The sequence below is a fragment of the Panthera tigris genome, chromosome C2 (genome assembly GCF_018350195.1).
Source record: "Panthera tigris isolate Pti1 chromosome C2, P.tigris_Pti1_mat1.1, whole genome shotgun sequence".
In the NCBI taxonomy this organism is placed as follows: domain Eukaryota; kingdom Metazoa; phylum Chordata; class Mammalia; order Carnivora; family Felidae; genus Panthera; species Panthera tigris.
The window spans coordinates 1,976,334-2,037,281 of NC_056668.1; the positions used below are offsets into that span (position 1 = coordinate 1,976,334).

General features: G+C 58.4%; 4 protein-coding genes across 5 annotated transcripts; all 4 read left to right on the top strand.

Moving 5' to 3' along the window:
- Positions 1–5,766: 5,766 nt before the first annotated feature.
- Positions 5,767–6,636, top strand: LOC122242009 (keratin-associated protein 10-12-like). Its single transcript, XM_042998865.1, has 2 exons — positions 5,767–6,237; positions 6,298–6,636. Exons 1-2 carry the CDS (start codon positions 5,767–5,769, stop codon positions 6,634–6,636), a joined length of 810 nt encoding a protein of 269 aa, XP_042854799.1.
- A 6,360-nt stretch (positions 6,637–12,996) lies between these two features.
- LOC122242006 (keratin-associated protein 10-9-like) lies at positions 12,997–14,538 on the top strand. Its single transcript, XM_042998855.1, has 3 exons — positions 12,997–13,314; positions 13,648–14,358; positions 14,434–14,538. Exons 1-3 carry the CDS (start codon positions 12,997–12,999, stop codon positions 14,536–14,538), a joined length of 1,134 nt encoding a protein of 377 aa, XP_042854789.1.
- A 7,748-nt stretch (positions 14,539–22,286) lies between these two features.
- Positions 22,287–23,459, top strand: LOC122242007 (keratin-associated protein 10-8-like). Of its 2 annotated transcripts, none has more exons than XM_042998856.1 (2): positions 22,287–23,279; positions 23,355–23,459. In XM_042998856.1, the coding sequence occupies exons 1-2, from the start codon at positions 22,287–22,289 to the stop codon at positions 23,457–23,459; spliced, it is 1,098 nt and encodes a 365-aa protein (XP_042854790.1). The 2 variants fall into 2 exon arrangements, with proteins under 2 accessions (XP_042854790.1, XP_042854791.1); XM_042998857.1 differs by having other exon boundaries at positions 22,287–23,231.
- A 969-nt stretch (positions 23,460–24,428) lies between these two features.
- TSPEAR (thrombospondin type laminin G domain and EAR repeats) lies at positions 24,429–53,115 on the top strand. Its single transcript, XM_042956591.1, has 12 exons — positions 24,429–24,491; positions 24,645–24,746; positions 26,874–27,112; positions 28,986–29,076; positions 30,229–30,385; positions 31,747–31,878; positions 32,573–32,799; positions 34,249–34,435; positions 35,593–35,822; positions 47,556–47,743; positions 50,018–50,119; positions 52,651–53,115. Exons 1-12 carry the CDS (start codon positions 24,429–24,431, stop codon positions 52,802–52,804), a joined length of 1,872 nt encoding a protein of 623 aa, XP_042812525.1. The 3' UTR covers positions 52,805–53,115.
- The last annotated feature ends 7,833 nt before the right edge of the window (positions 53,116–60,948 follow it).

Genomic DNA, 60,948 nt, shown 5'->3' on the forward strand with positions numbered 1-60,948 from the left:
AGTTCCCAATCTTCCCCCTAAGGTCAGTGATGCTTTTTACTCATGTTCCTTTGTGATGTCCTCACTGCCCCCACGTACAGCGGGCACGGCCGCCCCAGACTGTGGCCAGGCTCCAGCCAGAGGCTCCTACGGTATCTGTAGGGTCAAGAGTGGCCGGACTCGGTAGGTAGTGAGGTCCCCGTCACAGTGCGTGTGCAAGCAGATCCTGAGGCACCGTTTGCTGGGAATTCGTACCGGTAATTCCTGCAGTGGTAATTTTTCTGGTGGGCTGAACCGTCGAAGGCTAGGGATGATGCTTAGAGTTTTTACTTTGCCGTCTCTTCACGGGAAATGTAGACAATAAAACGCTAAGAAGAGGCCCTTTTGGACGTGGTTACCTGCGATCTGCGGTTTCATCCACCTCATATCCAGCTAATATTCCCATCCCCCCACCAGGCTGGAAGCCCCCCAAGGTGAGGCCCCCAGGGGCCCGTTGCTGCTTCCCCGTGGGGCCCAGGACAGTGCACTTCATAGGTGTGTGACCAGGTCAGAGTCCTCAGTTAGGAAAGGAGGGCCCTTCCGCCCCCGGTCACGGTCCTTGCTGGCTTGCGCTGTGGAAGGCGACACTCCCCGATGCGTCAGTGACGTCTGCTCACGAAAGCCCCTCTCTTTCCTGCCGTCAAGCCTGCCGAGTTTTCTACTCCATTCGCTGCATCTTCCCCTTTCTATAATTTCTGTTTTCTTCTGCTTTACATCAATTCCACTTCTCGGCGTAAAGTCTCTGTCTTGTCAGCTACTGTCCTGAACACGACTCCAGTAGTTGGACGCGAGGACTCTACTCTGGACGACTCTGACGTGTGTACCGCCCGCAGGCTGGCTGTGCTGTCCGCTTCATCTCTTACTTTCTGCTGTGCTCAGTGATTATTTCTTCGGGTAAAACTTGTGTTGCAGAAATGTCTTTTATCCTAGTGCTTCTACGTAGGGGATTAAACACAGCATGTGGTGAACACGTCCTATCACCGAGATAGCGCTACCCAGGGGACTCAAATTACATCACTCCGGGAAGCAGCTTTTATACAAGTGGCTTTCTTTATGTTGTATTTAAAGTTTATTTATGTATTTTGAGAGAGGGAGGGAGGGAGCAGGGGAGGGGCAGGGAGAGACAGGGAGAGAGAGAATCCCAAGCAGGCTCCGCAGCAGGGCTAGAACCCACAAACCCGTGCGATTGTGACCCGAACACGGGTCGAAATCAAGAGTCGGACACTTAAGCGACTGAGCCACCCAGGCACCCCAGGTCTTCTCATCCTTAAACGGGGGTGTTTTCCCAAGGATTCATATTTTCTTTAATGCAACAAAATGATGTTCTACAGCCTCTAGACCACCGGTCTGACAGTTATTTTGTTCCTAAGGATCTGTTCATCTAACGTATATAATTTCTTGGCACACAGTTGTTCATAGCATTTCTCTATAAGCCTCTTTGTTTCTGTAAAGGCTGACAGCACTGTTCTCTCATTTCTGATTCTCACCATTTGAGTCTTCTCTCTCTCGGTCTCTCCGTCTGTCTCTCTCTCCTTGATCAATGTAGCTGAAGGATTGTCAATTTTTTTGATCTTTTCAAAGAACCAGTTTTATTGGCTTTATTGACGTTTCTGTATTATTTTTCCATTCTCTGTTTAACTTATTTATCGTCTGATCTTTATCATTTCCTTCCTTCTGCTTGTCTGCCATGTCTGAAAGTGGAATATAGCAACTTACAGCTGTAAATCTCTAAGAAGCTGCATCCTGTAAGTTCTAGTATTTCGATCTTCACTTTCATTCATTTAAAAGTATTTTTTTAATTTTTAAAAATTTAAAAATTTATTTTTGAAAAAGAGAGTGAGAGATCACAAGCAGGGAGGGGGAGAGAAAGAGGGAGACATGGAATCCGAAGCAGGCTCCAGGCTCTGAGCTATTAGCACAGAGCCCGATGCAGGGCTCGAACCCACAAACCACGAGATCATGACCTGAACTGAAGTCGGACGCTCAACCTTCTGAGCCACCCAGGTGCCCCTAAAAGTATTTTATGATTTCCCTTTTGAATTCTTCTTTGACCTTTTGGTTATTTAGGAGTGTGTTGTTTAGTGTCCACATATTTATGAATTCCCCCAATTTCTTTTCTGTTACTAATTTCTAATTTCATTCCCCTGTGGTCAGAGAACATACTTTGCATTTTTGTATCCATTTTAACATACTGGCGTTTGTTTATGGCCTAGCCTATGCTCTGTCCTATTGGATGTGCCATGTGGATTACTGAAGGACGTACATCTGCTGTTGTTGGTTGGGGTGTCCTACAGATGTCCATTAGGTCTTGCTAGTTTATAGTACTCTTCATGTCCTTGGTGATCTTCTCTCCAGTTGTTCTTTCCATTGTTGAAATTGGGATATTGAGGTCTTCAACTAATGTTATTGAATGGTCTATTTTTTTCCTTTATGTGTGTCAGCTTTTGCTTTGTCTATTTTGGTACTCAGTTATTATTTGCATATGTGTTTATAATTGTTACATGTTCCTCATGGATTGACTTTTTTATCATTATAAAATACCCCTCTTTGTCTCTAGTAACAATTTTTGTTTTAAAGTCTACTTTATCTGATGTTGGTAAATATTAATATTTTCTTGTGGCTGGTGTTCGCATATGTTTTTCCTATCCTTTTACTTCCAGTCTAGCTGTATCTTTGACTCTAAAGGGTGTCTCCTATAATGAGTATATTGTTGAATCTCAATTTTATCCAGTCTAACAATCTTCCCCTTGATTGTATTATTTAATTCATTCACAATTGATGTTATTATTGATCCTCGTTTTTCATGGATTTGGCATTTGCAACTTCAGCTACTCACTAAAATTGATCTGTAATCTCAAAGTCAATACTCACAGTGCTTTCACAGTGTTTCATGGACGTGCATTGAGCAGCAAAACATTGGGTGTCCCCACACACAGGTTCCCAGTGGAGGTCAAACAGGTGTCTTGTGCTGTCTATTTAGTGCCACATTTTCCATGATCCTGTGCTTCTTTTGGTGATGTCACTGCTTGACATGGCCTCATTGTGCAAGAAGGCTGCGGTGTGCCTCATGGAGAAAATACATGTGTTAAATAAGCTTCCTTCGGGTGTGAGTTTTGTTGCAATTGGAGGTGAGTTCAGAGAATCAGCAATGAATGCTAGATATTCACTGTGAAATAATAATGTATGTTGAGATATATAATATGATATATATATAGAATATGTGTATAATAAAATATATGTGTCTCTGTCCCTGGTTCTTGCTAATATTTGGTCTTTGACCCCAGTTCCTGACACGGAGCTCCTAAATGCCTTGGGACTTCCTGGGTGGTAGGAATGATTTCTGTTCTAATGAGGTGACTGACTCTGGGTTAGCTTCAGGATGGGGGCTACTCACCAGAACGACCAAGCTTTGGTTAGAAGCTTCATGCTGTAGGCTCCATTCCCATCCTCAGGAAAGGGGAGAGTGGCTAGAAACTTAGTTAATGACAGATCGTGCCTGCATGAGGAAGCCTCCGTAGAAACCCCAACGTGCAGAATTCTGAGAACTTCCAGTCTGGTGAATGTGTCCATGTGCCGAGGAGGGTGGCGCACCCCAACTCCACAGGGAGAGAAGCTCCTGTACTCGCCGCCCCCCCCCCCCCGCCACAGGCCTCGCCTTGCGCATCCCTCCATGCGGCTGTTTATCTGTATCCTTTAAAATAACCTTTGTAACAAATCAGCAATAGAGCTCATCTATTTCCCTAGCAAAGTAATAAACCCGAGGGGGAGGTCACAGGAACCTCCGTTCTGTAGCCAAGTCAGGCAGACGTTGTGGGTAGCTGGGCACCTACTACCGGTGGCTGGCCTCTGAAGTGGGGGCAGTCTCGTGGCCCGCACCCTTAACCTGGGGCCTGCGCTAGCACTGGGGAGTGTCGGAATGGAACTTAATCATGGGGCACCCACGCAGCTGGCGTCAGGAGCGTTATGTGCGGGTGAAGGGAGACGCTGTGTTTTTTCCTGGACACACATGAAACGGCGTTCTGTATTGATCGGTTGATGAAAAAGAGACCAGGGGCTCACAGGAACCTGACTCTAGCCCCCAGGAGCCAAGCGTCAACATTTGCTAATCCAGCGTGAGCGGCGATTTTCCATCACGTGACCGCCGCCCGCGGGGAGAACCAGCCGCAGCTGGAGGGAGCACCTGCTACCACCCGGTTCCACTCCCTCTGCGTCTCGCGTCGCCCGCCCGCGTTCCTCTCGTCCTCCGTTGGCACGTTCCTGTGCACTTAGTGAATGTTTTCTCAGGCGGCTTTTTTATTTAATGATTTTTCACTTAAAAAAAAAAGTTTCTCCTAGTGTTTGCTCTCTAGGGCTTACGCGTGTTTATTTTACCTTAGCCGAATTAGCTTCTGATTTATACCAGCTCCACTCCCGTGACATAAAAGCATTCTCCTTTTCATACAGGACGCTGTCCCTTCTTGTCCCTTTCGTATGGGATGCTGTCCCTTCTTGTCCCCTTTCGTGGTCTTGCTGTTAACACACACTCCATCGGTCCATGTAAAAAAACCCAATAATGTATTGTTGTAATTATTGCCTAATGCTTCTTATGACTTTGAAGAAGCTGCGAGAAGAAAGGAAAACAAGGATGAAATGTAAGGCTTTTGCTCTCCTGGCCTTTTCATCATTTCTGGTTCTCTTCCCATTTTCCTGTGGATCCACGTTGCCATCGGCACCCTCGCCGCGACGTGTGTGTCTGCGGGTCTTTTGTGCGTAACTTATTCGAGTGCGTCGAGCCTCCTGGATGTGTAGATTAAAGTTTTTCAATAGATTCTGTAAGTTTTAAGCCACTATTTCTTTGAGATAATAACATTTGTCCACTGAGGGCTGACTGGCAGAGCCCCCAGTCCCATCCATCAGGGGTCAGTGAGGCTTTAAACCCTGAAGTCCCCTGGGCCCCCACAAGCCCCCGCCGGAGGCCTGCAGCTTAGAGTACCATGGCCGAGTGTCCGCGAGGACGTGAGGGGCCACGTGGGGTGTTATGTGCTCACCAGGTCTCAGGTGTGGAAGCAAGCGTGGGGCATGAGGCGGTGAAGCAGACACATCGCCCCTGACGGTCATTCGTACGGTGCTAGCCCACGCCTGTGACCCTGGCCCCTTCTGTGAGCCAGTCTCTGCCCCCAGGACACTTTGTCCTCACACCTGCCCCAGGACTCCCTCCCGGGAGAGCGAGTCCCATCTACGCCCACTGCGAACGGCGGCATCACCCCACACGGTGCATCCTGCCCCGTGGCCAGGCCGGCCGAGCATCGCCAGACCTGTCCTCAGCTGGGCCTCCCTCCCTTGGCTCAGAGCCCAGATTCCAGGACTGCCCCCCTCCTCGTCCCTGCCCTTGGAGACAAGGTCTGTTTACACGGGCAGTCCCCCACGGGATGGAGCCCGGGCTGTCGCTTCCAGAAAATCTCCTGATTGCTACGGTCTCCGCAAAAGCATCAAAGCATCTCTACTGTCTCTCCTCCGGGACGAACGCAGGTCAGGATGGCCTGAGGTCCACTCAAGAGCCTCACAAGCCAGCGGCTCTCGGACTGGGAAGCAGCATAGTGAGCACTCAGCAGAGCACCAAACACCAACAAGAAAGGGGAGCTTCACTCAGCCTGCTGCTGGGACAACACGCAGCCGGGAGTATAAAAGCCGACAGACAGCCGGAGCTCCTCACACACTCACACACACACACCCACACCCGCTCCCTCCTGCAGCCCCACCGCCCCCGCCATGGCCGCGTCCACCCTGTCCGCCTGCTCCAGCGACCTGAGCTATGGCAGCCGCGTCTGCCTGCCCGGGGCCTCGGACTCCTGCCCCGACTCCCCCTGGCAGGTGGACGACTGCCCAGAGAGCTGCTGCGAGCCCCCGTGCCGCGCCCCGGCCCCCTGCCTGACCCTCCTGTGCGGCCCCTCCTCCCCCTGCCGGGGAGACTGCTGCACCCCTGCGTGCTGCAAGCCCATCTGCTGCACCCCTGTCTGCTGCAAGCCCGTCTGCTGCACCCCTGCATGCTGCAAGCCCGTCTGCTGCACCTCTGTCTGCTGCAAGCCCGTCTGCTGCACCCCTGTCTGCTGTGAAGACTCCCCCTGCACAACCTCTTCATGCTGCCAGCCGTCCTGCTGCACCTCCTCCCCCTGCCAGGAACACTGCTGCACCCCTGTGTGCTGCAAGCCCGTCTGCTGCACCCCTGTCTGCTGCAAGCCCGTCTGCTGCACCCCTGTGTGCTGCGAGGACTCCCCCTGCTCAGCCCCCTCCTGCTGCCAGCCCAGCCCCTGCTGCAGGCCCTCCTCCTGCGTGTCCCTGCTCTGCCGCCCCGCGTGCCCCCGCCCCGCCTGCTGCGCTCCTGCCTCCTCCTGCTGCCGCCCGGCCTCCTGCGTGTCCCTGCTCTGCCGCCCCGTGTGCAGGCCCACCTGCTGCACCCCTGTCTGCTGCAAGCCTGTCTGCTGCACCCCCGTGTGCTGTGAGGACTCCCCTTGCTCAGCCCCCTCCTGCTGCCAGCCCAGCCCCTGCTGCAGACCCTCCTCCTGCGTGTCCCTGCTCTGCCACCCCGTGTGCCCCCGCCCTGCCTGCTGCGTGCTCGGCTCGGGCCAGTCCTGCTGCTGATGGGCACATCCCCCCACTGCTACTGGGACTCCCACCCAAAGTATTCGGAGCCTCGAGCCCAGTCTGGGGTCTCCTTCTGCCCCCAGGTGCCCACCGCAGCAGACAAGGCTGAGCCCTCACTGTTGGGCTGGTTCCCTGGGGCAGCTCCAGCTTCCCGAGGGCCCTGTGTGTCACCCGGTGTCTTCCTCTCTATCATAGCTGGATTGAGGTCACTTTGTCCTGTCCTACGTGAACGACCTATCTGTTAACCAATAAAGTCACTGTCAGCCCCTCCGAAGGCCTCGAATGCGCGTCTCGGCCAGCAGGGAAGGGCTGCGATGTTGCACGCAGGCGGGGCTGCTCTGAGAGGCCTGGAGTCGCGTCCATCACAACAGCACCGTCGGGCAGGGCGGCCACCCGCACCCCCTGCTGGGCCTCCTGCGCTGGCTGTCCCCCGGCAGCCCCACAAGCCTGCCCACCTGGGAGGCCCCTAGAGCCCTTCACCAGTGAGGGACGGAGGGCCATCTGTCGGGCCCTGAGCCTTTGCCAGGGACAAAGGAGGCCCGGTTAATAGAGCTTCCGCCTTGGGGGCATGCATGGTGCCAGCCACTCTCCGGTGGCCCTCGGCACAGGGGCGAGCGCTTACCTCTGTGTGAAGACGCCGGGAGCATGAGTGCTGTGCGCGGTGATGACGGGAGCCCGTGTCGGTCAGGATGCTCCAGAGACACAGCCAATAGGATGTGTGCGTAAACATGCGGCGGTTTTGAGGCATAGGTTCACGTGAGTGCGGGGGCCGGCAAGTCCAAAATCTGCAGGGCAGCCTCCCCAGGGATGAGCTGATGTTGGAGCTTGAGCCCAGAGATGGTCTGCTGGTAGACCCCGGCTACCTCTTGGGGGACCTCTGTCTGTGCTCCGAGTCCTTCAACTGATTGGGTGAGGCCCACCCACCATGTGGCAGATAATCTGCTTCACTCAGAGCCGACCGATGTAAATACCAGTCTGGGCCTTCACAGCAATGTTTGTATGTATTTGACCAAACAACTGAGCATGATAGCCTGGCCAAGATGATGCATAAAATTAACCATCTCCCCGGACCAACAGCCCAGGGTCTGGGGTACTGAAGATGGTGGGTCTCATTGGGCTGTCCCCTCAGGATTTCAAGTGTTCAGGCAGGTCGCCTTGTTGGAAGAAACGGGGAGGAGGGATTCCCACCGGCCCTACAGTCACGGTGCCCAGCAGGCACGTGCCCTGGGCCACGATGATCCCCAGTGAGGAGGGGCCACGTCTGGGAGGCCTCACAAGCTCTCTGGCCACATTCGAGGGAAACCATGCCTGGCAACATTGTGATGCACCAATCTGCGGTCAGAAGGAAGCAGGTGTCCCTTGGGGAGCGTTTCCTGGCACAAAACATTGTGACTCCTGGATGGCTGGCCGGCCAGTCACCCGGGATCCCTCTGGATGCCAACATGCCCCCCCACTGTGGTGCAGGGCGTGTCCTGTCCCTCGTCCCCGGTCCCCAAGTCGCTCGGTGAACAGCCACACCCACCCACCCAGCAGCCTGGCCTCTCCCTGGGCGCCGCCCCTCCCCTCCTCTGCCCCATCTCACTGAGCTTCAGCTTCTGGCCCCCACCCCACCCTCCCTGCCAGGACGGCCCAGGCGCCCAGCCCCGTCCTGCTTCTCCCTGAAGACCCCTCCTCCCCTTCTTCCTCTGCCCTCCCTGGCGGGCGCCTGCCGTTGACTTGTGGTCCCTTCGACCCCCAGAACCGCTCGCTCCCGAGTCCCAGTCGGCCAGACTGGCACGTGCCCTGGGGCCCGAAGCGACTCTGGGTTCTGCAAAGTGCTGTGGATCAGAGCAGGGGTGCTTCCCTGGGCTCTGACCCGGGATGAGAAGAGAGGAAGGGCACCTTTAGTCTCACCGACCTGCACCCGAAATCCAGCGTTTCAAGCGGTTGTGAACAGCCAGCAGCCCCGAGTGGATCAGCAGGGCCCGAGACTTCGCGGCCACGGACGTCAGGTGTGCGGGCCTCACGGGGACAGCTGGCCCCACACTCACGGACGGCCGGGCGGCCGGCACCCACCCCGCAGGACATCACCTGGGGCTCACTGGAGGAGTGTGCTAAATCACTCGCTTGTTTTCAAGTTTCAACGTGCCTTCCTGTAATCGGTGCCCTTTGATTTCCATCAGGTTTTTTCTTTCTTCATTTAGAACCAGCTGAAGGCTTCTCAAGCTGGCGGGGAGGGGGGGCAGGCACAGAAAGGGTCGGGGCGCCCGGCACCCTCTGGCCGTGAGCAGCTCTCTGTCTGTGGCTCTGACCACCAGCAGGACGGTGGTCAGCCCCGCTCGCCCACGGGTTCCCGGAGGTGAGGCGCAGCCCCGTGACGCCCCGACTCTCAGGAAGGACCGTGTGTGTGTCCCTGTCGTTTGTGGACCCTTAATTCTCGAGGGGCCCTTCCCTGTCAGCCACGGCGTCTTTTCATTTGTCCCTCGTGGTTTTCACGGCAAGTGTGTATGACCTGACCGGAGAGTCGGAGGGCCCCCGAGGGAGGGCGGGCGGCAGGGAGAGCTGCCCAGTGAGCCCCCGACGTGCAGGAGGCGGGCGGTCCCCACTTTGGGTCAGCGGCACCTCAGCGGGAGGCGGGAGGCAGCTGAGTGTGGCACACGGCCAAGCACTCCTCAAGGCCCTGTTGGCTCCTGGAGTCGTGATGGTACCACCATCTTTCTGGGTTTTGATATGACGAACCGTTTCGAGAGTTTTGTTGTCTAATAAAAAATAGTAGATGAAATGTACTTTGGGTGTTTTTTTTTTTTAGTTAATTTATCTTAGAGAGAGAGAGAACATGAGTGGAGGAAGGGCAGAGAAAGGCAGAGAGAGAGAGAATCCCAAGACTCTGAGCTGTCAGCGCAGAGCCCGACTCGGGGCTCAGACCCACAACCCGTGAGCTCATGACCTGAACCGAAGTCGAGAATTGGGCGCTTAACTGACTGAGCCCCCCAGGCGCCCTGCCCTGATAGATGAAATGTCCTTCGAAGCCGACGGCTGAGCCCTGCCTGCTGTCATTTTCTTTTTGTTTCTGCTGCTTCTTGTCTTTAAAATACCCACCATGGATGTTTTTCTTCTATTTTCCCTGCTGTTTTGAAAGACATACATCCTGTTTTCAGTCACACTAGTGAATGTCTAAGTCTCCCTTCATATTTGTGTTTCAACTGGTCGAGTCACGAATCAATGATACGGCGTGAGAAATTCCTCCTTGAGACGGAATTGGGTGTTTCTCCCACCATCTGGCCGCGCCCCACGCCTTTCAGCTTTCTGGGATCATCCGAAGGGCCACCGTCTGACAGAAACATGGTACGAGCCACATATGTATTACAGCCATCCCAGCAGCCGCATTTAAAAGTGAAAAAGAGGGGGCGCCTGGGGGGCTCAGTCGGTTAAGCGTCCGACTTCGGCTCAGGTCATGATCTCACGGTCCATGAGTTTGAGCCCCATGTCGGGCTCTGTGCTGACAGCTCAGAGCCTGGAGCCTGCTTCCGATTCTGTGTCTCCCTCTCTCTCTCTGCCCCTCCCCTGTTCATGCTCTGTCTCTCTGTGTCTCAAAATAAACATTAAGAAAAATAAACTTGTAAAAACATTTGGACGCTTAACCGACTGAGCCACCCAGGCGCCCCCCCCCAACCCTTTTTTAATTTCTTTGACTGTTGTTTTGATCTTAGCTGCTCCTCTCCCTCTCTGGCCACTGGGTTATCGCGTTTGGTCTCAGCTGAACACCCCGTCCGTGCGTTACATGCTGTCTGACCACATCTGTGGGTGTTTTCTTGTGTTTTGGGGGTACCACCAGCGTTTGTCCTTCTGACTGCTGACATGATTGCTCTTTCCTGCCTCTGTTGTGAGTCTTTAATCCAGCTGCTTGGTGTTCAATTTCCTTGAACACTTGCTGCCTTCCACCATTTTCTTAGGAATGAGGAAGTCCTGGTTAGAGCGTAGATCCCGTATGCGCTGGCTTCAGTCCCGCGTCAGCCACGTTGGGCTGCGTGATCTTGAGTAGGTTGCTTAACCTCTCTGTGCCCAGGCTCCCTCCTCTGTTCATTCGCAGTATGGAATGACGTGTCACTTAGTTGATGTGAAAATTAAGTGGGTTACCAGATGTGAAATGCTCAGAGCCCCCACTGACTCAGAAAATGGTAGCTAATGTCACCAACATCGTCATTAGTGCTATTTTGAGGGTCTTCTCCTAAGACGTTGAATTCCCGCCCCCCCCCCCCACCTGCACACGATGGCTTTCTGTTCTGGGTTCACTGGGACCATATCTTCTTGCATCCCACGTCGCCTGACGTCTTCTTTTGAGCGTTGCTGTGGATCCACGAGTGTCCATCACTCTCGCGCAGTCTTCAGGAGATGTGCTCTCTCTGTCCACACTGTGTGCTCTGGGGCATCGTCCTGGGGTGAGGGGGTGCTGTGCTCAGCCATGGGGCGTGGAGGGCACGGGCACCCGCTGAAGGCCACCTGTGCGTGAGTGAAATTTCGATGGAAACTGAATGGCCAAGCAGCGTACTGGTCCCGCGCCCTGGGACCCCCACGGTTGCATCTCAGCACCTCCACGAACCCAGACCCGTCGTGGAGTTTCACAGCGTCCCCCTCTAGTCCCTTAATGCTCCTTGCAGAGAGAGAAGGAAGGGAGAGGCAAAGAAGGTACTGGCAGAGAAGCTGCCGATCGCTGACACGGACAATGAGGGGAGCAGCCTCACTGGAGGCCCCCCGGACCCCCCAGGAAGTGTGATAAGGGGACATCATGAGCCACGTGACGTGCGTGGATTCGACAACCCCAGTGAAATGGACAAGAATGTATTTCTCCACTCAAGAGGAAATACATAACCCGAACAGCCCCGTTCTATTAAAGACATTGGATGTGTCCGTAAGAACCTTCCCGCAGCCCGCCTGTCCTTCAGCAGGCGAACCGTAAAGCGGCACAGGACATCGGACCACAGAACCGTGCCTGCGTCTCAAGGGAGCCAAGTACGAGAAAACCTCCGACAGTGGCCTGCTGTGTGATTCCACTTCGGCAACGGCCTCGGTACAGCCAAGGAGTAGAGGTGGAGAGGCGGGTGTGCGCGGCCAGGGATGCATGTGCTGGGTGTGGGGTGTGGCCGTCAGGGGCGCTGGAGGGGGCCTCCGGTCGCGCCCACACTGACCGCGGTGGCCATATGATCCACAAATACGAACACTGCAGAGAGGCACATGCGTGCGCACACAGAGACACACGCACACTGAGATGCACACACACACACACACACACACACACACAGACCGATGTGGGTAAATGTGGTGGGATCTTGGGTTGCCGATCTCCTGGTTGTGACTTGTGCTAACGTTACACAAGCGGCCATCACTGAGGGAAATGCGTAAAGGGCAACAGGAGCTCCCGGTATAATTTTTTATAACTTCTGGTGAATCTATAATTTCAAACAAATCCACGTAGAAACCCCCAGGCCCACGTGGCTTCACTGCTGGGTTCTATCAGGGCGACACCGACGCCAGGGCAGGATCCTGCAGACCCGCCGTCCGACTCCTGGCTGGCACAAGACGCTGTCCCCTGCTGTTGCCCCGTCACCCCTCGAGCTTACACCAGGGCACCGCCCAGATCCCCGTCAATGCCACGGAATCGCCAAAATCTCTGAGAGTTGTCCTGTGCTGTCATCACTGCTTCCGTGACACCCACACCGCCTCCCCCATGGGAGCACCGTGCACCCATGGGCGTAAGAGACAGACCCGCCCCGGCTGCCTGCCTCCCTCTTGGGGCTGCCGTCTGTGTGCTGGGACCCTCGCGCCCCGCGGCCACATCCCCGCACCTCGGCCGCGGGTGTGCATATGACAGACCAACGACCCCAGGCTCCCAGTGGTACCAGGTGCCTGCGACGCCGCCCTCTGCTCCCGCCCAGCACATGGTCCCCCCCCCCACGGGACCTGATGTCCTCCTGGGCCCCCTGGGGCAGTGGGAGCAGGTCTGCACCTTTCTCCCATGTAACCCGCGGAACCCGGTGCAGCCACAAGCAGCCCCATGGGGGGCCGTCACGGCCGTCTGCCACAGGGAGGCACGGACACCCACTTCCCTGACTCCCCACAGGGACCCCGGCTTCCCCGAGGGCCAGACCCCAGTCAGGCGGTCATCAGAACCTCCTGGGCAACTGACTCATCTAATGTGGCTTCCCTGACCTGGCACCACACCAACAAGGAAGGGGGTGAGGCTCCTGTGGGGACAACACAAGCCCGGGGCAGATATAAAAGCCATGGCGTCCCAGGGTACCCGGCACACATACATACGCACTCCTCACGCACACACCCACACCCACACCCACTCCCTCCTGCAGCCCCACCGCCCCCGCCATGGCCGTGTCCACCCTGTCCGTCTGCTCCAGCGACCTGAGCTATGGCAGCCGCGTCTGCCTGCCCGGGGCCTCGGACTCCTGCCCCGACTCCCCCTGGCAGGTGGACGACTGCCCAGAGAGCTGCTGCGAGCCCCCGTGCCGCGCCCCGGCCCCCTGCCTGACCCTCCTGTGCGGCCCCTCCTCCCCCTGCCGGGGAGACTGCTGCACCTCCTCCCCCTGCCAGGGAGACTGCTGCACCCCTGCATGCTGCAAGCCCGTCTGCTGCACCCCTGTCTGCTGCAAGCCCGTCTGCTGCACCCCTGCGTGCTGCAAGCCCGTCTGCTGCACCCCTGTCTGCTGCAAGCCCGTCTGCTGCACCCCTGCGTGCTGCAAGCCCGTCTGCTGCACCCCTGTGTGCTGCAAGCCCGTCTGCTGCACCCCTGTCTGCTGTGAAGACTCCCCCTGCACAACCTCTTCATGCTGCCAGCCGTCCTGCTGCACCTCCTCCCCCTGCCAGGAACACTGCTGCACCCCTGTGTGCTGCAAGCCCGTCTGCTGCACCCCTGTCTGCTGTGAGGACTCCCCCTGCACAACCTCTTCATGCTGCCAGCCGTCCTGCTGCACCTCCTCCCCCTGCCAGGAACACTGCTGCACCCCTGTGTGCTGCAAGCCCGTCTGCTGCACCCCTGTCTGCTGCAAGCCCGTGTGCTGCACCCCTGTCTGCTGTGAGGACTCCCCCTGCACAACCTCTTCATGCTGCCAGCCGTCCTGCTGCACCTCCTCCCCCTGCCAGGAAGACTGCTGCACCCCTGCGTGCTGCAAGCCCGTGTGCTGCACCCCTGTCTGCTGCAAGCCCGTGTGCTGCACCCCTGTCTGCTGCAAGCCTGTCTGCTGCACCCCTGTGTGCTGCGAGGACTCCCCCTGCTCGGCCGCCTCCTGCTGCCAGCCCAGCCCCTGCTGCAGACCCTCCTCCTGCGTGTCCTTGCTCTGCCGCCCTGTGTGCAGGCCCGCCTGCTGCACCCCTGTCTGCTGCCAGGACTCCCCCTGCACAACCTCTTCATGCTGCCAGCCGTCCTGCTGCACCTCCTCCCCCTGCCAGGGAGACTGCTGCACCCCTGTGTGCTGCAAGCCCGTCTGCTGCACCCCTGTGTGCTGCAAGCCTGTGTGCTGCACCCCTGTCTGCTGCGAGGACTCCCCCTGCTCAGCCCCCTCCTGCTGCCAGCCCAGCCCCTGCTGCAGGCCCTCCTCCTGCGTGTCCCTCCTCTGCCGCCCCGTGTGCCCCCGCCCCGCCTGCTGCCCTCCTGCCTCCTCCTGCTGCCGCCCGGCCTCCTGCATGTCCCTGCTCTGCCGCCCCGTGTGCAGGCCCACCTGCTGCACCCCTGTCTGCTGCAAGCCTGTCTGCTGCACCCCTGTGTGCTGTGAGGACTCCCCCTGCTCAGCCCCCTCCCGCTGCCAGCCCAGCCCCTGCTGCAGACCCTCCTCCAGTGTATCCCTGCTCTGCCGCCCCGCGTGCCCCCGCCCTGCCTGCTGCGGCCCCGCCTCAGGCCAGTCCTGCTGCTGATGGGCACGTGCCCCCAGGGCCAGCCGGGCTCAGGTCCCACCTGGTGACTCTGGTCCTCCTGGCCACCCATCAGGCCTGACCTTGACCTCCTGCCTCCCAGGAATGCTGACCCCGCAGCTTCCTGGGGCTTCTGCTCCCAGGAGGCACCTGCACCTGTTCTGGGTCACCGGTCCTTCTTGCCCCCTTTCTCTGCTTGGGTCACTTGGCTTTGACTCCTAACCTGTCAGCACCTCTTCAGGAAGCCCAATAAACTCACTTCACCGGCCGATTTGTTTCCTTTCATCTGACCCTCATGGGGGTGCGGAGACCCCAGGGTTTTGCCCAGACACGGTCTCCTCCAGCCACAAACATTTCTAGGGACCGAGCAGTCCCAGAGGCGGGGCCTACCTCGTGTGGGCAGGGCCACGGGTGGGACTCACGCCCTGGCCCAGGAAGCTCTGCCGGTGGGCCCAGTGCTCAGGGCTTCCCAGCCTGGTCACCTGCACACGGGTCATGGTCTGGGGGTTCTCAGCCCCTGGCCCGTTTCCACCCACAGCCCCATCTGGACAAACAGGCCCCAGACAAGTGGGTCTGGGTGCTATAAGGGAGTTCTCCCATAGGGAGAACATCCTCTATGGGCCTGGGGTCGTCCTGTGTTCCTCCCACGGGCTCTACCCATTTAGCAGAAAGGTGATGGAGCGGGGGAGGCAGTGCTCCATCCAAGATGGGGTAACAGGGACGGGATTCCTTCCCACCTGGGCCAACTCTGAAAGTTGACAAGATCATGAAGCAAGGGTGTCAGATCCCGGGCCCAAGACGCGTAGAACCAGTGCACTTGTGAGGGAGATAAGCAAGGTTCCTGTCACTGTTGGTACCCTCACCACCTGGACAGGATCTCCAGCCCCCGTGCAGGAGGGCGAACCCCACTGAACTCCAAGGACCCCGAGTTCCATAGATGGCCTTGGGGAAAGCCCGGGCAGACAGTGTTGGGGTCAGAGTGCTGGAGAAGAGGCCCCGTCCCAGCGGTCTCCCCACCTGAGACCCTCTGTGCTCTGCCGTGTCCCCTCCCCGGCCCTGGAGCCCACGCTTCTGCTTTCTGTCTCTGAAGCTCCTCACATAAGTGGAATCACATTTCACTCGGCCCAGTGTCCTCACGCCTCATCCGTGTTCTAGTCAGACTTGCTTCCCTTTACGGCTGAATAACGTTCCACGGTATGGATGGGCCACATCTGCTCATCCATCTATCTGCTGAGGGCACCGGGGTCACTGTGAACATGTGTGTCCAAGCATCTCTTCGAATCCCTACTTGCAGTTCTTCTGAGCATATTCCCAGTATAACCCCCAGACCATAGAGTAAGTCCGTTGCTACTCCTTCAAGAACCACCACACAAGCTTCCACGGTAGCTGGGCCTTTTCTCACTCCTACTAACGACACGCGAGGACTTCGGTTTGTCCACGTCCTCATCAACACTTATTTTCTCCTTGTTACGTATGTAGATTACGTGTTATCTCCTCGTTGTGTTTCTATTTGCGTGAATATTCTATATAATATAATATATATTCTATATTACTCCATATTATTCTATATTATTCTATGGACGTAAGGTGGCTTCTCATGGTAGTTTTGATTTGTGTTTCCCTAGTGATTAGTAACGTGGAGCCTCTTTCACATGCTTATAGGTCACGTAATTTGTACTTCTTCTTTGGAAAAATGTCCATTCAAGTCCTTTGCTCATTTTGGAATTGGGTTGTTTTGCTTCTTGTTGTTGAGTTTTGGGAATTCTCCACACGTGTTATATATAATTTCTTATCACATGATTTTCAAATATTTTCTCTCATTTTATTTAGGTTACCTTTTCTTCTCCATTGGTATTGCCTTCTGATGCAAAATATTTACAATTTTTGTGAAGGCCACTTTTTGTATTTTTCGTATGTTGCTGTGCCTCTGGTATCACATCCAGGAAATCACCGCGAAATCCAATGTTGCAAAGCTTTTGTCCTGTGTTTTCTTCTAAGAGTTTTATAGTTTCAGGTCTTCCTTTTAGGTCATGGGTCTATTTTGAGTTCATTTTTGTGTATGGTGTGAGGTAAGAGTCCACTTACCTTCTTCTGCCTGGGGATAGTCAGTTTTGCCTGCACCGCTTGCTGAAGAGACTCATTTCTCCATTGAATGGACTCGGCGCTCTTTCAAAAATGATTTCACCTCATATGTTTATTTCTGGACTCTATTCCATTGGTCTGTATGTCTGTTTTTATGCCAGTATCACCCTGTGTTCATTATTGTAGCTTTGTAGTGGTTTTTTTTTTTTTTTCACACAATTTATTGTCAAGTTAGCTAACCTACAGCGCGTACAGGGTGCTCTTGGCTTTGGGAGTAGATTCCCATGATTCATCGCTTACATACGACACCCAGTGCTCATCCCAACAAGTGCCCTCCTCAGTGCCCATCACCTGTTCCCCTCCCCCATCAACCCTCAGTTTGTTCTCTGTATTTAAGAGTCTCTTATGGTTTGCCTTCCTATAGATTTGTAGTTTTAAAATCAAGGAGTGGGAGTCCTCTAGCTTTGTTTTTTTTTTTTTTTTCAGGATTGTTTTGGCTATGCAGGATCCCTTGATTCCACATGAATTTAAGGATGGGGTTTTAGGTTTCAGTAAAACACCTCACTGAGATTTCAGTAGTGATTGTGTTACATCTGTAGATTGCCTGAGATGACAGTGATATCGTAACGATATTGAGTGTTCCAATCCTTGAACATGGAATGCCTTTCCATTTATTTGTCTTCCTTACTGTGTTTCAGCAATGTTTTGTAGTTTTCGTTGTACAGCTTTCACCTCCATGGTTGTTAATTCATTTTACTTTATTCTTTTTTGGTGCAATCGTAAATGGAATTGTTTTATACATTCCTTTTGGGGTTGTTCATTAGCAATGTATGGAAACGCAACTGAATTTTGACTTTGTATCCTGCTGTCTTTCTGAACTCATTTGCTAGTGCTAACGGGTCCTTAGGGTTTTCTACAAATAAGATCACAGTGCCTGTGAACAGAGTCGATTTTACTTCTTCCCTTCCAATTTGGGCTACTGTATTTTATTCTCTAACTATTCTCCTAGAACTTGCAGTCCTGTGGTGAATAGAGGCAGTGAAAGTGGGCATCTCTGTCCTGATCTTACAGGAAAAGCTCTCAGTCTTTCACTGTTGAGTATGATGTTTGTTGTGGGATTTTCACATATATATTTTATTTTGTTGAGGTAGTTCCTTCTACTCCTAATTTGTTGAGTGTTTTATCATGAGAGGGTGTTGAACTTTTTCAAATGCTTTTTCCGCATCAATTGAGATGATCATGTACTTTTTTCTTTCTTCTGGTAATGTTGGCTATTATATTGACTGGTTTTCATATGTGGAACCACCCTTAAATTCGAGAAATAGGTCCTCCTTGGTTGTGGTGCATAATTCCTTTACTCTGCTGCTGAATTCAATTTGCTAGTGTTTTATGGAAGATTTTTGCATCAATGTTCATAAGGGATATTGTTTTGTAGTTTTCTGTTCCTGTAGTGTCTTTGCCTGGCTTTGTTGTCACAGGATTATAAATCTCATAAGATGAGTTGGGGAGTGTTCCCTCCTGTTTAACTTTTTTAAAGTTTATAGTGAACTAGGAACGATTGAATAAACTCTGAACCTGATATAAGGCATCTATGAAAAACTTACAGCCAACATCATACTTAATTGTAAAAGACTGAATGCTTTCTGCTAAAGATCAGGAAGAAGATACAGATGTCCTCTCTCACTGTTCCTGTTCAACATCACGCTGAAGCCTTACCTGTGCAACAAGCAAGGAAAAGAAATAAAATGCATGCATATTGAAAATGAAGAAATGCAGTTGTCTCCATTCCCAGAGGACATGATCATCCACATAGAAAACCCCCAAGAATAAACAAAAAAACTCCTAGAAATATAAGAGAGTTTGGCAAAGTTGAAGTACGTAAGCCTAAAATAATAAAAATTAATTCATTTATTTTTTTTATTAAAAATTTTTTTTGACGTTTATTTATTTTTGAGAGAAAGAGACAGAGCACAAACAGGGGAGTTTCAGAGAGAGAGGAAGATACAGAATCTGAAGCAGGCTCCAGGCTCTGAGCTGTCAGCACAGACCCCGACGTGGGGCTGAACTCACAAACTGCGAGATCATGACCTGAGCCAAAGTTGGATGCTTAATTGACTGAGACACCAGGTGCCACCAAGTTAATTCATTTCTTTTTTTTTAATTTTTTAAAATGTTTTGCTTATTTTTGAGAGAGAGAGACAGAGTGTGAGCAGGGGAGGGGCAGACAGAGAGGGAGACACAGAATCTGAAGGAGCCGGATATGGGGCTGGAACTCACAAACCACAAGATCACGACCTGAGCTGAAGTCGGATGCTCAACCGACTGAGCCACCCAGGAGCCCCAATTCATTTGTAGATAATAGCAATAAAGAATTGAAACTGAAAATTTTTGTTTAAAAGTTTGATTTACAACAGAATGAAAAATGAAAGCTTAGGTATAAATCTCACAGAATGTGTGCATGAGAATGATAAAAAATACTGATGGGAGTAATTTAACAAGACGTAAATAAACGGAGAGCTCGACTATGTTCTAGGTTACGGTCGAGTAATTGTCGTGACGTCAGTTACCTCCAGACTGATCCACAGATTCAAGGCAATCACAGCAAGAGATTTTTGTCAATCTGAACAAGCTAATTCTAAAATTATTTGGAAAGGCAAAGAAGCTCCACTACCCAAACCATGTGAATATGATGAACAGAGTTGGTGGAGCTCACCACCTGATTCCAGATCTGCTTTAAAACTATAGTAATCAAGACAATGTGATGTCGGCAAAGGGACAGAAGCGTGCAGATTAATGAAACAGGATAGACACACACACCCACACGAAAACAGGCAACTGATTTCTGACACATCAGTGACACAGTGTGTTTGGAACATCTAGATGTCCATATGCAAAAAAAAAAAAAAAAAAAGTGAATCTTGACCCATACCTTACGCTTAGTGTAAAAACGTAATCAAAATTGATCCTGGGCCTAAATGTAAAATGTGAACGTTTTAAACTTGCAGAAGAAAACACAGGAGAACATTGTGACCGTGTGTTGGGCGGAGTTCTTAGGTTTAATACCAAAGGCATGGTCTGAAAAAGACGAAAATTGATAAATTGGACTTTACCCGTATTAACTCTGCTCCTCAAAAAAGCTGGTAAGAGATACACAACATACAGATCCGTGTCCATCGGTGATCAGTAGGGCTTCCGGTCAACAGCAGGCAAGAAACAGTTAAGGTCTTGGGGAGTCAAAGTTATACACAAATGTTTGACGGTAACTGCCGTGTTAGCCGGGGTCCACCGTATGCATCCGCAGTGCATAAAGGACTCTCAAAATTCAATGTCAAGAAAACCTACAAAGGGGAGGGGCCTGAGCCCTTGCAGAAATACCAAAAAGATGCATGGATGGCAAATAAACACGTGAAACGATGCTCGACGCCGTTCGTCATCAGGGCAATGCAGAGGCAAATACAGGAAGATACCCCTGCTCACCGATTAGAATGGCTACTGTTTAACAGAAAGCCGGCAGCCTCAAGTGCTGCCAATGATACACGGCCACTAGGGCTCTCCGTGCTGTTGGGAGGGGGAGGGTACGCAAAAAGGCACAGCCACTGTGCAAAACAGTTTGGCTGCTATTTATTTATTTATTTAGAGAGCATGTGCACAAGCAGGGAAGGGGCCGAGAGAGAGGGAGGGAGAGAAACCCAAGCAGGCTCGGTGCTATCAGCACAGGGTCCGATGCAGGGCTTGGAGCCACGAACTGTGCGATCATGACCTGAGCCGAGATCGAGAGATGCGTAACCACCCAGGCGCCCTGTAGTTTGGTGGTTTCTTATCACGTTAAACAGGCTCTTGCCCTGTGACCCAGCGACGCCACTCCTAGGTGCTTACCCTGGAGAAATAAAAACTCGCTGCATTGCAAAAACCTGCACACGATGTTTGTGGCAGCCTGTTCATAACCCTCAAAAGCAGGAAGCAATGAAAATGTCCTTCACCCGGAGCGCCTGGGTGGCTCAGTCGGTTAAGCGGCCGACTTCAGCTCCGGTCATGATCTCGCGGTCTGTGAGTTCGAGCCCCGTGTCGGGCTCTGTGCTGACAGCTCAGAGCCCGGAGCCTGTTTCAGATTCTGTCTCCCTCTCTCTGACCCTCCCCTGTTCATGCTCTGCCTCTCCCTGTCTCAAAAATAAATAAAACGTTAAAAAAAAATTTTTTTTAAAAGAAGAAAAAAAAAAAAAGAAAATGTCCTTCACCCGTCGACAGAATAATCAAGTTGTGGTACGTCCATACAGTGGAGTCCACTCAGCAGTAAAGAGAAGAGAACTGTCAGTTCACAACATGCGTGAAGCCCAGTGCATTCTGCTAAATGAAAGAAGCCAGACCCGGAAGGCTGCATACCGTATGCATAGGACATTCTAGAAAAGACACAACTGTAGTGACTGAGAGTCAGTGGTGGCAGGGATTTGGGTTGGGGAACACAAGGGGCTTCCGCATGGTGCCGCCACAGAACGAGTGAAACGTAAAGGGACGCGGGGTGGGACAGTGAACAGTTGCTCTATAGATTCTGTAAGGCCAAGCGGCCAAAATTCTTCCCCCTGAAGACGTCGAGGACTGCAATCTGCTCTTTGCTGAATTTTGTTTGTTTGTTTGTTTTTGCTCTTGATTATTTGTTACGTTCTGCTTCTCTTTGTTTCTGCACCGAGTTTTGCTGGCCCACGGAGTCCCGTCTGCGTTCATAGACGGTGTGGGAGTAGCAGGTTCTCGGAGCAGCCGCGAACCTTCCCGTCCCGTGCACCAGAGGGCTCAGTGCTGCCGCGTAATCGATCCCATCTCCCTCCAGCTTTGCAGATGTGGTTCCAGGTCTTTACGCGTCTCGGTTCGCTGAGTTGCTTCCAATCCCTTCCGATCTCTCTGGAAGCTTCCAGGATGCTTCTTTAGGTTTGGTGTAAGACAGCTCACCGGTGTGTCCCAGCGTGCAGCATTCTCTGTGTATCTCATCCCACGTTTGGTCAGATTCCACCTCCGAAGACCACATCTCCCTCTGCTCTGAGAAATGTTGCCTTTTGTCGATCGGTCTTCCTGGAAAGCTTCTCTGATGAACGTTGGATGCTGTGCACATCGTCCGTTTCTCTTAGGTTTTGCACAGCCATCTCTGTCGTTCTGCGCTGAGACACTCTGTCCCCTTCCCATTCACTCCTGACTGCCTGGCCTCCACTCAGCACTCGGTGTGCGGACGTCCTGCAGCCAATGGGCAGACCTGTCCCGGCGTTCCGGTCCTTCTGCTCGCTGAGACCCGGGGATGCACGGTGCTCACCTGGTCCGCTGCAAGCCCCCGGGCATCAGGGCGCACACTGGGCAGTGAGCAGGCTGCATGCCCGCAGGGCTCCAGGACTCTAGTGTTTTCCTGTGGTGTTTGCTTAGAGAACCAAAACTAGTCAGGGGCCAACCCAGTCCTTAACCATGACAGGCATTTTCCAAGCAGCAAACTCTTTAGTGTAAATAAACCAGAAGTAATAAACACTCTCAGGACTCAGTCAAAACACCAACAAGGAAAGGGAAGTCTTGGTGACAACACACAGCTGGGAGGTATAAAAGCCGACAGACAGCTGGAACTCCTCACACACTCACACACACACACTCACACACACCCACACACACTCCCTCCTGCAGCCCCACCAACCCCCGCCATGGCCGCGTCCACCCTGTCCGTCTGCTCCAGCGACCTGAGCTATGGCAGCCGCGTCTGCCTGCCCGGGGCCTCGGACTCCTGCCCCGACTCCCCCTGGCAGGTGGACGACTGCCCAGAGAGCTGCTGCGAGCCCCCGTGCTGCGCCCCGGCCCCCTGCCTGACCCTCCTGTGCGGCCCCTCCTCCCCCTGCCGGGGAGACTGCTGCACCCCTGCGTGCTGCAAGCCCGTCTGCTGCACCCCTGTGTGCTGCAAGCCCGTGTGCTGCACCCCTGTCTGCTGCAAGCCCGTCTGCTGCACCCCTGTCTGCTGTGAAGACTCCCCCTGCACAACCTCTTCATGCTGCCAGCCGTCCTGCTGCACCTCCTCCCCCTGCCAGGAACACTGCTGCACCCCTGCGTGCTGCAAGCCCGTCTGCTGCACCCCTGCATGCTGCAAGCCCGTGTGCTGCACCCCTGTCTGCTGCAAGCCCGTCTGCTGCACCCCTGTCTGCTGCGAGGACTCCCCCTGCACAACCTCTTCATGCTGCCAGCTGTCCTGCGGCCCCTCCTCCCCCTGCCAGGGAGACTGCTGCACCCCTGCATGCTGCAAGCCCGTCTGCTGCACCCCTGTCTGCTGCAAGCCCGTCTGCTGCACCCCTGTCTGCTGTGAAGACTCCCCCTGCACAACCTCTCCATGCTGCCAGCCGTCCTGCTGCACCTCCTCCCCCTGCCAGGAACACTGCTGCACCCCTGTGTGCTGCAAGCCCGTGTGCTGCACCCCTGTGTGCTGCAAGCCCGTGTGCTGCAACCCTGTGTGCTGTGAGGACTCCTCCTGCTCAGCCCCCTCCTGCTGCCAGCCCAGCCCCTGCTGCAGACTCTCCTCCTGCGTGTCCCTGCTCTGTCGCCCCGTGTGCAGGTCCGCCTGCTGCACCCCTGCCTCCTCCTGCTGCCGCCCAGCCTCCTGCGTGTCCCTGCTCTGCCGCCCCGTGTGCAGGCCCACCTGCTGCACCCCTGTCTGCTGCAAGCCCGTCTGCTGCACCCCCGTGTGCTGCGAGGACTCCCCCTGCTCAGCCCCCTCCCGCTGCCAGCCCAGCCCCTGCTGCAGACCCTCCTCCAGTGTATCCCTGCTCTGCCGCCCCGCGTGCCCCCGCCCTGCCTGCTGCGGCCCCGCCTCAGGCCAGTCCTGCTGCTGATGGGCACGTGCCCCCAGGGCCAGCCGGGCTCAGGTCCCACCTGGTGACTCTGGTCCTCCTGGCCACCCATCAGGCCTGACCTTGACCTCCTGCCTCCCAGGAATGCTGACCCCGCAGCTTCCTGGGGCTTCTGCTCCCAGGAGGCACCTGCACCTGTCCTGGGTCACCTGTCCTTCTTGCCCCCTTTCTCTGCTTGGGTCACTTGGCTTTGACTCCTAACCTGTCAGCACCTCTTCAGGAAGCCCAATAAACTCACTTCACCGGCCGATTTGTTTCCTTTCATCTGACCCTCATGGGGGTGCGGAGACCCCAGGGTTTTGCCCAGACACGGTCTCCTCCAGCCACGAACATTTCTAGGAAGGAGGGACTGAGGAGTCCCAGAGGCGGGGCCTACCTCGTGTGGGCAGGGCCACGGGTGGGGCTCACGCCCTGGCCCAGGAAGCTCCGCGCTGCTGGGCCCAGTGCCCAAAGGCAGAACAGGGGGATGTGGGGATTCGGTCCCAGCAGGTGCCATAGCTGCGAGGTCAGTGCTCCTTCCCGGCCACCTGCCCACGTCCCAACCATCACCATGTGAGGATTCTGTCCTGAGTTAGTGGGTTTGGCTTCCACGCCTCACCCCCACTCCCTACCCTGTGGAAGGTAAGTGCAGGCTGGGCATCCCACCGTGGAAACTAACGGGGCCACGTGTGGCCCTCAGCACACAGGCCGCATAACCCAGGCCACGCCAAGTGTATTTTACTGGCTTAGGTGTTAAGTTTAAATACGAGGGCCACGGAGGCTTTAATTTCTTCAGCGGATCGGTTGCACGGGTTTGGTCCCAGTGCCCCTGGCCGAGGCTCGCTGCAGAAACCACAGTGCACAGTTTCCCCCGGCCCTGGCGCCCGGCTGGTCACTTTCATGCCGTGGCCCCTTTCCCTGTGTTAGGCTGGGAAGCAATAGACCCTAAACCGCAACGACGGATAATCCAGGATGCGTCGTACGACGTGCGGCTGGCCTTACTGGTGTTTCCGGGTCACCGTCTTGGTGGCGGAGGCTCGTGGAGGTTTAGTGGTGTTGAGATGGACGTGACAGAAAGCGTTCCGTGTCCATTTCAGCGCGGCCATCCCGCCGTCCTTGTCCAGACTTTTCCGTCTTCCCCGACCGGCCCCCTTCCCCGCCTCCCCGGCCCTGGCGCCCCCGTTCCAGGCTCCGCCCCTGAACGTGACTGCACTAGGTCTCTCACAGAAGTGGGCCGCGCGGTATTTGTCCCTGGTGATGGCCTACTTCACTCGGCGTGACGTCCCCCGGGTTCGTGCGTGTGGACGCTGAAGCCTCTTTGTAAGGCTGAGTAACGTTCCGCTGTATGGCTAGAGCGCATCTCACCGCCGCGGCTCCCGCACTTACCTTTGCGGACGTGGGTGCCTCTCTCGGGGACCCTGCTGTCAGTCCTGTCGGGCGTCGGAGGTGGGCTTGCGGGGTCACGTAACAGTCCTATAGTAACTTTTCCGGGGACCGCGGGCTGTGTTCCAGAACAGCTATACCGTTTGGCAATCCCACCACCGGGGCGGACGGCTTCCGGTCTCTCCACATCCTCACCCGCACTAGTTTCTGGTTTTCTGATAGCGGCCACCCTGACAGGTTGGAGCAGGGATTTGGTGGATCACAGACCTTGGTCACTGCAGTAGGCCCTGCCCTGTGAGCCCCGTCCTCCCGCCACACCTCCCCTCCCACACCTCCCCTGCCTATCCTCCCTCACCCATCCTGCCTCCCCTTGCCCCGCCCTCCCCTGCCCGTCCTCCCCCCTCCTCCCCCACCTGTCAATGCCTCCCCTGCCCTGCCGTCCCCTGCCCCGCCCTCCCCTGCCCCGCCCTCCCCTGTCCCACCCTCCCCTGTTCCCCTCCCCTGCCCAGCCCTCCCCTGCTCTTCCCTCTCCTGCCCTGCCCTGCCCTGTCTCACCTCCCCTGTCCCACCCTCTCCTGCCCCACCCTCCCTTGTCCCCCCTCCCCTGCTCCACCCTCCCCTGTCTCCCCCATCCCAGCCCTGCCCTCACCTGTCCTCCCTCCCCTGCCCCGCCCTCCCCTGTCCCACCCTCACCTGTCCCCCCTCCCCTGCTCCGCCCTCCCCTGTCCCACCTTCACTTGTCCACCCTCCCCTGTCCCCCCTCCCCTGCCCCGCCCTCCCTGCCCCGCCCTCCCCTGTCCCACCCTCACCTGTCCCCCCTCCCCTGTCCCGCTTCCCCTGCCCCCCTCCCCTGCCCTGCTCTCCCCTGCGTCACCCTCTCCTGTCCCACCCTCTCCTGTCCCACCCTCCCCTGCCCCGCCCTCCCTGCCCCGCCCTCCCCTGTCCCACCCTCACTTGTCCACCCTCCCCTGTCCCCCCTCCCCTGCCCCACCCTCCCCTGCCCTGCTCTCCCCTGCCTCACCCTCTCCTGTCCCACCCTCTCCTGCCCCGCCCTCCCTTGTCCCCCTTCCCCTGCTCCACCCTCCCCTGTCCCCCCTCCCCTGCGCCACCCTCCCCTGCCCTGCTCTCCCCTGCCTCACCCTCTCCTGTCCCACCCTCTCCTGCCCCACCCTCCCTTGTCCCCCCTCCCCTGCCCCACCCTACCCTGTCTCCCCCATCCCAGCCCTGCCCTCACCTGTCCTCCCTCCCCTGCCCCGCCCTCCCCTGTCCCACCCTCACCTGTCCCCCCTCCCCTGCTCCACCCTCCCCTGTCCCCCCTCCCCTGCCCCGCCCTCCCTGCCCCGCCCTCCCCTGTCCCACCTTCACTTGTCCACCCTCCCCTGTCCCCCCTCCCCTGCCCCGCCCTCCCTGCCCCGCCCTCCCCTGTCCCACCCTCACCTGTCCCCCCTCCCCTGTCCCGCTTCCCCTGCCTCCCTCCCCTGCCCTGCTCTCCCCTGCGTCACCCTCTCCTGTCCCACCCTCCCCTGCCCCGCCCTCCCTGCCCCGCCCTCCCCTGTCCCACCCTCACTTGTCCACCCTCCCCTGTCCCCCCTCCCCTGCCCCGCCCTCCCTGCCCCGCCCTCCCCTGTCCCACCCTCACTTGTCCACCCTCCCCTGTCCCCCCTCCCCTGCCCCGCCCTCCCTGCCCCGCCCTCCCCTGTCCCACCCTCACTTGTCCACCCTCCCCTGTCCCCCCTCCCCTGCCCCGCCCTCCCTGCCCCGCCCTCTCCTGTCCCACCCTCTCCTGCTTCACCTTCACCTGTCCCCCCTCCCCTGCACCCACCCCCTGACCCACCCTCACCTGTCCCCCTCCCCTGTCCCACCCTCTCCTGCCCCACCCTCACCTGCCCCGCCCTCCTCCCCTGAGCCCTCCCCCACCCTCACCTGCCCTGCCCTCCCCTGCGCCCACCCCCTGCCCTGCCCTTCCCTCACCTGTCCTTCCCTCCCCTGCCCCGCCCTCACCTGCCCCGCCCCCTGCCCCGCCCTCTCTTGCAGAAGAATGAATACCTGTTCACTGTGGTGACGGAGGAGTCTGACGGGCTGTTGCTGGGTCTGCGGTACTCGCCCACCAGGCTGCACTTCCTGTTCCTCAGCCAGGACGCGGCGGGGGCCTGGCAAACCCGCGTGACCTTCCGCAGTCCCGCTCTGATGGACAACCAATGGCACACGCTGGTCTTGGCCGTGTCCGAAGGATCCTTTTCCCTCACCGCGGACTGCGGCGTCCCCGCGGACATGTAGGTAGGGGGGCGTCCGGGGAGGGCCGGGTGCTGCCGGACACGGCGGGTCCAGGGCCGCGGGGCGGGCCGGCTGGCCGGGTGCTGCGGGCACCGTGCGCCCTGGGCTCGGGCCCGTGGGCGAACAATCTTTAGGGACCATCCCCTGAAGCGGGAGCGCAGGGTCATCAGCAGCGTCGGCCACCAAACCCGTCCTCCAGAGCGGCCGCAGTGGGTGGGGGCGAGTGCAGGCGCCCAGGCCGGGTAGGTTGGACTTGGGTGGCGGGGGGGGGGGGGGGACTGTGCCTTGCAGAGCGGGGTCACCATCAGGAAACACGCAGAGGAAGGTCACAGAGAACTCAGGCACCAGAGCCAAACTGAACCTGCAGCCTGACTGGAGCCCAGCTCCCGCTTTGTGATTTTCAACACATCGTTTGGCCTAAGACCCGGTTTGCCCGTCGGGACGAGTGAATAGTCACTCTAACTCCAAATAAACACGCAGAGTCGCCCTTCTGGCAGCTTCGGCACAGCCCCAGGCACCAGCAGCCTGAGTTCCATCCCTGCCCTCGCCGTCGCCTGGTCACTAGGCTGGACCAGGGAGCATCGGTCCCCATAGTCCCTCCGGCTCGTGACGACCATCCTGGCTCAGTGGAGCTGGTGACTCTCTTAAATCACACATTTTCTGGTTTACATTAAAATCTATCATTATTCCAGATACTACTTTCAGAGGTAGAACCTTACTTTGCTCTGTTACTATGAAGCTTATTCCATAATAAAAAGATTCTTTGCCATTCGGACACTTTGTTTAAATCCGTCTCTGCTCCCAAGCGCATCAGGGCCTTTACCAGGGTGATGACGGTGGGGACCCAGCAGTGGGAGCAGCTCTGTGATGCGGAGGGGGAGGGGGCCAAGGAAGGGGAGGGAAGGAGCCGCGGCTACAGCCAGTGGTGGCCAAGGAGGACTCCGGGGCCTGGGGGCCGGGCGTCACAGGCCTCGTGGGCACCACGGAGGGCGCACTGTGATCAGAGCACGGGGGATTCTGGGACGGCGCTCAGAAAGTGGCCTCACCACGGCCAGCTGCAGCCCGATGCAGGCCTGGAGGGAGCAGGTTCTTACAGGGGGAGATGCCTGGCTCATCCACCCCAGAGGCTCCAGTCAGGCCCTCCCCTCCAGCAGGCACCCACCTTCCCCCCACCCTCGGGGTGCAGGGTCCACTTCCGCGTCAAGACCCAGCTCTGGCCATATCTGCCGACGCCTCCCAGGCCACCAGCGAGGACCCCTCCCGCCCGGACACCATCCGTTTCCCCATAGGCGTGGTGGAGGGTGGGCAGGCTGGGGACCCAGTACCGCTGGAGGCCACTAGAGTTTCCAGAGAGATGGGAGAACCCCTGAACGGACACCTCTGTGGCCACACTTTTGCAGAAGACTCCTGTCCTGGGGAAAAGAGCGCTCCTCAAATTCACGTCCACCAGAACCCTGCAATGCAAACTTGCTTGGAGACAGAGTCTTTGCAGGTGTAGTTAAGTTGAGGTCATGACTGCAGTCGGGCGGGCCCTGATCCAGAGCCTGGTGTCCTTATAAGAAGAGGAGAGGCACAGACAAGGCCACGTGAAGACAGGCAGAGGGGGTGATGTAGCTACAGGCCAGGGAATACCAGAAAGCCCAGAGCTGGATGAGCCTCCAGAGGGAGCGGGACCCTGCAACGCCCTGACGTCAGACTCCCGGCCTCCAGAACTGTGGGTAATCTGCCACCTAAGCCCCCAGTATGTGGTGTTCATTACAGCCACCCTGGGAAACTGATAACCCCGTGCACTGCTTCCCCTGTCCTTTTCTGCATAAACGGGCTGTGACGCTGCTCTCCCATGGCCCTAAAGCCACCCTCAAATGTTTTCAGAATGGCTGACGTGCCCTTCCCGGCCACCCTCTCGGTGCGAGGAGCCCGATTCTTCATCGGCAGCCGGAAGAGGACCAAAGGCCTGTTCACGGTAAGCACGGGAGGGGCTGCCTGTCTGGCCTCCCAACGGCAGTGCTCACAGAGGGGCCGTCACTACAGGCCCCGTGTCCTCACACTCTGATCCGACAGATCGGCGTGTGCCACACGGGAGCAGGGAGCCCTGGGGTACATGGGGCTCCACACTCGCGAGGCACAATTTGCCACAGGGCCTTTTCACTCACCGTTCCCTCTTCCTGGCACAGTCACCCCCACTGTCACCACAGATCACACCCTGTACCCTCAGGACCCCACCCCATGTCATCCTCCTTGGAGACCTTCCCCTACCACTTGGAGAAGATGAGGCTTGCACCCAACCCCTTCTCCTGGTTGTCTTTCCTCCATAGCCCTCACCACTCTCAGACCAGCTGTGTGTTTGCTCACTGGCTGTCTCTCCCATAGAGTGCAGGTGAGGGACCCCGTTCCATACTGTGTCCAGTTTCTAGACCCATGCGTGATATATAATAGGTGCTTGGTGAATATTTGTGGATGGCATGTTTGGATGGATGGATGGACAGGTGGATAACTGTATGGGTGGTGGGCGGACATATGGATGGAAGGATCAGTGACGGACGGATAGGTGGGTGAACATAAGGCTGAGTGACAGATGGGTAGATAGATGGATGAGTGATTGATGGACATATGGGTGAATGGATGGGTGAATGGATGGATGGATGGATGGGTGGATGAGTGATGGATGGAGATATGGGTGATGGATGAGTGGATGGATGGATGGGCGGATGGATGGATGGATGGACAGATGGGTGATGGATGGACATATGGGTGAATGGATGGGGGATGGATGGATGGGTGGGGGGATGGGGGGATGGATGGATGGGTGATGGATGGACAGACAGATGGACAGATGGATGGATGAACAATGCAGCCCAGTCACTCTAGGCTGGTTCACAGGAAAAACCCCTTCCGTGGCTGTTACCTTAGAACAGTGTAGAATTATCCACCATTGCTCCAGTGCTCCCCACACTCCCAACCTATTAGCAGACTCTTCTCACCTGGCTCTTGAGGTGGCCAGACCCTCAGTCCTCATTCTCACCCCTCCACCAGGGTCTGGCCAGGCTGAGCCCAGGGGTGGGTCCAAGCAGTCTCTAGCAACGATGTTCTGAGCATGCTCTCCGTCTCTCTGCAGGGCCTGGTGAGGCAGCTGGTCTTACTGCCTGGCTCGGATGCCACCCCAAGGCTCTGTCCCTGCAGGAGTCCCGAGCTGGCTGTGCTGTCCGTCCCCCCAGTCCTGCAGGGCCCCCCGGGGAAGCCAGAAGATAATGAGGTGCTAAAATATCCCTATGGTTAGTAGGTCAAAGCCACCCACTCCCCCTCACTTATGGCAGACCCTGAGAGCCTTGTCACTTGGTAACAGAGAAAGGAAGGTGACTATTAAGTTGACAAAGGGACTGGCTTGATGCAGATGGGCAGGGGTCCCACCCAATGGCCACCAGAGAGCCTGGTTCTACCTGGACCCCCAGTGCTGTTCCCTGACCTCGTCTTCCTTCTCTTGAGCCTCTGACTTCCATCTGCTGCCTGTTTTGTCCCCAGAGCAGTATTTGGGGTCTTTACCCCCATCCCTCTCTGATAGGCATCTAAGCCTCAGCCCCCACCCCAGCGGGGACCCCAAACTGTGAGAGGCACATGCCAATTGTCCGTGACCCCCCAGCCCAGAGGGTCCCCAGCATTTAGCCCGTGCTTGCGTCTCCTGGGGCCGAAGTCACCATGCTGCGTATGTAAGCCACACACCCCGCCCCGGCGAAGCCGGATCCCGCCCCCACTGCAGCCCCCACCACTCAGCGAGGCGGGGGAGACAGCCCCAGCCCCTCCTGAGCCTCACGGTCATGCCTCACCAGTCAGGGGACGCCCCTCAAGCACATCCGCCTTTACACTTCCCTCCTGGGATGGGGTTTCCAAACTCCCAGAAGCACCAGCTGTAGCTTTTTCTATCGTGCTGGAGAGAGCTTTAATAGTCTATAAACTGATGCAGTTTGTTGTCATGCTATGTTGAATAATTTTGTAGGAACGGTACAACTTTGAATGATTTTTATAGTGAAAGAAGAGACACAGAGGAAAATAATTTCCCTGCACAGTGGAATTTTCATATGCTACACGGGAATTTTGCACGTGTCCCGTCATCTCAGAATAGGCGGGAGGCAGGACTGCCCCCCTGGGCCTCTGCTGGGCGCTATGTCAGGTCGAGGTGCCCCAGGTCACAGTCGAGGTGCGGGTGTCGGCTTGGCGGCGACAACGATGTCGCTGTGAACCCGCCACGCGGCATCATCGGGACGTGCGGGCCTGGCTCGAAATGAGGTGTAACCACCAGCAGCGATGGGGTCAAACGCCGCGGAATTTGGCAAAACTCAAGCTTAGATAAACTGACGCCAGGGAGAGAGGTCTGAGCGGCGAGCAGGGCAGTGGGTGTGCGATCACCAAGGCTTTTCCAAGGGGAGGAGGGCCGCCCTCTGGAGTGGGCGGTGAGGCTGGCAGGAAGCCGGACGGCGTGCATCCCGCCCCGCGGACACCCGGGGGGGAGCAGGCCACGATGGAGACCCCTGTGTCCTCATGGTCCCCACACGCAGAGGCAAAGGTGGGACCGCCTGGGTCAGGGGTCCTCCTCCAGGGAGCATGCTCTCTGGACACTCCCCTTCCTTGTTCCCCCCAGAAACCGACCTGAAGGTGACTCTGGGGTCCCGGCCTCCGTGCACCAAAATGGAGGATGCCCAGTTCTGGTTTGATGCCAGCCGGAAGGGGCTGTTCCTGTGTGTGGACAGCCAGTGGGTCTCCGTGTTAGCAGGTGAGGAGGGTGGCGCGCCTCCTGGGGCTCTGGGGACTCGGGGGTTCTTCTTGGAGCCAGCGCGACTTGGGAATAGGGAGGACCCCCCCGGACAGCAGGCTGCATATTCAACCTGGAGACGCGTGTCCTCCTGGGCGGGGCACGAGGGGGGCAGGGCTCGCCACCCCTCCCCTCGTGCATGTCCAGTCCCCGTCGAGGGGACACCCTCCTCGTGCCGTGTCTGCCCCTGTCACACATGCTGGGGATGACACCAGGAGCCTGGATGTATGTTGTTCCCCTGGGACCTCCCGGCAGAGCCTTCCGCATGGGGACAGGGGGGTCGAGGTCGCCCAGGGCGCTCTGGACAGTCACCCACGGGAAATGGGAGCTGGCTGCAGCCGCCGCCCTCGGCCGCTGACCCCGCTGCTCATGGGCACAGCTTTGTGTAGGAGCAGCGGGCGTGGGAAATGTCTAATGAGGACGCGACACGTCAGTTCCGTCCCCTCAGCGTCCCTGGACGCCGCATAGACCCTAAAACCCGCACAGCCTTCCCTGATGGCCTCTCCGTGAGGGTGAAATGCCCCCAGGTAAACCGCCCTGGCAGTCGCTGATGCTGTGGGGTCACGGCTCGGGGCCCTGGGGTCACACTCCCAAGCCGGCCTGTCGGCTTCCATGCGGGGAGGCATTAAGCGGGTCCCCACGTTTCTACCGCCAGCCAAGGAGAAACTGGACTACGTGGAAGAACATCAAAGCCTGTTCACCGACTCGGAGACGCTGGGCATCGAGGTCTTTGCCATCCCCGAGGCCGGGCTCTTCGTGGCAGCCGCCAACCGCAAAGCCACATCCGCCATCTACAAGTGGACCGATGGGAAGTTCGCCTCCTACCAGAACATTCCCACGCACCAGGCACAGTCCTGGAGACACTTCACCATTGGGAAGAAGGCAAGTCTGCGTTCGGCGACTTTCTCAATCCCTCTTATCTTGGAGAAACCCGGAGTCCAAAGGTTGGGACCCCTTCCGTAGGAAATACGGGAAGAGTATTCCTCGTGGTTTCAAAGTCTTACTTAGGTTCTGAGGGGCTTTCGAGATCAGACACTTGGTGGGGTCTCTAAGCCCAAAGTGTGACGTGCCTTGGGCTTCCTACAAAATAAAGAGAAGACCTTTCCTAAGATGCTGTCAAGTCCGTGTAGACCCATTGTGACTAAATCGAGAGCTTGTTGGCTCACTTGATGAGCTGGTCAACAGCATAGAAAGCATCTCAGGATGTGGACGACCACAGTCCCGTCTCCTTGACTCACTCCAGGTCCCGAGGACATGCGGTGTCCAAACGGAGAGGGACAGGCCCTTAGGTGAGGGTGTGAGACCCTCACGGACAGCCCCCTCCCAGCCGGGGCTGGATGGACCAGAGGGCATGGGGCGGGGGGTGGTCTGAGCCGCACCCCCAGGACGATGCACTCTCTCCCCAGCCCCGACACCCTCTGCTGCAGTGTCAGTGGCCGAGGGCCTCCCCCCACGACCCCGTGCCCGTCCTCCAAAGCGCTCACTCGCCAACACGAGTGTGCCCTGTGCGGCCCTGCCCTCACTAGGTGCACCCTGACGAGGAAACAGCCAGCAGGTCAGACAGACCTCTAGGCCACCGCCCACCATGGCCCAGCCGTGCTCCCAGTCCAGCATGGCGGATGAGTGACTGGTGCTCCAGCCTTTTGGTTGACGACATTTTCATTATAAAAAATGCAAACTTCTTTTTTTATTTTAGAGAGAGTGCGAGAGCACGAGCAGGGAGGGGCAGAGAGAAAGAGAGAGATATAGAGAGCGAGGGAGAGAGAGAGAATCCCAAACAGGCAACACACTGTCAGCTCAGAACCCAGTGCGGGGCTCGATCCCCCAACCGTGAGATCATGGCCTGAGCCGAAATCAAAAGTCAGTCGCTTAACCAACTGAGCCACCCATGGGCCCCTAAGAAACGTTAACTTCACGTCAAGAAATATTAGGAAATTCAGAAAAACATTTCACCGAAGCAGGTGCCGGGCTCACTGAGCGCACGCTCGCTTCCGGGCTCAGCGGACACACCCCACACGCCGAGCCGGCTTGCCTCCTGGTCCCATCCCACGTTGGGCACTTGCGTGTCCTACTCAGCTACGTGACAACATGTGCGTCTGTGCGGGAGGAGGACGTGATCGTGTGTTTCTGCTCGTCCGGGTGATGAGCGCGGTTCTGTGCACAGAGCCGTTCCTGATTTTGGAGACAAAAATGGAGACAACAGACTGATGAACGTGACTGACAGATCCGGAGAGACAGTGGCCATCGGACAGAGACGCAGGTGCTCAGAAGATCAGCCCCAGGCCCCTCGCACAGGTGACAAGAACCAAGTGTCCCGGTCCTGTCTTTCAGATCTTCCTGGCTGTGGCTAATTTTGAACCGAATGAAAAGGGCCAGGAGTTCTCTGTCATTTACAAATGGAGCCAGAGGAAGCTGAGGTTCACACCGTACCAGAGGGTCCCCACCCACAGCGCCCGGGACTGGGAAGCCTTCGAGATGGCCGGGGAGCACTTCCTGGCCGTGGCCAACCACAGGGAAGGTAGGCTGTGGCCTCCCACCTGGAAGGGAGCCACGGGGCGGGGAGCTGACTCACCCGAACCCTCACCTCATGACCACGTTATAATAAGCCACACCCAGCCTGATTCTTCGGGCTTGGCCATCTGACAGTGACGTCTGAGGGCGAACACACCTGAGCACCCTGTCAGCGTCCGGGCAGGCGGACAGGCAGGCACAGTCCGTGCGGGTGCCTGCCCTTGGGAGAGCGGTTACAGAAACGCGGGCCGCCCGGCTGCACAGACTGCCGCATTCGAAACTGACCACCCGACTGACTAACCAACCAAGTGACTAACTTTCCCGGAGGAGGTGACTGAGACAGGTGTGAAGGCAAGCTGTTCGCCCGGCATGCCCGGGTCCCCTGGAGGGACGTCGGCGTGGACTCCGGCTGGCAGAACAGACTCGCTGGAAGGATGGGGGGGCTTGTTTGCCCCAGAACATGCCTTCTGCACACAGACCCTGTGACACAGCAGGTGTGGTGGGGGGGACAGGCCTGGCAGAGGCCGGGAAGCCTGGTTTCTGGGTCGGTGACAGCCTGAGTGACCGCAGCAGGCCCTTCCTGGGTGTGTAACTCTCGAGGGCAGGGTTCAGGGCAGCTCTGTCCACAACCCGCGGGGGAGGAGCCCTGCCTCCCGGCTCATGGGCAGGGGGACCCCAGGGCCCGCTCCCCAGTGCTCCCCAGGGAAATGAGTGTTCCGGGAGAGGCTGGCCCAGCCAGGGGGGCTCCTGGGAGCATGTTGTGGGGAGGGGCCTTCCGGACAGAGGGTCAGGAAGTGCAAAGGCCTGACCTGTGGGGGACAGTGATGGCAGGGGGCTCTCAGAGGGAGACAGCAGGGGGCAGTGTGAGCAGTGAGGCTAAGGAAGGGTTGGGGCCCCGTCTCCAAGACCGAGGGCCGCGGGGCAACAGGTCTGGAGCCCTCAAAGGCGGGGACCCAGGGAGGGCCTTCTTCTGGGCGCAGGGGCAGGGAGTGCGGGGTGAGCAGGGAAGGTGCCCAGCGGCCAGAGGCCTCGGTGCACAGGACAGACCCCTCCCTCCGGCCTGGGGCAGGTCCAGGGCGGGCCAGGGCTCCGCCACGGCCGCCGTGAGGCCTCGGAAGTCCGCCCCCCCCCCCGCCCCCCGCTAACGCGGCTGCTTGGTGGCAGGTGATAACCACAACATCGACAGCGTCATCTACAAGTGGAACCCGAGGACCCGACTCTTCGAGGCCAACCAGACCATTGCCACCTCGGGCGCCTACGACTGGGAGTTCTTCACCGTGGGGCCCTACTCCTTCCTGGTGGTGGCCAACGCCTTCAACGGCACGTCCACCAAGGTGCACTCCCACCTGTACGTCTGGCTCCTTGGCTCCTTCCAGCTGTTCCAGGCCTTCCTGGTAAGGAGCCGGCGGGAGGCCCGCGTCTCACCCCTGCCGGGCCGCGTGGCACCTGCGGCGAGGCGGCCGGAGCCGGGACCCCCCGCCCCAGACCCTCCCCACCCAGGCACCTCCCCCACAGGGCTCAGGCTGAGCCCGTGTTGCCTGCAGCAGCCTGTTACCCCGAGTAGGGCCTGGGGGGCCCCAACGTGTGGCGGGAGGGCCCCTGGCCTGCCCTCCCTCCGGCACGGAGCTCCCCCGGGCAGCGCCGGGTGCTCGGGGGCCCTCATGCCCCCCCGACTCGCCTTTGTGGGGGCGTCAGGCTCCTGTCCTGGGGCAGCTGAGCAGCGGCCCCGGGCCCGCCCGGGGGTGAGGGACGGGGCAGCACTTCTCCCTCAGACCGCGAGTGTCCCGTAGCCGGTTCCAGGCTCCTGGGCTACCCGCTCGTGAGCAGAGGATCATGGAGAGGAAGCATAGGTGCTGGCGGGGGGCGGGGGTTGGGGGGCCACTGTCTCAGTCTCAGGGCTGGAACTGGCTGCCCACCTGTTTTCCTGGTGGAGCCGTGGGGACTCCCTGTCTACCTCCGGGAATGGTGGAGAGGATGCATCACCAGTGTGACTCCTTCCTCCCTGGATCCTTCTGGAACATTCCTTTTCTGGTTTATCTGTCCCCTCATCCGCCCGGGAGAAATGCTTCGAGGGCCCTCTGAGCCTTGGGGTGGTGGCTCCTTTGGCATTGGACGTCCCAGCGAGGCGTCCTGTGCGGGCGGTGCCCACAGCCTGAGGCCGGTGGTCACAGGACAGAGGAGGGAACACGGGAACACGCGGAACCCACCCTCTCGTCGGCTCTGCGGGGAACTGGGAAGGGCAGGCGGGCTTTGCTAAGCAGCGCCTACCTTGAGACCAGCAGCCGTGCAGAGAGGCTGTAGTGACCGAAGGCAGTCTAGAACATTCCACACGCGCCGTCCCATCTAGGACAAGCCCGGAGGTGGCACATGGGGTGGGCTTCAAACGCAAGGGAGGAAAGATGAAGTTCAATGTTTCGGGCTCCTCTGCGGGGCGGTGGAAGGGTAGCATAGGGAGGTGGAGCGCTCAGAGGAGCCCGCGGCGAGGACACGGACGGGCTCGCTGACAGCAGCTCGAGCCAGTTCCTGTTTGTTCCCGCCGCCGGGCTGGGCTTGCACCGGTCACGGCCGGCCGGCTGGAGGCCGAGGCGCTGTCCGCCGCCCGCTTGGGGGGCTCACGCTGCAGCCCCCCCAAATCCCAGCCAGGGCACCGCATCCCAGCGACGTTAGGACAAGCCCCAGAGGGCGAGGACAGCTGCAGGAGGGGCAGCTGGGTCCCCGAGCGCTGACATTGCCCCAGAGGGAGTGGGTGTGAGCGGGGAGCCGGCCCGGCCCCGAGTTTCCGGGCAGGGGGAGGTCATTGCTGGGGCTGCTGGTTCCTGAGATGGGGCCTCCCGGGGAGAAGTGGGACCGCGGTGGGCACGATTCCTTTGCAGCCACGCGCCTCCGTAACGGCCGGAGGGGCTGAGCGGGCTGAGCCGCGTGGGCGGCTGCCGCTGGCCGAGCAGTAACCACGCAAAGCACCCGAACCAGGAGCTTCGCCCGCCTCCTCCCACTCAGTCCTCACAGCCATGCTGCGAGCTAAGTGCTGCCCCCAGTCTCCCTGTACAGCTGGGGAAACTGAGGCACGGGGGTCCCAGGACTCGCCCCTGCCGGAGCCGCAGCTCTGGATGGGAACGCAGGCGGTGCGGTGCTTGTTATTACTCCATTCGGCGTAGGACAGGGTCCTCGAGCACGCGCTCCTTACGAGGCCTTGTGAACGCCAGGACCCGGGAAACAGCTCGGACGGCCGGGGGTGGGGCTGTCCCCAGCAACGGGCCTGGGTGTGTGCACGCTGGTTGAAGGAGCATCCCGCAGTGGGCTGGCCCGGGGTCTGCCTGTCAGGGCCCACGTGGGACTAGACGCCAGGCCTTTGAGACTAAAGACGCGGGAGCGTCTGGGGCCTCCGCTGGGGCGTCTGGGGCCGGACGGCCAGGGAGGCGGGCCTCCACGGTGGCAAAATCAGGAATCCCCAGGAGGCCCAGACACGCGGGGACGGTGGCTGGGAACGAGCACGTGGCACTGAGCAGCTGTGAAAGGCGACAGGCCGACGCAGCTCGTGTGGAAAGTCCGTGGGCTCTACGCTTACTCCGCGTCACCGGGTCGCGTGGATGTCCTACCGTGAGCGCGCCCGGCCTAAGGTGGGGTTCCGGGTGCTCGCACACCTGTAGCCCACACGAGGGGCGACCGCAGGAACTGAAGGCTTTACTCTGGAGGAAGATTCAGGAAGCTTGTTTCCAGGTTCCCGCCTGGCTTGGGGGTACACTTTGGAGATTTTCACCAATGCCCACCGACGCCTTGACCCTAAACCTCCTGCATCTGAAAAAAGGCCAAGTTAGAGGGTGTTCGTCGTCTTGGCTCCTCATCCGGGGCCACGACCAGGTGGCCCGGCTCCCGGAGCACAGCCCAGCACCGGCCATCCTCACCATCACCTCCAAGCCGACGGCTGGGGCCTCCCGGGGTTTGACCCGATCGCACGAGCTGGTAGCTAAAGCAGCACGTACGTCCATGCTGGAGACCAGGCTGGCTCTGGGACACAAGGGGGTTTTAAAAATTATACTGATCTTCAGAGGTGTTCAAGAAGGTATTGCATTTATAAAGTCAGCACAGAGCTCCGAGGAATCACAAGTACCGTTGCACATTGTTAACGTGACTGGAAAATCGAGGTCGGGGAAACTTCTAGAATGCAGAACCAGAAGCTGAGACAGAGAGGATCAAGCCGGGAGATCCAGAAGGAGTGATGCTGGGGAAGAGAGCAACGGGGCCATCAGAGGGGATCCCTGAGACCCGGGAACACGCCCTCGGAGGGAGCGCTGGCCCCGGAGACCGGATCACACGGGTCTGACTGTGTGAGGAAATTCGTGGGCGTCGCAGGAAAGATCCTAGGACACTTTCCCAGTTTCTCACCCGTAGCCGTGCGCCCTGGCCCAGAGTCTGCCCTCCGTGGTCCTGGGGAGACCACTCAGCCTGGATTCTGTTTGCTGCGCTTTGTGCAGGAGGAGGGGCACAGGGTGCCACAAATGTCAGTGGCTTCCTGCCACCGAAGGTTAGTCCTCACCAGGTGAAGCACCGTGAGGTTCCCGGCTCTCCCCTGCCACGTGTCTGCACCGTCGGAGCCTCGACCACGGCCAGGAGAGGCGGGAAGGCCCCACTGGCCGGCACTGGTCACGTGAGCTGGCATAGCTGCATGGGACACTGGGAAAAGTAGGGGAAGGTGCTGTCCTTGAGGTGTGCCCCGTGGGAGTCACCCCCGACACAGGAGATCAGAATCAGAACTGGTGGCTCCAACCAAAGATGGTGGTGAAGGAAAGTTCCAGAAGGGGAACCAGTGCCCAGATGGCACAGGTGGGAGGTTAGGGAAGCAGGACTCCGTGCAGGTGGGCTGAACGGGATGCAGGAGTGACCACGCGGGTAGATTCCCCGGGACGGCGTCGCAGGTGCGGCATCCGCAGGGCAGGAGGGAACGGCTCCCGAGGTGGGGGGCTGGGGAGGGGGTGCAGCAAGAGGCTGGAAGACATGGTCGCGTGCAGAGATGGGGTCTCCTTCCCCAAGAAGGAAAAAGAGGGAAGCAGGGATGGATTCCGGAAGACGCAGCAACCAGCATCTTGTTGAACAGCCACGATGGGCAGCCCTCCGGGGGCACGTGTGCGGGAAGCCATAGGCAGAGCCGTCACCGTTCAGACCGTACGTGGGGACGGTCCCCAGGGCTGGCCCGGAGCTCCTCCCACCACTGAAACCCCCGGGCAGGGCGTGAGCTCAGCCTGGCCCTAGGCTCTGCCAGAGTGACATTGGGGCATGGCCAGCGCACCAGAAATGCGAACAGTGATGTCTGGATTCTAGAGCCATCCTGTGGACAAAGTCCGGGGTCCGACACTGAGTGCATCTCTTGGGGCTCGTCAGTAGAGGGCCAAGGGCAAGGGGAGGTGGAAGGAGGGTGGGGCCCCCTGTCTTCATCCTAGAGCTGCAGTGGGGTGTGAAGAGCCCATGCCCGCACTGCTCGTGGGAATCGGAGGGGTCTCCGCAGGACCCCCTCAGGGGACAGGCAGCCGCAGCCCCCAGGCAGGGGCAGCTCTGTCTCCAGGTGCCCAGGCCAGGCGCGGGCAGCCTGGGGCTCCCCAACAGACAGGACCAGGTGGCACGGAGGCGCGCCCTGTGCTTGGGACACGGTTTTCCCCCTTGCTGGCAGCCTCGTGCAGCCACCCTGGGATTTCCGCTGAGGGCCACCTTTCTGGCTTCCCCTTTTGAAAAGCCTTTCTCCCATTTACAGAGATATTTGAAGGGAGGTCTGCGGCTGCATTTACTGCCTCTTGATTCCACCTCAGACCCATTTCACAGCTGAGAAAACTGAGGCTGGGAAGTGAGGGGACCCAGTTGGGGACACGGCTGGGACGTGCAAGAGCCAGGGCACGCAAACGAGGCCCCATCGCTGGTGTGGAGCCCGGAAGGGGCCCCCGGGGACGCGTGTCTCCTCGCCCTGCCTGTGTGTGCGCCCCGTCCCCCTATCACGACAGGGTCGGGACAGGTGCTGAACTCTGCCCAGCAGACTCACCAGGGTCTTAGAAGGCAGGTGGGAGGCACTCCCGGGCTGGGGTTGCAGGAGTCTGTCCTCAGCGACACGGGCGGCGGTGGACAAGTGGGCCCGGGGGGGTGGGGGGCGGCCACGCTGCATTTTCGGGCGGCATCTGAGAGCCAGCACCAGCCTGTGCCCAGGCTGGAGCTGTCCCAGCAGCCAGAGCTCTGGGGGCACCGCCACCACCCGGCCCGACGGGCGACAGCAGCCCCGCGCCCGGCCCGGAGGCCTTCTCCCGCATGCCACATGCCTCGACCACACCTCAAACCCACAAAATCCCACTTTCATGTTTTGCCAACATTTTTCACATCACGTTTAAGTCCTTTTAGGTCCTGGTGATGCCTTCGTGCGTTTACGATGTGGTTTGCAGTTTGTAACGTCTTTTGTGACCGTGAGCTTTGAAGCGGGCAAGGTTGGGTGCTTTGAAGGCGTGCGCACGTGGAGAGGTGCTGACCTCGAGGAGGCCCTTTCTGGAGGCACCAGCCAGACATGGGGTGCCGTGGGGGCGGGGGGGCGTTTGAGCAGTGGCTGTGCACACACATGTGCTGGGAGGGAGCCGGGGGCATCCCAGGGCTGCAGGGTTTGTGGCTCACCTGGGGCGCATTCCTCAGCCTCACCCCCTACGTCTCCCCACCTCGCCCACCAGGAGTTCTAGAACCTTCCTTCAGCTGGCAGAGTCCAAAGCTCCAATGACTTTGGCCCATCGGCTTAGATCAAAGAAGGCCGGAGCTGGGGGTGTCCGGGAAGGAACGAACCCCACCCACGGGAAACCCCGCCTCTAGTTGTGGGGCCTGGGCCCGGGTCACCCGGTGTGGACCCAGAATGGAGGGGAGAGGCGAGCGGCTGACCCAGTCAGGGTGTGGATGTGGGAGGCGGGACTGATGCATGTGCGGCTGGCAGAAATGAGGTCCAAGAGCCAGAGGGGCCAGCTGAGTGCCCACGGGAGCCCTGGGAGAAAGGGTGTGTTGTCTGGGGGGGGGGGGCAGGGCAGGCAGGCCGGTTATCAGCGGGTGTGTGGGGCCGGGGGGGTGAAGCTGAAGTTTGTCAGAAACGTAGCTTCCACCGGGAATGTAAAGGGCCAGGAAGGAACTGGAAGACAGGCCAGAACGTTGGGTTCAGACCCCTACCGAGGGGAGGGTCGCGTAAGAGTGCCCCTCGGTGGTCGGTGCGCCGGACAGCCCTGGGAGGGGGCTTCCTCCTGGTGACTTCTGCGGCCAGGCAGCCTGGGGGATGGGACCCTCGCCCACTTCGGCCACCTGCATGCCACGAGGACAGCAGCGTCCCCCCGGGGACCCTTTGGGGGAGCTGCCTGCGTGCCCCTGGCAGCTCACCCCGCCTCCCGTCCTGCACCCCAGGCACCCCCTGACCTCGATTCTTTGCTCCCCGAAGCCAGAACCCAAGGGCCTCCTGGCCCAGCAGCTGATCCTCTCCTTCCCGGGAGCCCACCCACCCTGGAGGGAGGTTGTCAGGGGCTCCAGGTACACCTGGCTGCCGAGTCCCCCAGAAGCGCCATTATCCCCGTGAGGTGCGTGGGCAGCCCGCCAGGCCGCGTGCTGGGGGCTGTTGGGACAGGGCACCGGGGGATTTCCACTCAGAAGGAGGGAGGGAGGGGCCCGCCCAGCCCAGCAGGTGCCTGGCTACCTTGCTGGGTGCCAGGCAGGGTTTGGCAGAGCTGTTTGATGTGGGAAGTTCTTCTTCTCTCTCTGATGAGTCCCTAACGTGCCTAGAATCCAGGAGGCGCCTGACATCGGGCCCCAGGCCCATACACCCCGTGCCCAGGCTGGTGCAGCCCCAGGTAGAGACTCTCCCCACTCTCACTTCTGAGCCACAGGAGCCCGGCCTCCGGCCCAGGGCGAGGGTGTTGGCCCTGTTCTGTGAGGGGCGCTGGCAGCCCGGTGCGGGGAGGAGGGGTCGCTGACGGCCAACGGCCATGATCGGGGAGACCCCGTGTGGGCCTCTGCGACCCTCCACCCAGATGAAATACAGGATGCCTCGTTCAGTTTGAATTCCAGGTAAACAATGAATAATTTCTTGTAAAATCATGTCCCAAGTCGTGCATGGGATACACATAGACTGAAAACTCATTGTTTATCTGAAATGCAGATTGGATGAGGCACCCCCATACTCGCCGTGGCAGGCGCCCCGGGGCGGTGGGCGTGCGGACGAGAGCCTCGAAGCCACACGCACCTGAGTGTCCCCCCCTGCCTTACTGCCACCAGACACACCTCGTCCTTCCTCCTCCCCCGGGACCTCTCCCTGTGCTCCCAGAGCCTCCCGCAGCCCCTCCGTGCTGGGACTGAAGGCAGGTGAGCAGGCCGAGGGTCACTTGGAGCTGGAAGGAAGCCGTGGCGACTGGGGAGATCCCGTCCTCAGAGCAGCTCCCGGCCGCTTGTACTGCAAGGGTGGGCCCAAGCGCATGTGTGCGTGCAGATATGCGCACGTGTGTGCATGGGTGCGTGTGCATGTCTTGTGTATGTGAGTGTGCGCGGGTGTGTATGTGCCTACATACGTGTGTGCGTCCGCGTGCACGCAGGCACGTGCATGTGTGTGTGTGCACGTACGTGTGTGTATACAGGTGCGTGTGTGTGTGTTTGTACAAGGTGCGTGTGTATGCACAGGTGCATGTCTGTGTGTGCAGGTGTGTGTGCAAGCATGTGCGTTTGCAAGTGTTAGTTTCCCAGTGACGTGGCTTCTTCAGCACAGGGCTGGGGGAGCGTGTGACGTTCTGACGACTCCCGTTCGGTTTCTGGAAAGTCACGGAGCCGCAGGCGGAACTCTGCACGCGTGGGTCCTGAGCAGGTGTCCCGTGCAGCAGCCACAGAGAGGACGGGGCTGAAGACTCCATGGGCCCCAAGTGTCTCAGAGCCTCCTCAGATGTTGTGAGGTGGCCCCAGGGGACGGAAATCGTGCCACCTCGTGGAGCCACAGCAACGACAGGACAAGCTCATCCAAGAAAGCTTTAGCCCGGCTCCTGGCCCGCGCGTGGAGGCAGTGACTGCCAGGTGTCCTGGCCCCTTGTCCTTGTCCTTGCGGCTCTTATTCTTTTAGCCGAAACTCGCCTGTTTCTGCTCCTCAGGACAGGTCCGGACCCGTTTCTAGAGCAGCAGAACTGGGAGCCCAAGCGGGGCGAGGCCTGTCCTCCGTCAGGGCCCTGTTGGCTGGGTCACGGCGGGCAATGGCGCCCTCTGCTGGGCGTGGAGAGAATGCCGCCACGTCAGGCCAGAGTTTGTTCTTTGTCCCGCGGCTGGGGTTGGCTGGGCTCTGAGGCTGAGGGGGGACGGGGCAGCACATCCCGAATCTGCACGTGGGCAAAGTGACAGACGTGCCAAGGAGGGGCAGGCACGTGAGGCCTCGCTGGGCATTGTGTAGCCAGGGAGGGACGCGGTGGCGGGTCACAGGCACGCTCCTGCCATACGGCCAGCTCCGGCCCAGCCAGGACAATCTGGGACCCGCCCCCCCGGCCGGACGCAGTGTCCCCAGGGGAGCAGCCCAGTCCCCAGCCTGCCCGCTTCGTAGCTTTGGGCATCCCCTCGCCCCTGGGCTCGGTCCTAGTCCACACAAAGGAATCCCCCTAGACCCCGGCCCTGAGCACGGCCCCAAAATGTGCAGGGTGGGGACGGTGCTAAGAGCGAACTGTTGCCCAAACACGAGGAGTGTCCCTGTGTCTGGGGCCGTGGCGGCCGGCAGAATGTGTGAAGGTGACCTCCCGTCCTTAGCACGCTGCAGGGGTTCCCCAGCAACATGCCTCAGACACTGACCCAAAGCACCGAAGACAAATCTTTTTCTTGCCTCCGAGGTGCCTGTGGGCACAGATCCTGGATCTATTGTCCTGTTCCAGCTTTCTCGGTGGCCAAAAAAGCTGAAAGTTAGCCTTGGGAGGAAGGAACGGACCCTCTGCCTTCCACCACGCTTCACTCTCACAGGCCCCACCCCCACGCTTTCTGCCCCCACCCCACCCCCCACACACACACAGCTCCCCGCTACCCCCTGCAGCCAGGCAGGTGCACCCAGAACACGCCGAGCACCTCCTCTGGGCTCCACCACAGCCCACCCACGGAAGATTCCAGATGAGGAGAAAACGTTTGCTTTTGTCAGCATTTTTACACATTGGGTGCGAAGTGATGTCTCTGTGTGGTTTAAAGTTGTTAATTCCCTGAGGACTCAAGATAGGGGGCGTGTGTCCATGCACTTATTGGCTTTCTGTACTTTCATTTGGGAAATGTCTTTTGTCCTTATTTTAATTTTTTTTTTTGCCTTTTCATTATTGAAAGACAGCTGTGCTCACCACTATGCCACCAACACGCCTTTTCACTATTGATAACGTAGGAGTAATAGCCTTGTGACAATATAATGTTATCCCTACCTGTGTGTCGGGCTGCTGTGCAACGTGTGTGTGCACGTGTGTGTACATGTGTGCAAGCATGTGCATGCATGTGTGTGCGTGCACGTGTGTGTGCATGTGTACATGTGTGTGCTGTGTGTGCTTGCTTTAGACGCCCGGGATCTGTCAGTATTTTGCTGTGAACGCTCAGCTGTCTGTATACGCCCAGAGCTCACCTTCCAGCGCCCTTGAGCATCTGTGCGGCAGACCCTGGCTCGGCCCGGCGGGGTCCGCCCTCAGCCCTGGCAGTGGCCTCCAGCTTTTCCTGCAAAGCAGGGCTGCTGGCAATCATTCTGTCACTTCTGTCTGAAAAGGGCCTCATTTCACTTTCATTTGTGAAGGATAATCTCACCAGTTTTAGAATTCAGAGCTCATACACTTTGAGGATGTTTCTCCGTTGATGCTGGTCTCCGGTGAGAAGTCCGGGGTCACAGGCACGGCCGTCCCTGCGCCGATGTAGCGAATGTGTCTTCTCCCGCTGCCTTTGAGGTTCTCGCCTTGTCTTCTATTTCAGTGATTTGAGCACCACGTGTCTGGGCGTGGATTTTTGTGTTTATTCTGCGTTGGGTCTCTGATCTTGGATCTGTGGTTTGGTGTTTTTAATCAAATGTGGGAAGATTTTGATTTAAATGTTTTCTTCTGCCTCGTTCTCTTTTCCTTCTGGAAGGTCCAGCTGTATGTGTGTTGATCGTGTTGCATTATCCCCGTTCTGTTCATGTTTGGTACCATCCCCTTTGTGTGTTTCAGTTTGGGTAACCGCCAGGGGTCTCCCTTCTGGCTCCCTGACGCCCTCTGGACGGCCCGGCCGGGTGGCTCCCCGTCCCAGCCCTTTTCCCTACACACTCTCATCAGAGTTATCGTGGCTTGTGCCTGCCGGCTCCAGTATTGGCACCGTTGGTACATTTCTGTCCAGTATTTTCTCTTGATCAGGGGTCACGCTTGCCTTCTGCTTACACTTCTGGCCTCTCGCCTGTTGTTTGTCTGTGGGTCCCAGGAAACTCGCCCCATGTGTGCAGTTCGGGAGCCAGACAAGGACTTGAGAGAGGTTAACGGGGAGACATCAGGGCTCCCCCTTCTGAGCCTCCCTCCTCTCTCGGATAGTCCCCTTCTGTCTCTAGACACTCTGGGAACTCCGGACTCTCCCCTCAAGACCCCCAGCCAGTCAGCCTGCTGCACCCACCCGAGTGCAATGCCCACGCGTGGTGGGACAAGGACAGTCCTCAGAGGAAAAGTCAGATAAGCACACACCTTGTGCATGTGATTCCCTTTGTTCAAGGGTCACGGCCCCTCCGGTTTCTGCCTGCCCTTGGCCACTCTCCAGAACCTTCCGACAGTTGCATGCACAGTCGTGTTTACAGTTGCTATCGGCAGGGGTCAGTCTAGCAGGCAGCCCTCTGCCGCCATCAGAAGCCGAAAGTCAGGAGGCAAACTTCAAAATAAATTTTTTTTTAATGTTTATTTTTGAGAGAGAGAAACAGAGCACAAGCAGGGGAGGAGGGGCAAAGAGAGAGAGAGAGAGACAGAATCCAAAGCAGGCTCCAGGCTCTGAGCTGTCAGCCCTGACGTGGGGCTTGAACCCATGAACCACGAGATCGTGACCTGAGCTGAAGTCGGACACTGAACCAACTGAGCCCCCCAGGTGCCCCTGGAGGCAAACTTTTAAAGACAACCTCAATGCAAAGTGTGCCACTGGAGAGTTTCTGCAGCTCTCACCAGCCCGTGGGGACAGATGGGGCCAACAGAACCCCCTTCCTGCGGACATGGGAACTGAAGGCCCGGCAGCCTGCACTGGCCGTGGTTCAGGCTCCCCTGGGCGTTGACATGCTCTCCCATCAGCCACAGACCCCGCCCCGGGGAGCGACCACGTTCTCCCTCTCCTCGGCCCCTGCCATTTGCTGTCGCCCAAAGGGCCTCTCCCTGTGCACGCCCCTGGTTTTCCCGGGAAAATGTCTCCGTTTATTTCCGCCCCCGCCCTCTCCCTCCAGGGCTCAGACCCAGGGCCCGGACCCGGACCCCTCGGGTCCTCTCCTTCCCTGCACCACCCGCGTCACCACAATCCCTGAGATGCTGGCCGTAAACCGGACATGAACTTCCTCCTCGTGGGCCCCACGTGCAAATCAGCAAGTGCAGCTGGAGGTCGGGGCAAAGGCTCCAGGCTCGCCGCTCGTGTCCAAGTCCGGCCCCGTTGCGCCACGTGCGTCTCACCCCCGAGGGCTGTAAGTGATTTGTGGACGAGCAGCCCGCATGGGAGCCCAGAGACGGGGCTGCCGACGGGGTCCGAAGAAAGCCTCAGGCCAGGGAGAGCGTGTGGTGAGGAACACAAGTATCTAGAGGCTGCTCCTGAGTTCAGAGCCAGGACCGGAGGAAGCAGGGAGGGCTCCCTGGAAGAGGTGTCATAGCAGCTGGAGGGGCAGCATTGCGCATGGGGGAGTGGGGGACTCAGAAGGCTAAGAGGTACTTTGCACAGATGACCTCTTCGGGCGTGGGTGCAGCTGGGCACCCACACCCGGGACAGGAGTGGTGGCGACGAGGCTGGGAAAGCGAGCGAAGCCAGACGGGGACCGCCGCCCGACTGGTGCGTGCAGCGCAGCGGGGCCCCAGCCGCGTTTGCGGGTTAGGGGTGTCTCCCCGCGGCCGCGCCGGGACCCTTCCGAGGGCCTCTCTTCACGCCCGCCCCCCGCACTCCTCTTTCTGTCCCAGACGTTCGGCGCCGCGGACTGGGAGGTGTTTCACATCGGAGAGAGGGTCTTCCTGGCTGTCGCCAACAGTCACAGCTACGACGTGGAAATGGAAGCACGCAACGACTCCTACGTCATCAACTCGGTCATCTACGAGCTGAATGTCACCGCGCAGACCTTCGTCAGGTTCCAGGAGATTACCACCTGCAGGTGCGCCTGGAGGCTGGGGGCCGGCTGGAAGGGCAGGGCACGGCGTCCCAGGGGCTCTGGGGCGTCGGCTGCCTGCGCTGCCCGCCGGGGCCCACCCGGCGGAGGCGGCACGGGTCTGAGCCCCGCGCGAGACTCCCAGGGCACACGCGGCGGCCGCCTGAGGCGCGGTGCGCGGCCTCTGGGGGCGAGACGGGGCCTCACTCAACACGTTGCGAACCTCGCTGGGCCCGCTGACGGACTCCGTGGCCTCTGCGGTAAAACCTGGATGGCGAGTCTGCACGACGAGCAACCGTCTCGAATAAGCTTCGACTTGGCAAACGCGCGACGCCTTGCCACACGCCCAGCGTCACGTGATCCCAGCTGAGCCAGTGGTTCTTGAAATTTGCTTTGAGATACGAGTGCTTTGGATGACGAGCCTGTTTCCAGGGCGAACCGCGCTCGCAGACCAAGGTTTTACTGTATTTGTAGGCTCGGCTCTCACCGCTTTCCAACACTGTGGCTGGTTGGTTTGCTGCGATTCAGTGATTTTTATTAAATTCACAGAGATGTGCAACCACCACCAGGTAACTTGGAACGTTTCCATCACCCCAAGAAGAACCCCTACCATTCAGCTGCCCCCCCCCGCCCCCACCCCGACCCTGGCAACCAGCGCTCTACTTTCTGTCTCCACGGGGTTCCCCATTCTGGATGTTTCCAAGACGTGGAGTCATATGGGAGGTGGCCTCTGGTGCCTGGCCGCTCTCAGCGCACTCCTCAAGGTTCACGCACGCTCCGGTGTATGTCAGCACTCGCTGCTTTTCCCAGCCGAATAATACTCCATTATGCGTGGGCGGATCCGTTTTGTGTACCCCCTAGATGATGGACATGTGGGTCTCTCCACCCTGACCAAACGGTGTGGCTCTGGAGGACAGAGATATACCCGTTCTGGGGGCTCAGCAGGGACTCACGGCTGGACGCTTCCATTTCTACCGCGTTAAAGCAAAGCTGGCCTCTGCTAGGAGTCTGGTGCAGACAGCGTGAGTCCCACGCGCCTTGACTCGAGAACCCGCCGCCTCTGGACGACTACCTCCCGGGGCACCACCCTGCCCCGTCACCCGCGGCCACACCGCACAGGCGAAGGCGTGGCCGGCCTCTCCTCGGGGAGCACTTTGGAGCCGAATCATAACTGGCCGTCACTGGAGGCGGCCCTAGACACGAACCTGGTGGTGGAAGAGAAGAGGCGATGCCCCCGAGTGTCCCAGGGGCCGCGTGAGCCCCCTGCTCTAGGCCAGCGCCTCGGCCCCCACAAGGAAGGAGCCCAGAGGCAAGTCCGCAGTAACACGGGTGGCCCTCCACCCCCCGAGCAGGCCACGGCTCTGAGCTGCTGGACGCAGACACAGTGGCCTGGCCTGGGGCGCCCGGCCGCATCCCGCCTGCCGCACAGCGGTGGCCTCGGCTTCCCCATCCAAGAAGAGTGCGGCGGCAGGGGGTGGGGCGTGGGATGAGAAACAGAGCTTCTGAACGCAGGAGGAAGTTTCCGTGTCGGCACCTGAGCAGGTACCAAGCAGGGAGCCGAGGGGCAAGCCCGTGTCCTCACTCCTGCCTCCAGGGGCTCTTCACGCCCCCGCGGAGTGACCCTGGGGACCTCTTCTCCGCTGGCTCCCCCCTCTTCACAGTGACGGAGTTTTGCCTTCGTTCCACGGCAGCACAAGCACCCGTGGACGGACGGAGGGATAAGCAAACCGTCCCTCCACACGGTGGAGGGTCATCCGGCCTTGAAAGGGCTGTGACACAGGCCACCACACGGCAGACCTCGAGGACGTCATAGCGAGTGAGATAGGCCAGTCACCAAAGGACAAAAACGGTGTGATTCCACTCGTACGAGGCCCCTCAAGCTCGCAATTCAGAGACGGGGAGCAGGGTGGGGGCCAGGGCTGGGGGCGCGGGGTTAGTGTTTCACGGGGACAGAGGCTCAGTTTGGGGACCCGAGAAGTTTCCGGAGACGGACAGTGGCGATGTTAGACAGTGTTATTAATATACTTAACACTGCTCGACTGTATGCTTGAAAATGGACAGGATGAAAATTTTATGCCATTTGTATTTTATGACTTAAATTCAAAAAACGTTTTTAAAGCGAACGACCGGTTCGCACCTCCCCGGAACAGACCCATGCGCCGTGTGACGAAATCGCTCTGGATCTTGGGTGGGCAGTGGGCCCGGGGTTCTGCGCCTGGGGGAACGGGCTGGAAGCCAGAGCGCCGGCTGCCGCTGATGCCTGCTCACCTGTCTCCGCAGCGCTCTGGACTGGGAGTTTTTCTCGGTGGGAGAAGATTATTTCCTGGTGGTCGCAAACTCCTTCGACGGAAACACCTTCCTGGTAAACAGTATTATTTACAGGTAAGGAGCCTCCGAGGGCCACCCCCTTCCGCACAGCCTGGGTTTGTCGGCAGTGGGGTGAGCGCCGGCCACAGCCAGGCACAGGCGGGCAGTCTGTGGGTCACCTCAGAGCAGGCCGAGTCTGGGTCATGCCCCGGGGTCAGCCGGGTGGCCCGCTGGTCACGCAGACGCCCCCACCGTCGGATCCTGGCCGCAGGCACAGTATTCCGGCACCGTGCCTTGAGAGTTCGCGATATTTCATTCTATGAAATGTTCCCATCCAGGACTGTGGCAGCTCTGTCCCCATGTCAGATGTCCTGCCTTTTCTTACATACGCACCGGGGCGCTGTCTTGAAGTCGCCTCTGGGAGGTTTTCGAGTTGTGCGAGCACAACACCTGGGACGTTACCCTTTCTATCTCCAGCTGTTTATCATGACGTTTTCCACCTGCACCCCCAGACTGGGATAGTTCAAATAGTAAGATGTATCTACTTTCTTTGTGGTTAGCTTAAATTCTTTTTTTTTTAATTTTTTTTTTTTACATTTTTATTTATTTTTGAGAGACAGAGCACGAGCAGGGGAGGGGCAGAGAGAGAGGGAGACACAGAATCCGAAGCAGGCTCCGGTCTCTGAGCAGTCAGCACAGAGCCCGACACGGGACTCGAACCCGCAGACGGTCAGATCATGACCTGAGCCGAAGTCAGACACTTAACTGACTGAGCCATCCAGGCAGTCCTAGCTTCAATTCTCTTATAAAGCCACTGGGGCTTTGTTCTCGTTCAATAGCGTCTCTTGAACAACTTGCCCAATTTCTCCCAGGGTTATCAGTGAAGTCAGTTTTTTCTTTTACCTCTTCTCCAGACAATTTTGGTCATCTATATCTTACTAGAAAAATCGCCAAGTTTCTTTAGCCTGTTCGATTTACTAGAAAGTAGAATTTTTAACATGACAAAGTAGTTTTAAAATTCATGCGTTAGAATATATTTTCAAATGTGGCCAAGATTTTGAAAAAACACAGGAGGGGAGGAGGCCCTCAGACAATGGAAACACAGCAGGTGGTTTCTGCGAAAAATAAACACACAGGCGGGAAGGCATATAGTCCAGAAGAGAAGCCAGCAAGTTATGAACATTTAATGTGATAAATGTGTTTCAAGTCAACGAGGAAAGCATGTGCTATGTGTTACTTAATAAGTAATTGTGTATAATTTCCTATCCGTCTGGAGGAAAACACAGCCATACCCTGCTGTATATTATACACAGAAATAAACTTTACAGGGATTAAAAATCTAACTGTAAGCAAGTAAACAACAGAAATATTAGCAGAAAAGCTAAGACAACTTTGACCGCAAGCTTACCCGGGAGGGCGCGACGCCTCCGTAAACAAGGCCTGTGCAAGGTTGCTGGGAAGATACCCTAAACTTCAGGGTTCTGGGGGAAAAGGCATCCTATTCACAAAGAAAACTATTGGGGCGCCCGGGTGGCACCCTAAGTGTCTGACTTAGGCTCAGATCATGATTTCATGGTCTGTGGGTTCGAGTCCCGCATCGGGCTCTGTGCTGACAGCTCGGAGCCTGGAGCCTGTTTTGGATTCCGTGTCTCCCTCTCTCTCCCTCTCAAAAAAAAAAAAAAAAAATTAAAAAGAAAACTTTTGACCACACATTTAACGGAAGAGGAACCCCTACAGGTTAATCAAAGCTAATTTTAATTTGGAAAAATGGGCAAGGGCACGAACGGGAATCACGGGAAGAAAATCAGAAACCTGAGTAGAGTACACATTAGGAGCTGCTCTCTCAAAGCTTGAGGATGGTGCCTCCCCAGACTTAAAGGCTGTTTAAAGGCCCCGCCCCTTGCGGAAGAGCCCCGCCCTTCCTTCCCCGTCAGAACAGGACCTGCCCAGGCCTTTCTGGGAAGTTTCTGGACAAATACCAAATGAAAACCATGGTGCCCTTTGACCCAGGTGCCCGCCGTGGGAACCCCACCTTAGAAAGTGAAGCCACCGCCAGTGGACCCCTTTTGGAGGGCAAACCCTAGAACGACTGATGGCCACACATGGTGGGCAGGTGTGGGGGCCCAAAGTGGGGAGGGGGCCGGGCTGCAGAGCCCCTGTAAACAGACGGCACGATGGTGATGCCCTTGTGGTGACAGGTATGTGTTTGAGGGCAGGTGCTCACTGTCAACACCGACCCCAGGAGTAGGGGAGGCCCTGGCTCAGCCCCTACAATGAACCTTCTGGAACCGCCGGGATCCCCTCCACGTCCCCCCTGCCCGTTGAGGGGGGGTGCCTGCCGCACGGCACTCTGGACCAGGGGCAGAATCTGGGATGGATGCGAGGAGCTGCGGGGTCTGGGACAGGGCAGGGTCCCCCTTCCTGCCTCAGTTTCCCTCTCTGCAGGCTGACTGTGGTGCGGAGAGCTTGTGCAGCCCGGGGGGGGCAGGTGGGGCGGAGGGGCAGGAGCAGGCCCGGAGAGGGTCCTGGAGGGTCCTGCTCGGACACCCAGTGGGCACCTCGCCCCCCGCCTGTGGCCGGCCAGGCTGACGGTATGTCTCCGGCAGGTGGCAGGGGTATGAAGGGTTCGTGGCCGTGCACAGCCTCCCGACCTTCGGCTGCAGAGACTGGGAGACCTTCCGCACCGCGGCGGGTTCCTACCTCGTCTACTCCAGCGCGAAGGAGCCCCGCTCCCGGGTGCTGAAGCTGAGGACGGGGTGAGGGCACCGGCGCCCCTCCCGGAGCCCTGGGAGAAGCCGGCCCTTTCTGGGCCCTGGCCCTCGTCCGGGGGGCCGTCCGTCCACCTCTCTGCCCCGGTGACCGTCGCGGCGGATTTGGGGGCTCCGCGGGCGGTCGGGCCGGAGTCGGGTGCTGCCCTGCGAGCCCGGGCGGGCTGCCCGGGGTTCGCCTCAAGGGAGAAGTTCATACAAAATTTTACCTCAGAACCAGCGGGACCTCCCCACGGTCCTCCCGGCCCACCCGGGCGCGGGCACAGGCTTCACGCGGATTCACGTATCTCACACCGGCTATTTATTGTATACTGTCTGTACAGAAATATATTTATGACGCTCTTTACCAAAGGCCTGAAGGCGTCTGCGTGTTTGTGGGGGGGACGGTTCACTCGGCCAGCGTGGTGGGACGTGCCCTCGGGTCCCGGGTCACCGAGCCGGAGGGCGCCCCTCCTCTGCAGGGACTCGCTGCCTCTTCTGGCCTCGGTTTAGCCAGGAATGCGGCGGGGGTCGGTTTCGGGGAGGAACCAGCGGTGTGGGGACTGGGTCCCACCCCATCCCACCCCGTGCAAAGCCACGCAGGCGGCTCCCTGGTCACTGCACTGGCCTCGTGGACGTGCGGGGTGCACTGGGGACACCTCCTCGGGGCCCGTGCTCACTCAGCTCCCATGTCTAACGCCCCAGCCCTGCCCTGCGGGGGCCTCCTGCCTCCCTGGGCGCGACAGGACACACGCCCTCGCAATCTGCGTATAAAAGAACTTTCATGTGCTGCAGCCTTTGCTGGGAAGGCCTGTGGGGTGAAGACCAGGCCAGGCCTATTCCATCACCCATGGCCACGGGCTCCAGGAGAGCGAGGGCCAGGGAGGGATGTGGAGCCGGGCCACTGCCCGAGCTCAGGGACCCACCCTTGGTTTGGTACTCTGCTGTTTCTGTCTTTCAAGTTTCACCTCTCGCTGATCTTTGCCCAAGATCACAGAGCAGGGGGCACGGCGCAGCCCCAGCTGTCGCCGGGGTCTGGTTCCCCACGGCCACGTGCATGTGAGAACGGGGTGCCCTTCCCGCTCCCAGGAAGGAAACCTACCCCACGCCTCCTCCGGCCAGGCCAGAGTTGGGATTTCAATACGGATTTCCAAAAGCTGAGATTTTTCTGAGCCCCCTTCAGGCCAACAAGCGGACCGTGTGCCTCGGGGAGGGCTGGAGCTGACCCCAGACGAGGATGTCCCTCCCCAGGGAGAGCCGCAGAGGGCAGGGGGGCCTGGGGCTCGAGGGAGGTCTGGGCCAGGTGGTGATGGCGACAGCCGGTCCAGGGACAGCCGGCCGAGGGTGCCACATAAAAATGCAGGCTCTCCAGCTAAATCTGAATCACAACCACGGATGCTGTTTTTAGTATATGTGAACCCCAAATACTGCACGGAACATACACTAAAGGGGTATTTGTCGTTCCCCTGAAATTCAGATTCAAAGCGGTGTCCTGCACTCCCAGAGAGGGGTCGTGGGGAGACGAGACCTTCTTAGGGCCAACGGGGGGCGGGGGCTCTGATTTTACCTGAGATTTGACACAAGGAAGAAAGAGACCCCACGGGCTGGGGTGGCCTGCCGGGGGGGTGGGCAGCCCTCGGGCAGGGTCGGCAGAGGGCACTGGTGGGTGGTCATCTTGGGGGCTTATTCCACAGGTGCCTCCACACAGGAGAGGGGAGGCCGGCCCGGGATGGTTACTTTTATGTGTCAACCGGGAGGATGTTTCTGGATGAGATTAACACACATCACAGGAGTCTGGGTAAAGCAGGTGGCCTTCCGCAATGCAGGGGCCTCACCCAATCAGGTGAAGGGAGGAATGGAACAAAAGACCAGCCTCCCCGGCAAGGGGGATTCTCCTGCCTTCAGACCGGAATGCACCTTCGGCCCTGCCAGGTCTCCCCCCGGCCGGTGGCCCTCAGCAGCCGCTGAAATCCTCTGCACCCGGTCCCTGTGACAAAGCTCTTGTCTCTACACATCCCGTCCTGGCGGTTTTGATGCTCTGGAGAGGCCTGGTGAACACAAGAGGCTAACAGGCAATGGCCCGCAGGAGTCCCACTTGCCACTTCCTGATCACCCAGCCTCAGTTTACCCGTGGGGGAGGGGCCAGCCGGGCACCACCCCACGCAGCTTCTCTCCCCCTGGAGTGACCCAGACGTACACCAGCGGCCTCTCTGCCGGGCTGGTGTTGCTGTGTGTCTGGCTCGCCATGGGGGACGAGCCCAGGGAGGAAGGAGGCAGGTGACAGCGGCACATACGGTGGGAGCCACCTCATCCTTCCCGGGACTTTGCAAGCAAACGGTGCCTCCGCGTCTTTGGCACAGAACCTGATCTCTGTTCTACTGGGTGGAAACACAAAAGTGTAAATCAAGATCTGTTTAAAGTACAAATGCGAGCAAGAGGGGAAGTGGAGAGAACACTAAAATATTTACATCTTTTCAAGTAAGCTCTCCTGGCTTTTGTCCGTTGATGAGCATTTGCAAGGCGGCCTGCGCTTTCCCATGAATTCGCGCGTGGTTTGACGTGGCCACCTTCTTGTCCCTTTGGCAGCTGAGCCGCATTTCCCCGAGGCGGTATTCCGGAGCGTGCCGGGCTGGGCGCCTTTTGTTAACCCGTGGGACTCTCAACCGTCTTTACGGCGGTAAATAACTTGAAGGACGTGTTGGTACAGCTGCAGTTCTCTTGGGGTCATTTCTCCGAAGTCGCGACTTCCGGGAGAAACGTCCGTGAAAACTTCTGCACGGACTTCTCACTCCCAGGGCTCCCTCCTGAAGCCCGGACGAGGCTCGGCACGACCAGGGTGCGGGATCACACCCGCCCCGTCAGCCCGGCCAACGTGGGGCTTCGCCCATTTCACCATCCGCCAGGTCCGCACGTGGAGCGCCCTGCCAAGGTCGCGTGTTCACCGCGGTCGACACTCGACACTTCCGGGTCTTCCGGGCACCTCTTAACCTCGGCACCACCAACATCCCCCTCACCCTGTGCCACACATGCACGTGTATACCTCACATACATGCATGTCCCCCCCAGGCATACATGCCTGCACCCACGCACACACACACAGACGTACGCACCTGCACACACACACACCCATGCACATCCCCCTCACAGACACACCCACTCAAGCACACACACATATCCACCCCATGCACACACGTGCACATGTATGCACACACACACCTCATATACATGCACACCCACACCCACCCACACACGTGCACACACCCCCACATACTCCCTCCACATACACACATACCCACTGATGCACATGCACATGTCCACCCCATGCACACATATGCACATATACGCACATACCACTTCACATGCACGCACACCTACACACACCCACACACATGCACATCCCCCACACATACATAGACACCCACTCACGCGCACACACATGCACACACACGCACATACACATACATTCCACTCAAACACATATTCACTCATCCACACATGCCTACACACACGTACACGCGCCCACGCATATACACCTGCATGTGAACACACACCCATGCACACGTGCATATACACTCTTACATGTGCGCAAATGCACATATACCCCACAGCTGTGCACACACACACGCACACAGGTGTGTACAAACCTTCCAGGCCCTTCTAGCCAGGGACCGTGTCTTGGGCATGTCCCCAAGGTGCCCTGGGCGCTCCCAACCTTCCCCAGGGTGTAGGTGCTCCAGGTGCTCCCTGACCTTCCCCAGGGTGTATGTGCTTCAGGTGCTCCCCACTTTCTCCAGGGTGCACATGCTCTAAGTGCTCCCCAACCTTCCCCAGGGCAGGTGCCCCAAGTGCTCCCCAACCTTCCCAGGGTTCACGCGCTCCAGGTGCTCCCCGACCTTCCCCAGGGTGCAGGTGCCCCAAGTGCTCCGCACCGTCCCCAGGGCAGGTGCCCGGAGTGCTCCCCGGCGTCCCCTTCTCTAGTTGTATGTTGCTGAGAAGACCGTCCAGCGGGACCGTGAAGTGCACACATTTCCTGTCAAGCCCTGTTTCTTCTCTTTACTGTTTGAACTCGAGCAAGTAACCGAGCCCCTCAACCTTGGTCTCCTGGGGTCCCTCACATCTAAAATAGGTCGGGACCCCTCATCCCCGGGGCTGCAGCATGAGGACGTGGTATGGCCACTGCGTGGGCCGGGGCACCATTCCCGGACACACGAGTAGGCCACGGTTGGACCGGGCTCATGGCCACTTACCTGCTCAGGTGTGTTTTCCTAAACAAACTTGGATTACGTAAAATCACTTTTGAAAGAGAAAGACAGGCTGTCCTACTTCTGAACGTGGATTCCTTGCCTTAAACCACATGCTAGCAAATCAGCAACACACAACGCCCAAGGGGGTTTCCCCACTCCTGGGAGGACCGTTTCGTACTGAGACAGCCCCTAAAATGATCCGTTATGATCAGCAGCTCGTAAGCGAGCCTGGAGCGAAAGGGCATCTCGGCGAGGCGCGTGGCTCCGTGACTCCGAAGCAGCTCCTTAATTTTGCCCTCATTGTTGTTTAATTTTACTTTGATTTCATTTTATTTAATTAAGACGCACGGACCGTAAGGGTCCCGTTCAGTGAGTTTTGCCAATTATGCAAATCCAGACAACCAGCCCCGGACAAGGTCTAGAGTCTTTCCGGGGGGCCCCCCAGGCCCCCTGGGGCCCCGTTCTGGCCCATCCCCGCCGCGCCACCTCCCGCCTCTGTCGCCGGCAAGTTGTCACCCTCGGGTTCCCTTCAGTGGGGTGCACACTCGCACTCCCGTGTGCCTCTGTCACTCTGCTACGTGGTGGCCATGCCTGCACTTTGCTCATTCTTATTACCGACTTTATTGTTCACTTTGTCGCTTTCTCCCCTGGTAGGACTAGCTCATCGCTTGTGCACCCGTTGACGGGCCTGCGGGTGCTTTCCCGAGTGTGACGGCTGCAAACGTCACGGGGCGCTTGCGTGCGGCACGTGATTTCCCCTCTCTGGGTGCGTATCTAGTGGTGAAGCTGCTGGGTCCCAGGACGGGCAACAGCTGGGCTTTAGGAGCCAGCCGTCCTCCAAAGGCCGGGCGCATGCGTGGTAACCAGGTAAATCGCGGTGACACCGTGCGTGCACGGGAGTCCAGGCGGCCCGGCCTCTGGCTGAGAGCACAGGACGAGGAGGCGCCGTGTGGGGAGAGGACAGCGCGGGGACGCCTTGCAGACGGCCTCTCTGCCCGGTGGGAAAGTGCTGGAGGGTCAGTGGAGACCTGCCCGAAGTCGTCAGAGAACCTTGTGGGCTCGGCTGGCCCTAGGCACGTACAAGGACCCGAGCCTGACTGGTCCTGCCTCGTCCCCAGGGAGGGAGGGCAGCAGATGCCGGGGAGAGGAACACCGCCCGCCACGTCCACCCAACAACAGGCTGGGCCCCCTGTGCCAGTCTCCTGTGGCCGCTGTCACAAACTATCACACACTCAGTGGCCGAAAGCAACAGAAATGTATCGTCTTATAATTCTGGGGCTCAGAAGTCCCACCTGGGTCTCGCTGAGCCAAAGTCAAGGTGTGGGCGGGGCTGCATTCCCCTGGAGGCTCCGGGGGAGAACCCCTTCCCTGTCTCCTCCGGCTTCCGGAAGCGAACCTCTCCTTGCCTCGAGGTCCCTTCTCCATCTTCGCGGCCAGGAGCGGGAGGCCCGACGCCCTCTCTCTGGATTGCTTTACCCTGGCTCCTCCCCCCACCTCGTCCACCAGCAACAATCTCGAGCAAGACGCCCACAGGGATGACACAGGATAGCGTCCCTTTCCCAAGGCCAGCTGGCCGGGACCCCTAATCCCACCTTGCTGTGAGACCTGATGCATTTACAGGTTCTGGGGACTGGAGGAGGGCGTCCTTGAGGCCGAGCACTCCCAGGGGCTTTGACCCCTCCCCACTCCTACCCCTCCTGCCTGGGCCCCAGACCCCCTTCTGTGCCCCCAGCACTGGCAGAAGTCGGGTGCCGTCCTGTGCGGGCAGAGGGGCAGAGCTGCGTTCAGTCATGACCCTCAAGGTCTCACCCAACAGAGTGTGGTGTTTGCAAAGATGGTCGCCCTGTGCACAAAACGAACAGTGCCTGGTTAAAACTGCCCGGCTCCTTAGATGAACTCTAAGGAGACCCCAAAACTCACACTCCTAGAGACAAGATTCGGACAAACCCTCCAGTGACACCTCACACTGTCACTATTTCCTACATGTGTGGTTTTTGTGCATGTTGACCAAAAGCTCAGCGCTGTCCCTTTTAATGATGAACAGAGAAATCCACAGAACACTTCAAAGAATTAACACAAAAAAAATACCTAGAAAAATAAGGGAAATCCTGGCCTCCAGGTATTAAATTATATAAAAACAATTCAATTTGGTCTTGCCATAAATTTGGAGAAGTTAAAGTTCCAGGTGTCAGAAAAAAAAAGGTTCTGAAATGGAATTTTTTTCTATTTGGAGGGAAACTTTTTTTTTAATGTTTATATTTGAGAGACAGAGCATGAGCAGGGTCCGAGGAGCAGAGAGAGAGAGAGGGAGACACAGAATCCAAAGCAGACTCCAGGCTCTGAGCCGTCAGCACAGAGCCCGATGCGGGCCTCGAACTCACAAACCGCAAGATCGTGACCTGAGCCAAAGTCGGATGCTCAACTGACAGCCACCCAGGCGCCCCTGGAGAGAAACTTTTTAAAGGTAAACACAAGAGCAGTAAATGGAAAGGGAAGACTATATATTTGTCAAATAGATATTTATATATATTTTAAAAATATCAATAAAGTTGAAATACCAGCACACTGGTACATCCAGGGCTTGACTGGTTCAAATGGCTGACACCCGAGGTCCGAGGCCGTGAGGCCCGCAGCCAAGCGGGAGCAGAGCACGGGAACCAGAGCAAAGAGCGCGAGCAAACATCCACAGCAGAGGAAATCCGAACGGTGGAAAACAGGCTTAAATTCTGATGACTTAAACCCACTTGGAATGGAATGGATGTCACAACGGCAGGTGCTCCTGGGCCCGCCGCGGTGACAGGACCGGCCCGGCCTTCCTATGGGGCCACATAGTTAAAACCTGAGCAGAGCGGCTCCTGTCTGTCAACAAAGCAAGTCATTGGCTCGGAAAACCTCACGTTTGGTGTCCTAATTATTGTGACATGTGACTGACAGGCTGTGATTCTCGGCCCAGAGCAAGGACAGGAGGTCTGGTGTCCGTCCCGAGCCCTCGCTCCAGCAACTCCAGCGAGCAGCTCTGGAGAGACCAGAGAGCAGGGGAGGCTGGGGCGGGGTGGGGGGGCCTGGCCCTGGCTGACCACACGCAGGGCATGTCAGCACCACCAACCCCGGGAGACGGCAGGACCCAGCCCTCCGGCCGAGCGAGGCCCACCCTGGTGGTGCCCAGGAGTGGGCGCAGAGGGGGTGCTGGCAGATGTGAGACAGCAGGAGTGCTGAGGGCCCTGGAGGGCAGGACAGCGTGTGCCCATCCAAGGGGGCCACGGCCAGCTCACCCGTGTGGATGGAGGGCACGGTGGGGGCCGGGCAGCGGTGCGGGGAGCCCGGGGGGCTCGCCCTGTGCGTGGGCTCCGACAGCCGGCCCTCGGGGGAGTCCAGCACCGAGGTGGCCGCTGTTCAGGGATGTCCCAGGGGCCTCCTCCCTTTGGAAGGAATCTCCCTGCCCTTCCGGAAGCCTGTGGGGAGGGACAGGGTGAGGAGGGGAGGGGCAGGGTCTCGGTGAGCACCCTCATTGGCCCCAGCCTCCTCGGGCTGGCTGCGAGCTGGCGGCCGGGTGGGCTTCACGAGGTGAGAGGCTTTCCACAGGTGACCTACGGGCTGCGGACTCCGTTCTGGAGCCACGCCTGCCACAGTCACCAGCTGGGCGGACACACAGTCCCCACACCTCCACACAAACGCACTTTTCCCGCTCCGGGATTTTTGCCACACCTCAACTGCTCAGAAGCCTCTGCCGGCTGCTGAGGTTTCAGAGACGGTCCGACGTCTGTCTGCCCCGACGTCTGTCTGCCGTCCACAACCAGCCGGGCATTCACCAGCCCGCAGGACCTCGGGGAAGTCATCTAATGTCCCCGCCCCCTGCCACTGCCTGCGGCCACATGGCACACCCCCCCCCTCCCCCCGGCCAGGCTGTTTCTCC

Coding starts and splice junctions, on each gene's coding strand:
- LOC122242009 (XM_042998865.1), top strand. CDS start 5,767: ATGGCCGCGTCCACCCTGTCCGCCTGCTCCAGCGACCTGAGCTATGGC. Junction 6,238..6,297: donor CCCCTGTCTGCTGCAAGCCC/GTCTGCTGCACC, acceptor TCCTGCTGCCAG/CCCAGCCCCTGCTGCAGGCC.
- LOC122242006 (XM_042998855.1), top strand. CDS start 12,997: ATGGCCGTGTCCACCCTGTCCGTCTGCTCCAGCGACCTGAGCTATGGC. Junction 13,315..13,647: donor CCCCTGCGTGCTGCAAGCCC/GTCTGCTGCACC, acceptor GTGTGCTGCAAG/CCCGTCTGCTGCACCCCTGT. Junction 14,359..14,433: donor GGCCCACCTGCTGCACCCCT/GTCTGCTGCAAG, acceptor TCCCGCTGCCAG/CCCAGCCCCTGCTGCAGACC.
- LOC122242007 (XM_042998856.1), top strand. CDS start 22,287: ATGGCCGCGTCCACCCTGTCCGTCTGCTCCAGCGACCTGAGCTATGGC. Junction 23,280..23,354: donor GGCCCACCTGCTGCACCCCT/GTCTGCTGCAAG, acceptor TCCCGCTGCCAG/CCCAGCCCCTGCTGCAGACC.
- TSPEAR (XM_042956591.1), top strand. CDS start 24,429: ATGCGTCGTACGACGTGCGGCTGGCCTTACTGGTGTTTCCGGGTCACC. Junction 30,386..31,746: donor GGTGCTAAAATATCCCTATG/GTTAGTAGGTCA, acceptor TGTTCCCCCCAG/AAACCGACCTGAAGGTGACT. Junction 50,120..52,650: donor GTAAACAGTATTATTTACAG/GTAAGGAGCCTC, acceptor TGTCTCCGGCAG/GTGGCAGGGGTATGAAGGGT.